Source organism: Microcebus murinus, chromosome 15 (genome assembly GCF_040939455.1).
Source record: "Microcebus murinus isolate Inina chromosome 15, M.murinus_Inina_mat1.0, whole genome shotgun sequence".
NCBI classification, from domain to species: Eukaryota; Metazoa; Chordata; class Mammalia; order Primates; family Cheirogaleidae; genus Microcebus; species Microcebus murinus.
This window is the reverse complement of record NC_134118.1, coordinates 11,990,128-12,062,216: the sequence shown is the minus strand read 5'-3', so window position 1 is coordinate 12,062,216 and position 72,089 is coordinate 11,990,128. Positions and strand designations below refer to the sequence as shown.

The window sequence follows — 72,089 nt, the reverse complement described above, 5'->3', positions numbered from 1 at the left end:
CCTTTGTGATGGCAATACCTAGCTGTGGCCCCATTTCCCAGGTCTGGTTCTTAGTTTCAGGTTCTAATTTTTTTACTTCCTAGTTATTTGAAATCTAAAGACCAGGCTTTGGGAAATGTCCATGCCTGGATATTACCATCTCTTAGGATTTTTTCTGGATGATCATTCAGCTTCTCTGAGATTGACTTATGTTAATTAAATTTATAAAAGACTTATAATTTAACATTATAAGTCTTTACATTAGACTTATAATTTAACAATTTGTCTAGAATCTAGAACTCAATTTCTGATACCAAAGTAAAAATATTAATTGGAAGACTACTTATGTATTATGAAATTAGAAGTAAAGAGAACAGGATTATCTTAAGAGAGGCAGATATGTACCAGGAATTTTTTTTTTTTTTTTGAAACAGAGTTTCACTCTGTTGCCCAGGCTAGAGTGCCGTGGCATCAGCCTAGCTCACAGCAACCTCAAACACCTGGGCTCAAGTGATCCTCCTGTCTCAGCCTCCCAAGTAGCTGCAACTACAGGTGCACACCACCATGCCGGGCTAATTTTTCTATTTTTAGTAGAGATAGGGTCTTGCTTTTGGTCAGGCTGGTCTTGAACTCCTGACCTCAAGCAATCCTCCTGCCTCAGCTTCCCAGAGTGCTAGGATTGTAGGCAAGAGCCACCGCACCCAACCTGAACCAGGAAAAATATTATCATCATCTTTTAGCATCTGATACCTTTCTAGTGACTTCAGTATCTGGCTTAAATTGGCAGTATTAGGTTAATACTAGTAAATTCTTGATCTCTACTATAATATCCACTTTTCAAAGCTCTACTGAGACCATTTTCTCTTTTAACACATTTGCCCAGACAGGGCATACTCATTAGGCCCCAGCTTTCTTAGCTACAATTGTATTCATTCTCTACTTTCTATAGATGACATGGGGAGAGGCTTTTGGGATTGGAACTGGCCCAAACTCTTCAGCCCTGTATTTACTGAAAATCTCTTGGCTTCTTTCTGCTGACCCTTTTGGGCCAACTGGTCTACTTTCACTTTTAGATAAAAACAAGTCCTTAGGATACCTCACTTTAAGATAGTGACACCATTCATGACCATCCTTGATGTTTACAAAAGCTTTCCCAGAGAATTAGCATAGGCATAAAATAAGAGTACTGTTTCACTGCCTGTGGCATTTCTGACATTTAGCACAGTGCCTGGAGCACAGTAGGCATTCAGTATGCCTGATATGTCTTGATTGCTGCTGCCTTATTCACAGAGCTCACACAGATCTCTGCTGGCCATTACTGCTACTGTATAATGAGCTCCCACTGGAACATGAACTACAGAGTGAAGAGAGGCAGATAGCTGTGAATACTGTCTTGTATGCAGTAGGTACTCAAGATGTTTTCACTCAATAGAATTGGTATACTTGTTACGGAGGCAGCCATGTCTGTGTTAAATAAGAGGAGGAAACAGCACGGCAGGTGATGTCAATTGAAATCACTTGCGTTCTAATCCCAACTCTGGCACTTTAGTAGATATGCACAGTAAATCATTTATCCATTCTGATAAGTGGATATCAGATTCTGACTCCTCTCAATCTGCATTTGAAAAATGGAGATGATAGTACCTGTGGTAGTCTGTGTTGCCATAGAGGAAAACCTGAGACTAGATATTTTTAAAGAACAAAGGCTTTTTTGGCTCACAGTTCTGCTGGCTGGAAGATTGGGCATCTGGTGAAAGCCTCCGGCTGCTTCCACTCGTAGCAGAAGGTGCAGGGGAGCTGGCGTGTGCGGAGATCACATGTAGAGAGAGGAAGCAAGGCGAGGGGGAGGTGCCAGGCTCTTTTTAACAACCAGCTCCTGTGGGAACTACTAGAGCGAGAACTCCCTCATCACCGCCTCCAGCAAGACACACACCATTCATGAGGAATACGACCTATTACACAAACACCTCCCGTTAGGTCCTACCTCTAACATTAGGGATCCAATTTCAACATGAGATTTGAGGGGACAAACATCCAAACTATAGCAGTGTCTATAGTGTGTGTGACCCCCTGCCCCCCAGCTAACAGTCAGCAGTGTCTAATTTCATAAGGTAGTTGAGAAGAAAATGCATGTGTGAAGAGCCTATGATGATACGTGCTAGGATGTTGAAAATCAATAAATATGCTTCCACTCATAATTTCCTGTGGTTGTCCTCAACTGTTCCATGGTCTCTAATCTTCCCAGCTCTAGTATTCACTTGTTATGGGACCCTGATAAGTCAACTCAGTAGCTTGTAGCGTTGCATTCCAATTCAGCACGCCACTTGTAGTCCTCCTACCTGCCCCCATCCAGCCCTGGCCTCTCTTACTCATAGAATGTCAGATTTAGAAGAGATTTTGAAGGCATAGAGCCCTTCCTCCTTGGGAACTTGGGGTGTTTCCTCTCCACACTCTGCCTGCTCCTTCTCAGTAGCTTGCTGAGTCTGGCAGTAGCAAGGACCTTGCTGTGCCCCAGCCCCAGCTTGGCACTATCAACGCTGAACTTATAGCCTGTACATGCAATTTTTCTCCACTACCCAGTTCTAGCCCAGCCCAAGGGATAGAAAAAGACCCTATAGTTTCAGAGTTTTATAAATATCTAAGGATCTATTTCTAGATCTGGAACTCCAAGAATTTCTATGTGATTTTAAAGATACCCAAGTTAAAGAGAAGAAATATGAAGTTGGAACCTCCAATGTCCTCATTTTAGGCTATCACATCAATGTTATTGGTATTAATTTCTCTAACATAAGGAAGAGGTGAGGCTACTTCAAAAATCAAAGCATGAATGCTTTCCTTTCATAAAAGTAAGCCTTGACCAGTCTCAACCTTTTCCCCCCTTCTATAGGCTACCTACCTTACCTGGAAGGGAATTCTAGGGCCCAATTGCCGAGCACCATTGCTATCAGCCAAGGGCATCTGTGTTAGTTTTCTATTGTTGTGTAACAAATGAGCACAAACTCGGAGGCTTAAAGAAACACCCATTTATTAACTCACAGCTCTTTAGGTCAAAAGTATAGGAGGCTCAGGGGCTCACAAGGCTGAAATCAAGATGTTAACCAGATTGAGTTCTCATCTCAAGGTGCTGAGTAAAAATCTACTTCCAAGCTCATTCTCATTGTTGACAAAACTCAGTTTCTGGTAGTTATCGAACTGAGGTCTCCATTTCCTTGCTGGCTGTTAGCTGGGGGGCAGGGGGTCACACAACCCCTGACTGCCCCCACCCCAATTACTGAGATGTGGCCTCTCCATTCTTAAGCTACCAACTTGTCCGTGGTATCCTTCTTGTGTTTTCAATCTCTGGCTTCCTTTTCTGGGAGGAAACTAGAGAATACTCTGAGCTTTTAAAGGACTTGTGTGACTAGGTAAATGCCACCTGGGCAATCTTTTTTCTTAAAGTCAGTTGTGCCATATAACATACCCTAATCTCAGGAGTAAATTCTACCATGTTTGCAATCTCAAGGAACAAGCAGGAGGTGTACACGGGGATGAAGGTCAGGAAATTTGGGGACTATCCTGGCCTTCTGCCTATGGCAGCATCCCAAGCCATATGTTTCATCAATAGGCTGCTTCCATGAATGAACCTGGGCTACATTATGCAAAAACAAAAATGTATTTAATCAGTGGTAATTCACTTTGCTGTTTTTTTTTTTTTTTTTTTTTTTGAGACAGAGTCTCACTTTGTTGTCCAGGCTAGAGTGAGTGCCATGGCGTCAGCCTAGCTCACAGCAACCTCAAACTCCTGGGCTCAAGCGATCCTCCTGCCTCAGCCTCCCGAGTACCTGGGACTACAGGCATGCACCACCATGCCCGGCTAATTTTTTTTTATATATATATCAGTTGGCCAATTAATTTCTTTCTATTTATAGTAGAGACGGGGTCTCGCTCTTGCTCAGGCTGGTTTTGAACTCCTGACCTTGAGCAATCCGCCCGCCTCGGCCTCCCAAGAGCTAGGATTACAGGCGTGAGCCACAGCGCCCGGCCACTTTGCTGTTTTGAATTTGTGTTTCACCACAAAATCCAAGCTGTTACTGAATATATCAACTCCTTTTTGAGGGCTCATAGAGGATTCAGGCCAGGGCATTAGCCAGGCAAGCCAGAGTCAGAGACTGGCCCCCAAAGAGCTGCAAATAGAGCAGGTCGTGCAGCTCGAGGTGGCCAGCAGCTCAGGGAAGGAGTCCTCGCCAAGTTATCAGGGAGTGCTGAAATCCAACCAGAAAACCAGAATCCAAGTACCAATTCTAAGGGGCCAGAAAAGGACCAAAGTGTGAGATGGAAGTTAAGGGCAGGAGCTTAGCACTATGGAGATGGAATAGGGTATGTTAGTCGCCAAACACAGAGAGGGCTGAGGCGATTGCCTCAAATGCCACTGGGGTGTCTGTCTGTTTGAGGAGTCCGGAGAGAAACACACGTTCCCTATGCCCCCTCATAAAGGATAGGGCCACCTACAGGACGGGTCCCTGACCACATTAACAAAGAAACATTTAATGTTACTAAGGGACAAGTCCCACAGCAACATTTGCTTCTAGCTGTCCTGGCTCTGAGAAGGCCGCCAGCTCTTTTGCAGTCTGTCATGGTGAGCACATAAAGTGTTAAGGCAGCACATTTCTGCCTGCTGTGACTGCCCTTTGCCGCAGCTGAACTAACCAAGCTCCTGGGTAACAACGCCCCTTCCGCTCCTGTCCAGCAATTCTCCCTTCTCTCTCCCCTTCATCATGTCCCCCTTCTTCTGAGTTAACTTGCATTATTCCTCCTGCCTAACAAAAGCCTTCTCCTGGCCCCACTTCCCATCACTTGCTTCATTTGTATGCTGCCTTTGGCAGCAAAACTCTTTGGGAGAGTATTGTCACTCCCTGCCTTCCATGCCTCAACTCCAGTTCCTTCTTTAACCCATCTGTTATGGCTTGAATGTGTCCCCCAAATCCCCAATGCAATGTTGAGAGGTAGGGCCTAATGGGAGGTGTCTGGGTCACCAGGGCTCTGCCCTCATGACTAGACCAATGCCAATTATACAAGGGCTGGAGGTTGCAGGTTTACTTTCTCTCTCTCTGTCTCTCTCTTTCTCTTTCCCTCATGCCTTCCACCTTGGGGTGACCTAGCAAGAAGGCCCTTTCCAGCTGCCGACACCTTGATATTGAACTTCCCAGCTTCCAGAATTATGAGAAATAATTTTTTTGATAAATTACTGGTCTGTGGTATTCTATTATAGCCACACAAAATAGACTAAGATACCATCCAAACAGGCTTTTACCCCTAATCCTCTCTTGTTGAGGTCACCAGGGGTCTCCACCTTGTTAAATACAATGATCAGCTGTCAGGTCTCATTGTATTCTGCGGGTTACTCCATATGGAGCTGGTAAGGGCTCCCTACTCTCTTGTTTCTTCCTTTGCCCTCCTGATTGTTCCTTCGCCTTCTCCTTAGTTGGCTCCTGCTCTTTTCAGACCTCTTCCTGCTATGCCCCAGGGCTCAGTGCTGGCTCTCTCCTTTGTCCACACTTACTCCCTTGTTGATCCATCCAATCTCATGGCTTCCCTCTCTACATGCCCAGTCGCTCCCACCAGAGACTGTTTATAGCAAATATGCCCTTGACTTTACTACTTGGATGCCCAAATCAACATGCGCCTAACCAAATTCCTGATCTTCACCACATATCTGGCTCTCCCTCAGTCTTCCCCATCTTCATGGATAATAGATTTCTTCTTTCACTCCCCACATCTTATTGTTCAGAAGGTACTTTCAATTCTATCTTCAGATAAACATATTTAGATTCTGTGTCTCACTACCTGCATTGTTGCAACCAAAGTCAGCATACCGTTAATTCTTGCCCAAATTTCTCTAATATCCTCCAAACTGATCTCACTGCTTCTGATTTTGCCCCTCTGTGTCTTTTCTCAATCTAGCAGCTAGAGTGATCCTTTAAAATCTAGGCTGGCTCATATTTTTTCTCCACTGAAAATCCTGCAACTGCTTCATCAAATGCTATTAAGATGAATGCTAAGTTATAAAGATGAAAAACACAAAACTATGTGGAGTGCACCTATGGGTGGTGACTTCAACAGCTGTCATCCATCTCAACAAAGAAATTATCAAGTTTGGAGTTGCTCCACCTCAGCACTATTTATTCACATTTTTGGCTGGATAATTCTTTGTTGTAGAAGGCTGTCTTGTGCATCACAGGCTGTTTAGCAACATCCTAAACTCTACCCACAAGATGCTTGTGGTAGTCCCCCAGTTGTGACAATTAAAAATGTCTCCAGATCAAGAGAATACTAAGACAGGCCACAGATGGGAGAAAATGTCTGCAAAAGACATATTTGATAAAGGAATATTTTCTAAAATATACAAAGAACTCTTGAAACTCAACAATAAAAACACAACCCAATTAAAAGATGGGGCAAAAGACCCAAATGGACACCTTACCAAAGCAAACATATAGATGACAAATAAGCATATGAAAAGATGTTTAACACCATATATCATTAGGAAAATGCAAATTAAAACAACAATGAGATACTACTATGTATCTATTGGAATGGCCAAAATCCAGAACACTGAAAATACCAAACAACAGTGAGATTGTGGAGCAACAGAAACTCTAATTCCTTGCTTATGGGAATGCAAAATGGTACAGTGATTTTGTAGGACAATATGGCAGTTTTCTATAAAACTAAACATACACTTACTATATGATCCATCAATCACACTCCTTGATACTTATCCAAATGGGTTGAAAACTTACATCCACACAAAAACCTACACAGAACATAGATGTCAAAATCCTCAACAAAATACTAGCAAACTGAATTCAGTAGCACATCAAACAGATAATTCACTATGATCAAATAGATTTTATCAGGGATTCAAGGGTGTTTCAACATACACAAACCAATAAACATAATTTACCACATAAACAGAAGCAAAAGCAAAGACCATAAAAATCACCTTGATAGAAGCAGGAAAGACATTCAATAAAATCCAGCACCCTTTCATGATAAAAACCCTCAACGAACCAGGCATATAAGGAGCATACCTCAAAATTATAAAAGCCATATACGACAAACACATAGCTAACCTCATACTGAATGGGGAAAAGTTGAAACATTCTCCCTAAGAACTGGAACAAGACAAGGGTGCCCAGTGTCACTACTACTATTAAACATAGTACTAGCAGTACTAGCCAGAGCAATCAGGCAAGATAATGAAATAATTGATATCCATATCAGGAAAGAGGAGGTCAAATTATCCCTCTTTGCTTATATAATGATATAATCTTATATCTAGAAAACCCTAATAACTCTACCAAAAGACTCCTAGAATTGATAACTAAATTCAGCAAAGTCTCAGGTTATAAAATCAATGTACACAAATCAGTAGCATTTTTCTATACTAGTGACAGTCAAACTGAGAGTGAGATCAAGGACTCAGTACCATTTGCAATAGCTACATAGAAAATAAATACCTAGGAATATACTTAACCAAGAAATTAGAAGATCTCTATAAGGAGAACCACAAAACACTGATGAAAAAAATCATAGATGATATAAACAAATGGAAAAGCATCCCATGCTCATTGATTGGTAGAATCAACATCACTAAAATATCCATATTGCCCAAAGAGATTTAAAGATTCAATGTAATCCCCATCAAAATACCAATGTAATATTTTACAGATCTAGAGAAAATAATTCTAAGCTTCATTTAAAATCAGAAAAGAGCCTAAATAGCCAAAGCAATCTTAAGTAAAAAGAACAAATCTGGAGGCATCACATTACCTGACTTCAAATTATGCTACCAAGCTATAGTAACCAAAATGGCATGGTACCGGTATAAAGGTAGAGACATAGACCAATGGAACAGAATAGAGAACTCAGAAATAAAATGACCTACCTACAACCAACTGGTCTTTGATAAAGCAAACAACATACAATGGGGAAAAGAAGCCCTATTCAACAAATGGTGCTGGGAAAACTGGATAGCCACACACAGAAGAATGATACAAGACCTCTATCTCTAACCACATATTAAAATTAATTCAAAGGCCAGGCGTGGTGGCTCACGCCTGTAATCCTAGCACTCTGGGAGGCTGAGGCGGGTGGATTGCTCAAGGTCAGGAGTTCGAAACCAGCCTGAGCAAGAGCGAGACCCTGTCTCTACTATAAATAGAAAGAAATTAATTGGCCAACTAATATATAGAAAAAATTAGCCGGGCATGGTGGCACATGCCTGTAGTCCCAGCTACTCGGGAGGCTGAGGCAGAAGGATTGCTTGAGCCCAGGAGTTTGAGGTTGCTGTGAGCTAGGCTGACGCCACGGCACTCACTCTAGCCTGGGTGACAAAGCGAGACTCTGTCTCAAAAAAAAAAAAAAAAAATTAATTCAAGATAAAAGATTTAAATGTAAGGCATAAAACCATAAAAATTCCAGAAGAAAGTGTAGGAAAAACTTTCCTAGACATCAGCCTAGGCAAAAAATTTATGACTGAGACCCCAAAAGCAAATACAGCAACAACAAAAATGAATAAATGGTATTTAATTAAATTAAAAAGCTTCTGAACAGCAAAGGAAATAATCAACAGAGTAAATAGACAACCTACAAATTGGGATAAAATATTTGCATTTACTAAAGCATTAATATCCAGAATACACAAAGAATTTAAACAAATCAGCAAGAAAAACCCAAACAACCCCATTAAAATTGAGTAAATGACATGAACAGAAATTTTACAAAAGAAAATAGTCAAATGGCCACCAAACATGAAAAAATGCTCAGCATCACTAATCATCAGGGAAATACAAATTAAAACCACAATGAGATGCCTTACCCCTGTCAGAATGGCCATTATTTAAAAGTCAAAACACAACAGATGCTGGTGTGGATGCAGAGAGAAAGGAACATTTATACACTGTTGGTTGTACAACCTCTATGGAAAGCAGTATGGAGATTCCTCAAAGAAATAAGTGTGTTTTCACTATTCAATCCAGCACTCCCATTGCTAGATATCTACCCAAAGGAAAATAAATCATTTCATCAAAAATCCACCTGCACTCAATTGTTTTGCACAGTGAAATTAACAATTGCAAAGATGTGGAATCTACCCAAGTACCCATCAATTCATGAGTAGAAGTAGAAATATGGTATATAAATAAGATATGTGCACCATGGAGTACTACTCAGCCACAAAAAGGAAGGAAATAATGTCTTTTGCAGCAACTTGGATGGAACTGGAGACCATTATCCTAAGTGAAGTATCTCAGGAATAGAAAAACAAACACCGCATATACTCACTAATAATTGAGAGCTAAGAAAAAGGGCACACACAGGCACAAAGAGACATAAAGGACATTGGAAACCAAGAAAGGGGGTGGGGAGGAAAGTGAAGGGTAAAAACTTACCTATCAGGTACAATGAACACTATTATGGTGATGAGCACACCAAAAGCCCAGACTTAAGCATTATAAAAAGTATTCATGTAACAAAAACATTTCTACTCATTTAATATTTTGAAATAAAAATTTTAAAAACCTACACAGGATGTTTATAGCAGCTTTATTCATAACTGCCAAAGCTTGGAAACAAATAAGATATCCTTTGGTAGATAAATAGATAAAGAAACTGTGGTATATCCAGACAATGGAATACAGTTCAGAGCTAAAAAGAAATGAGCCATCAAGCCACTAAGGGACATGGAAGAACCTTAAGTGCATATTACTAAGTGACTGAATCTGTATTAGTCAGGGCTCTACAGAGAGAGAGAACCAACAGGATATAGGTAGACAGCGAGATAGGGTAGATAAGAGGAGTTGGTTCCTCTGGGTTGGTTTCTTGGGCTGGTTGGTCAGAGTTTGTTGTTGTTGTTGTTGCTTTTTTTTGTAAACTCAGTCTCTCAATCTGAAAGCACACTGCTGTGTTGGGGAATCTGGAGTGTTGGGAGAGGGGGCACCCCGTGGGGTGGAGAGGTCAGGGCCCAGATCACACAGAACCTTGTAAACCACTAGTAGGGGGCTGCATCTCCTTTTAATGTAATGGGGAACCACTGGAGGCTTTGAATAGAGGGGAGGTGGGAATGGATATATGTTTTCAAAGGAACAGTTCTGCTGTTGTGTGCTTTATGGATCTGAGAGGGAGAAGTGCAGAGAAAAATTAGGAGGCCGTTGCAAGAATCCAGACATGAGACAATGGTGGCTTAGTCTCAGGTGATGGCACCTAAATGGCACAGGAATCTTTTCTGAGCTGCAGTTAACCATTTGGATATAATTTAGCTATCTGTCTGTCTCCTATAGGGAATGATTGAGCTGAAGGATTGAGGATCAGGTTGACTTGATAGTTATATTTTTCATTATAAATTAATAAGTTGACATTGTAATGTATGCATGAATCTGCCATGAGTTTATTCAGTATGAGTCAGTTGCTAATCAGCATGGATGTATTTATAAAATTATTGCTAGACCCACTAAGTGAGGTGCAGACATGGTGGCCACATTGTGCTCCTGCCACGTTGTTTATCTGGACAGCCCTACACAGCCTCTGGGCCTTCCCTTAGAGGGCCCTGTATCTATCCCTGTATCATCAGTTCTGCCTTTCAATCACACAAATAATAGTTATTCCTATTAATCTTCTCCCTGCTAGGCATTGCCACCCTTTCAAAATATTTCTGGACCCAATTACGCTGGCTTGTTTACCTATTCATTCCTTCACTGAACACCTGTTGCAAGCCAGGTAGAAGACTTGGCACAGGAAACATAGCAGAAAACAAGACAAATGTGGCTCCTGCCTTCTTTAAACCTATATAGTGAGGGGGGATCTACGTTAAACAAGCATACACTCAAGTGAGTATGTAATTACACATGTCCGAAAGCTCAAAATGGTGGAGGTGGGGGCTATTTTAGGTGGTGTGGTTGAGGAAGCATGTATTGGTAAATGTCATTTAATTAAATTGAGGCCTGAATGATGAGAAGGAATCAATGCTGCCTTGAAGGTCAGGGCAGTGCAGTTCCCTTGAACAGGAAGGGGCAGGACTGTTTAAATTTTTCAAAGATCACCCCAGTTGCTATGTGGGTGGGCTGGGGAGGCAGGATTGAAAGCTGGGAGAAGGGTTAGGAGGTTGTCGTGGTTGTCCTGGTGAGGCATGTTGGTGGCGGGGCCACACATTGAAGGTAGAATTCAGTGGAAAGATTTGAGAGATATTTTGGAAGTTAAATGGGTGGAATCGTTTTTCTTATAGTGATGGGCTGGCTATGGAGAGAGAAGGGAAGACAAAAAATGACTCCCCAGGTTTTGGTTTGAGTAATGGGTGGATGGCTGGAAAAGTATGTTTCTAGATTTCCCCCATACGCTTTCTTACAGAATTCCAATGCTTGCTTTAAATGAATGGTGGGACCCAAAGCTTCATGATTCATTCACTGCTTCTCAAACATGTCCTCGAGCTTTGTGTTGGTTCTGTGGTCTCGCTTGCTACTTTTCATGTTATCCGATAGTTTCCTTACACACGGCTTTGTAGAACCTGTAGCTTTCGCTTCTTAATTTAGCCTATAACATTTATTTCCATTATGTACAAGAATGTATTCAGCCGGATAGTTCATTTTTCTGTTACCATTCTAATTTATTGAACTCTGGGAGTCAGGTTGTGTGACTCCTCAGAACACACTGTATCAACGACTAGGTTATTAACAGGAGCTGGGTGAATCCTTGGTCCCTCCCTCCCTCCAAAAATAGAGTAAAGTTGCATAGATATTCCTTCCAACAATTTACCTGACATATAGCTCAATAAGTCATGTTAAATAGGAAATCATTCACATTTTCAAGTTTTACTAATAGAACCTATTGCTTAGTTTAAGGAATACATATTTTTGGTTGTGTATTCTATTTTTAGCACATGTTTTTCCCTTTTAAATTTGACCTTAAAAGTTGGACAGAATAGCTATATTTACATAGTGTTGTTCTAAATCGTATGGAAGTTTTTTTCCCCCACTTTATATTTTTAGTTACATGTATCATAAATGAATATATTCTCAATGTAAAAATTCAAACCAAGAATTATTTGAAACAAATATAGACTAAAATATGTAAGTTCTCCTTTGTCTATACATATGTATGCATGCAAATATAGGTATGTAATTATACTCTATCCATTGACATGCAACTTGTTACAAACATAACAAAATATCATGAAGATGTTTCCATATTTATACATGTAACACTATCTCAATCTTTTTTAATAATTGGAAATCATTTCATTGGATGTTCTATAATTTTTTTTAACATTCCCTTTTAAGGGATATTGAGGTTGTTTCCAATATTTTACTGTTAAAGACAATTCAAATGATCTTTCCTATATATGCTTCTTGTGTACACAGTTGAATATTTTTGATAGATTCATAGAAATTAAATTGTTTGGCTGAAAGTTATGTGTATCTCATGACACCAAAAATCTCTGTAAGTTCTTCACTTCACATCCATACAACAATCAACACTGGATATTAATAACCTTGAAACATTTTTGCCACTTTGGTGAAAGTATCCAGTATTGTTTTAATTTGTATTTATTTCTTTATTAGGGGTTGAGCATATATATTTGCCATTGGCCTTTTTTGTAAATTGCCAACTTAATGTTATTTTCCCATGTTTCTGTTGTCTTTTTATTTATAGGAATTATTTGTTTATTTTATATTTTAATTAATCTTTTATACACACCTAAAATGTTTTTCAGCCTGGCATACATCTTTTAGTTTGTCTATGGTATATTTCATCATGTAAACATTTAAAATTTTATGAAATTAAATCTTGTTATTTTTTCCCTTAGAATTTATAGATTTTCTATGCTAGTAAGAAGATCTTTTCCAGCCACATATTATAAAGACTATTCTCCTGTGTTTTTATCCTAATACTTCCTGTAGATTAAAAAACTACTTAGCTCTTTATTACATTGAAGATCTGTTTTTGTACATGGAGTTGGTTAGAGATCTAATCCCTATTTCTAAAACATGTGACCATTTAAATGTTTGTTGAATAAATAAATGAACTTAATTTTTTCCCTTCTCAGTGCACAGTATCAAGGAATACATGCTGTCAATATGTCTTATTACTGTTGATGTGAACTTTCATTACTTGATTAAGACACTGTTTTCTGGGTTTCCCCACTATAAAATTAGGATTTTCCCTTTTTAATTAATAAGTACCTTGTAGGGTGATATTTTAAGGTTTTGAAAATATTCATCTCAGTTTCTATTCATGGTTTTGCCCACTAATTTTCACATTATTGGGGGTTGTTCTTGTGTTTACCTAATGATCATTTTCAATCTCCTTCATTTCTTTCATATTTATGAGTTGAAATTCTATTGCAAGGAATAGTATATTTTTCTTCCCTAGTGATTGATAGATTGATATAAGTATGGACTCATAGATATTTATTTTATTCGATGGGTTGTAATCTGATACTATCATTATTTATTTTATCACTCAGAGTGTTCTAGCTTTGCCCATTGGGAACTCCTCTGAACTGGCTCCTCTGTTCCTTTGACAGAGCTCCATCATTTGTCAAATGCACCTTTACTTTTCGGCACCACCAGACATTCTAGGCTCATCTTATATGTTCACTGCCACAGCTTTGAAATCAACACTTTCTCCTAGGAACCTTGGTTCCTTTTATCAGAGAATGGCATTTAGAACCAGATATGCTAACTAGATATGCTAATTGCTACTGGTTTGTCATTGTTTTATAGGTCTTCTCAGCAGACAGAACTAAGAAATAATATGTATATTAATCTATGCAAATGCACATGTCTATATGTCTTTGTCTATGTATCTGTATATATATATATTAAAAACCACGAGTTCATACTAATACCTTTAGTTTCAATCCAACACCACAGACTTCAATTCTTTTCTCCCTCCTTCCCTTATTTGTAACTTTTTTTCTCCAAAAGTAAAAAACCTGACTCTTGTTATCCACAATATATTTACAAAGATGTCAACTCTAGTATAAACATAAGTAGTACTATGGACATCTTCAGTTAGAAAAACCCTGGGATATTATTAGGTGTAATTCCTTTATTTTTCAAATGAGAAAATCCAGGCCCACAGTGATTAAGTTGCCAAAGGGAAGAAGCAAATTACTAAAAGAAAAGAATTACAAATGTCAGGATTTTAAATTTTAATATTGTGTATATTTCACAGGAGAGTTTAGAAAGGACAGGAAATGTAATGTCAAGTCACTGCTGAGAAGAGGCATTAATTCATTTTTTTTCTTCACTATTGCTATCCAAGGGAGGCCATTCTGGTTAAAAAAGCAAAGCATTTGGTCAGCGTGGCTTGTGTATATAATATGGCCAAAGGCCTGAAAAACTAGACATACTACTCATGTGGCGTTAAGACAGCCTCCGGAAAATGGAGGAACCAAGTGTTCCATTACCGTGTCTAATTTCCACAACTACGGACACAGTCAAATCCTCAGAGGTCATTAAAGTTTATAGATCTCGTTACATGAAATGGACGTAAAAGAGCATTTTATTTCTTCTCTCTCTCATAACTATCATCGACATCTTGTCGTTCATGACTAAATGTCAGTCACAGTGACTGAAATTTCTAAAGTGGAGGTGAACAGAATAGTAAGCCTCCCAGAAAGGCATCTATTTTTCCAGCTTGCAAATTGACGATCATATGTCACATGTTGAAACCACAATTTTTAAACCCCTTCAGTGTTCCATCTCCCCTCTGCTATGGAGATTTGGGATCCTGTATTAACGATGCCGTCAGCTCCGGATTTTCTTTGAGTGGCCCAGGGCTAGACTGGAGAAGAGAAGGGGTTTGCCCTCATAGACAAGGTGGCTATGGAAAGAGGTGCCCCTCGGCATCTGGGAATCGAAACATGAAGGGTGTTTTTCTGTAAAACTAGGTCACATGTGACGGTCAGGCTCTCCTATCTGCTAACAACACAATGTATGTTGTGAGTTGCTAATAACACAATGTATATTGTGAGTTGAAACCTAAATTCCACATAACCTATTTCTGTGGGAAAATATTTCCAAGAAATCAAGTTAAAACTCAACTCATAAATTGATGACACCCCACTGAATTCATGTGCCTATTACATTTCAGCAATTTTATCCTACTATATTTATAATTTGTTAGTGCCTAAATCTTAAATTGTACTCTGGGCAGATTTCATCCTTGGCTTGGTTAGAACGATGGAAATGGTAATTGGATCACTGCCTTGGATTTTAGAAGTTCTGCAAAGCTGGTAAGTAGTGCCTGATTCTCCCGTGGGGCAAAGAGCCTAAGTATTCCCAAGAAAAAAGACTTCATACATCTACAGTAATCTCACAGAACATCCTCAAAGCAACTACTTTATCTTCAAAGCAACTACTTTTCCCCAGTTTCGCACTTGCATAGTCACCCTTCTGAATTGTCTCCCCTTCTATTTGCATTTGATATATATTTTAACTTCACGTCATCTATAATCAAATATTCAAGTAGCGACGAGTGTATAGAATGATTGCAACCAAGACCACAGTCTGGGGATATGAGTTAGTCATGAATCTTTATCCTGATTCAAGATATTTATGGACATTAACACTAGAGATGTGGAAAAATGCTCTTGCTTTGTGTGATTTAAGGATTTAAGGAAATTATTTCTGAGTTGTTTGATTGAAAGGAGATCTATAAAATTGCCACCTCACAAAACATTGAAGGTTTATTGCTTAAATAATCATAAAACAAAAATTCTTACCACTCAATAAGCAGTAGTCTCTTTAAAAAGGGTCTTTTTATTGCAGGAGACATTACAATAAATCTTTTTCAGAAAATATACTACTTTTTTATGGTTGGTATTTTACTGAACACTTTTTCTTACTTATCAAGGGCAAAAAATATTTCTCGGAGGACCTTTTTTTCTTCCAGTCCAACAAAGTAAAAACATTTATAACAAAAGAAATCAGCTTGAGACGAAAAACAGTTATTTTGAGGAATCCACCAAGAGGAATTGGGGGGGTGTGTGAAAAACTGACTTAAACATATACATTTGTAGTGACATGACAATAGAATAAACAAAAAATTATTCTCCAAATAGGTTATATTTTGTGTGTTTTTCTCTTTGCACATCTGTTAAGACAAAAGTTTCTCTTTAAATTTTACAAGGATTCAGAACCCTTAAATTGATCCCATTACTCATATTCACATCAATGGGCCTTCTGGTGAGAGAAGAATAATCCCCAGAGTGTATCTAAATGATGCTCTGAAATGGGTCTTATAAATTTTACTACATTACTAATCTCATTTTTGAACCACTTCACATCTGAAATGATAAATTAAGTTAGGGCAACAAAAAAATTTGTAAAATCAGTCTACCTGTTGATGGGGAACATAGACACTTCAAAAAGCTAGAGCTGGTAGGATACAATTAGTTGAAAATATTCAGGAAAAGAATGTGGATAATATTTCAAGTTCTAAAAGGCAAAAGATTTTGCCTTGGCATTGAGATCCTGGGGATGAGAAGTCAAGGGAACATTTTACCTTGTTATCATATGATCTTGTTTAGAACGTTTCTTAGAAAATTGTTCTCTGAAATATATCTAAGTGACTGAACCTTCTACAGGTTATATTAAGAAGGACTTGCTAAAAATCTAGCATATTGCAAGTAAAGTCTAACTCGCTATTATTATTTCTTCTGTATTTTAAAACAGTGCTCTCTATAAAGATGAATAAACATGCATGGCTAAAATAATCTATAAGAAGTCAATCTAGAATCTGTGGATATATTTTTGGGGGGTTGTAAGACTTTTTTAAATGAGCATTACATTTTCTGTATGTTTATTTTAATGATATTCTAAAAAGTGACTATTCAATACTATTTGGTTGACTTTTTTTATGATCAAATATTCCATGTGAAACCACTATTTTTGTTAGTTTGTATTTCAAAATATTAAGGGGGTACAGATGTTTTAGGTTCCATGGATCATTTTTGTAATGTTGGAGTCCTGGCTATAGGTGTGCCTGTCACCCAGATAGTGTTCATAATATCCATTAGTATACTAATCATCAAGGCAATGCAAATTAAAACCACAATGAGATATCATCTTATCTCAGTGAGAGTGGCTTTCATTAAAAAGTGCAAAAACAATAGATGCTGGCATGCATGCAGAGAGAAAGGAATGCGTATACGCTGTTGGTGGGACTATAAATTAGTACAACCTCTGTGGAAAACAATATGGAAATTCCTCAAAGAACTAAAAGTAGATCTACCATTTGATCTGGCAATTCTACTGCTGGGTATTTACCCAGAGGAAAAGAAGTCATTTTATCAAGTAGTCACTTGGACTTGAAGGTTTATAGCAGCACAATTCACAATTGCGAAGATGTGGAAACAACCCAAGTGCCCATCAATTCATGAGTGGATTAATAAAATGTGGTATATGCACACCACGGAGTACTACTCAGGCATAAAAAAGATGAATTAATAACTTTTGCAACAGTCTGAATGGAACTGGAGACCATTCTCCTAAGTGAAGTGTCGTATCAGAAGAATGGAAAAACAAACACCACATGTACTCACTATTAAAGGGCTTTTGTTTGATTTAGAATTGTGTTGGAGCCAAGGAGTTCTACGTTAATTGTTAAAAAACTAATAAAAACTGAAAGAGGCGTGGATGATGCATTCAGGGCAAGTGAAGTCCAGGCTGTGTGTAGGAAGTTTTCTTGAGAAGTGAGGCTAGGACTGAATCATCTCTGACCCCAGGAGTACAGGCATGAGAAACTTAAAACAATCTTGCAGCTTCTGGTTCAGGGAGGGTAGAAACACCACACCTGTTTGTCAGCTCTCTCTCCTGAGCTCATTAAAACATCAGTAATGGATTTAGATAAAACATAATTCTCAACCTTGAACATTAAAGAGAACAAGAGGGGCAATATTGAAGTTAACATATTTCAACAAATTTTGGAAAATTGGCTGGAGAATGTCGACTGATGAAGCAAAGCAGAAGAAGCTACAGCTTAAAACACATGCAGATTTAGGTATGACGAAGGCCGAGAATAAGACACAAGGCTGAAGGTACGGTGATCAGCCATCTTGGTTTGTGTGGGACTGTCCTGATTTTACTGCTGAAAGTTCCTTGTCCTACTGAGTCCCACAGTTGCAAGCAAACTGAGGCAGGTGGTCACTCAAGCTAAAAGCATTGAGCATTGTGCATAAGTTCATGCATACATTGACCTGCTCCTTCTATTTCTACCTTCCACAGCCATGCATTTAAAAAGAGAGAAAAGAAATACACTGCACTGGGCTGCTCTCTGAGTATTAGATGTTTGGAAAATTGTAATTGGTTTTATGCCCTTCACAATTTATATTTTAAAAACATTAATTATAAAATATAAATGTTATGATAATTTAGTTTATATAATAAAATATAAATATTTTAATTATATATAATCTTATCTAAAATATAAGTTATATAATGCATACTTTTATTATATCAAATATAATAAAATGATTTATTACTATTTAATTATGAAATATAAAACCCTCAAAATCTTTGTAATTGAGGAATAAAGCAATCCTGTGCTGTCTCGATTAGTCATATAATTGTGTTACCTACCAGTAATGATTTAACAGAACAGCATGCAGTCTGGCAAAAATACTTTAATTTTCATTGTATTGATATTGTATTTTTGTTTTCATTTAATTATTACCTTTTATGGTTTTATAGATAGATTCAAGATATAAACATTAGGGGTTTATGCCTACTTTTATATCTGCAAGTATTTAGATAACACTATGAAAATAAGTTTATATTGAAATGTATGAGTTTTTGTTTTTAAAGGCACATATATTAATATCTTACTTAAGTTTGATATAACTTCCCCTCTCCTCCATTATTTAGGTAGCCTGACAACTTGGCTCTACTAGATTTTATTTCATTTGGTTTCCCAGCCTTTTGGGCCCCTGTTAAGCTGAACTTCACATCTGCACATTCAACAGAACAGCACGGTTGCTACTCCCAACTAGATTGAAGCACAGGTCACGGCACAATTCATTATGAAATGAGTTACCTTTGGAGGTTCTTCGTCTCTATTATGGGATCTCAGGCCATTAATCACAAATTTTACGCAAGAGATAACACAAAAGTGAGACTATCAGAGTCTTCTTAATACCTAAGGAGAATTGACATCCCATCAGATATGTTGGTTCAAGAAACTATTCAACCCTGGAGGGGTCTGTAGTGTGCACAGTCTTAATAATGAGCTTTCCTACAGACTCTCCACAGGCGTTCCAGTCTAGAAGAACAAGCAGTTTCCAGTGGGCTACATTTTATCCTAAGAATTTAAACAGGGTCGGGCCGGGCCTGGTGGCTCATGCCTGTAATCCTAGCACTCTGGGAGGCCGAGGCAGGAGGATCGCTCAAGGTCAGGAGTTTGAAACCAACCTGAGCAAGAGCGAGACCCCATTTCTACTAAAAATAGAAAGAAATTAATTGGCCAACTAAAAATATATAGAAAAAATTAGCTGGGCATGGTGGTGCATGCCTGTAGTCCCAGCTACTCGGGAGGCTGAGGCAGAAGGATCACTTGAGCCCAGGAGTTGGAGGTTGCTGTGAGCTAGGCTGATGTCATGGCACTCTAGCCCAGGCAGCAGAGTGAGACTCTGTCTTAAAATAAATAAAAAAGCTTAAAAAAAAAAAAAAGGAATTTAGGCAGGGTTGGTGGGAGGGGTGTAGGAAAACAGTTATCTGGCATCCCAGGGCTTTCTTGTGCCATGTGTATACCAGGGGATACGCAAGAACACAGCCATAGTGTTAAGTTTTCAAATCCATCAATCATGGCAATGGAAACTTCCCAGAAGATCATTTTTGAAGTAAAAAGAGCTATAAAGTTTTGTCAAGACACCATATATTAGCTTCAGAAAATGAGACATATTCTTAGACCGGGGATTTCAGTGGATTAGGGTAAGTGGATGCTGTTGAGCAAATTGATCCATGAGGTTGGGCAGCTAAGGTACTTCGTGTTCTTTTGACTGCTCAGTACTATTGGAATAGCCATGCATTGATTTTCTTGCAAACTTGAAACCATTTTAAGAAAACTATGAGTACTCTCATTATAGAAACAAAATTTTGGTAAGGAATTATATAACCTAAATTGTGCCCCTTTCTAAATTCGTATGTCGAAGCCCTAGCCCCCAGTGTGACTGAATTTGGAGATGGGGCTTTTAGGAGATAGTTAAGGTTAGATGAGTTTGTAAGGGTGAGGCCCTAATCCGATAGGATTGGTGGCCTTGCGAGAAATGGAAAAGAAAGAGGTTTCTCTCTCTCTCTGCCATGTGAGAACTCAGCAAGAAGGTGGCCACTTGCAAGCCAGGAAGAGAGCCCACACCAGAAATTGAATCAGCCAGAACCTTCCTCTTAAATACTCCTGGCTTCCAGAATGATAAGAAATACATTTCTGCTAAGCCACCCAGTCTATGGTAGGTGCTTTGTTATGGCAGTCTGAGCAGACTAATATAAATTCTTTAGCAATATTTTCTTTTTTACAATATTTTTTTCTTCATTTTAGCAGTTTTTAATAAAAGTTATAGATAAGATTACCTTACTCCTGCATCTTCTCAATTGTTTACTCCTTATGTTTGCCCTTTTCTCTTCCTACTTGGCTTTCAGTCCAAGGATCTTTTTGCAGTCTTTGTTCAGTGTTAGCCGAGTGGTGCCCACAGGGACAGTTGTGTCATTACCCTTTTCCCGCTGCACCTGTTCAATGTAGATGACACGCTTCTTCCTGTAAACCTGGGCACCTTTGTCAATTTGCTGACCTTTACAGTGTCCACACACAACCTGAACTTCATCATCCTTTAGAAATGGGCATAGATGGAGCGTCATACTTCTGTCTCAGCTTTTTGGAAAGAGGGGAAGACTTGATCTTTCTATGAATGTGGGGAGGTGCGTGGGAATCCCTTTTGTGTGTCTCGGTTCAGTCAGAAGCCACAACGGGATTAAACTTCATTTTGGCCACTGCCTCTTTGGTGATCCAACAATATTTTCAATGAGCATCCCGAATTCAATGATTTATTTTTATTTATTTATTTATTTATTTTTTGTCCCAGTACCAGTCAGTATCAATGTGATTTAAAATATTTCCGAAGCAGCTTCTACATGCCCATATGCAATTTACAGTCCACAGGGTGGGGTTCAAACTGTGATGCAGGTGGGGTTGGATTTTGGAACCATGAAGCTCCAAGATCTGCAACCTTTTGCTCTCCTTGTGTCTCACCTCCAAGCCCGGTGCAAACCCAGGTCTGCTGCAGACACTTCCGCCTAAGCGCAGGCGGCCTCCCAACACTGTTCTTGCTTTAAGTCTCTGAACTCTTAATTTGTAATGAAAGACTAACAATAGAGTGGATGTATTTTTTTTTTATATTAAAAAATATTTTTAAATAGCTGTGTTGTTCTACCTTCTGTTGTCCTGGAAATCATACCACTCTTACTTAGAGGGAGGACTTACAGGCTGATGGATGAGTCACTCTTGAGTGACGTGGAGACTGCAGAGTCAGAAGAAATGGTGCCTGTCTCCATGTGCAGCTCTGTCCTTGCGCTTTCTGGAAGAAGAATCTATGGGCTGGTCCAGCCGGATTTACTGTAAGCCTATTAACAGGAATGACCAGAGTGCTGAGGTGTTGCTCAATGTTTAGTCTGTTTGTTTATTTTGTAGTTCCGGCCTCAGGACAGAGAGACTGCCTTACCTTGTATAAATCTTCCTGCACTACCAATATTATTTTCTCTTTTTCTTTCCCTCAAGCACAGAACCAGCCACCTCCTTTTATGCTCTTTTCTCCCTTCGTCTCCTAAGGCTCAGATTCCAGCAATTAAAATCCATTATTCACTGTCCCCTCTCTCTCTTTACAGCATGAAGTTATTGCTATAGATGCCAGAGGCAGTTTTTCAGTGATTGGATCATCTAGTGCCTCAAATCCATTGATACCCAATGTCTTAGCCTGTTTGGGCTGCTATGGCAAAATACCTTTGACTGGGCAATTTAGAAACAGTAGAAATGAATTCCTCAGAGTTCTGGAAGCTACGAAGTCCAAGATGAAGGTGCCAGCAGATTTATTGTCTGGTGAGGGCCTGTTGCTCATAGACAACTGTGTCTTCACGTGGTGGAAGTAGAGAACAGGGTCCCTCAGGCCTCTTTTATAAGGACATTAATTCCATACATGAAGGGGGAGCCCCACCTCTCAAAGGCCTCACCTCTTAATACCATAACTGTGGGAATTGGGTTTCAGCCTGTAAATTTTGGGGGGACACAAACATTCAGACCCTAGCATGCAGGAAACTGGAGAACAACCCTCCCGGATGGTACTGAAACATGATGTTTTAGAGAGAGAGAGCCAGTGAGCGAGGATTAAGCCTTATTCATCTCTGTAGATTTAGTTTTGTGGTTCATGGCTTCTGGGAAATATTTGTTAACTGGTTGAGTAACTGATGAATCAATAAAAGTCCATGGGTGGGGATAGCTAGATGCTGCTTAAAGGGTCCCAGGAGTGAGGTAGAAACTGGATAGATGAAAATAAGGTGAGCACATATGACCACCCTAAGAATTGACATTTCTGGAATATGGGGCATTGTGTTCTGGGAGCAAGAGCTCCCCAAATTCTCTATTGAACTATGTAGGACTTCAGGTTATTTGTCAGGAAGTGTGGTTATGAATGGGTGTGTGCACATACCATATACCTACCTGTGGATTATACTGTACATAAGAAATGAGTGTATGGAAACAACCTTAATAAAATGGGAAAAGATGAGCTATAAAATATGGTTTGGATGAGTAAGAGTTATATTGATTGTAGCTGTTTAAGTATCTACTAATCATGAAGCACAATATCATTTACATAAAGCAATAATTTTATTGTGACTGCTAGAATACTAAATTAAATTCAGGGAGATGTGGTTTTTATTGTGTACTGTGCAGGTAGCATGGTTTGGTACCATAAATTCAAAACTTTATATGACTATGACTACTAATAAATTGCATAGACTACAGTGCCTGACACATAGTAGGTCTTATTAAATATTCATGGCTGAATATTATGCAGAAATATTCAACTGTGGAATTTTAGTAGCAATGAACCAATTGTATGCTGCCTATACCTCTAACAAAATCACTTGGAACACATTTGCATTAGAAGAGGTGCATTTTTAAGTAAAATTTTAATTTTTGTGGTCTCCTTGTCTATGACAAATCCATATGCAGATTTGCATATATAAACGTTATTGTAAAGAACAAAGCCTAATGGTCAGCCTAAAACAGGAATTTGATTATTGTCAACAGTAATCCAAAGAGGGTAGTAGTTTTAAAATATGCAGCTATGTATTTTTGCAGTTCAATAATGTTTGTGGATCTTTTCAGTTTATTTTTTTCCATCTTGATTAAGGCATACTTGACAAGTAAAAATTGCATATATTTAAAGTGTACAACGTGATGTTTTGATATAGATATACATTGTGAAATGATTACCAAATCAGGATAATTAACATATTCATCATCCCAGATAGTTATGATTTTCTTTTCTTTTTTTTTTTTTTTGGTGGTGAGAACACTTGAGATGAACTCTCAGCAAATTTCAAGTATAAAATACATTATTATTAACTATAGTCATCATGCTATACATTATTAGAACTGCAAAACTTATTTATGTTGCATAACTAAACCCTTATACGTTTTGGCTATCTCCCCATTTCTCCAACGCCCTACCCCTGGCAACCACCATTCTATTCTACTTTTATGAATTTGACATTTCAGATTCCGCGCATAAGTTGGATTGTGAAAGTATTTATCTTTCTGTGTCCGGCTTATTTCACTCAGCATAATGTCCTTCACGTTTATTGATGTTGTCCCAACTGGTAGGATTTCCTTCTTTTTAAGGCTGAATAATATTCTATTGTATACATCACATTTTATTTTCAATTTAACTCAGAGAACAAACGTTACCAAAAGCCTACTAAGTGTGAGGTAAAATAAGATAATTCCTGTGCTCGAGTCTGGGTAAAGAGGACTTAAATGCAGTCATGCATAGCTTAACGGATGGGGATGTGTTCTGAGAAATGTGTCATGAGGTGATTTCATGCTTGTGCAAACACAGAGTGCACTAACACAAACCTAGATGGTGTAGCCTACTACACACCTGGGCTATATGGTATAACCCTGTGGTCCCCAACCCTCGGGCTGCAGACTGGTACCAGTTTGTGGCCTGTTATGAACCAAGGGGCCACACAGCAGGAGATGAGCAGCGGGAGAGCCGGGGAAGCTTCATCTGTGTTTACAGCTGCTCCCCATCACTTGCCATTCCCCTAATCCCAGTCCATGGAAAACTTGTCTTCCATGAAACCAGTCCCTGGTGCCAAAAAAATTGGGGACCACTAGAACCTATTGCTCTTAGGCTACAAACCTGTATAGCATGTTACTGTACTGAATACCACAGGCAATTGTAATGCAGTGGTATTTGTGTATCTAAACATGTCTAAACATAGAAAAGGTACAGTAAACATACAGTATAAAAGATAAAAATGGCACACCTGTATAGGGAACATACCATAAATGGAACTTGCAGGACTGGAAGTTGCTCTGGGTGAGTCAGTGAGTGAGAGGTGAGTGAATGTGAAGGCCTAGGCCATACTGTGCTGTGCTGTAGACTTCATAAACACTGTGCACTTAGGCTACCTACAATTTATAAAATCATATTTTTCTTTTTTCAATAATAAATTAACCTTAGCTTACTGTAACGTTTTTACCTTATAAACTTTTAAAAGAGCAAAGACCAGCCTCAGACTTTTTCTTCATTCCACTGTATATCTGAACACAATAGCTATGGATTATGAGGAAAAAGATTGTGGCCCAAGAATTCTGTATCTTGAAGGATGGATGTCACTCACATACGATGGCAACAGGAAGGACCCCTGTATGCTTTATGAAAAATTTACTCAGAGATAGATGATAACCACCTGTGACACAAGTAAAATTCAATAACTCAGCAATATGAAACACAGTAGAAAACCACAGTGTGAATAAATATTACAGGTAGACGTCTAATAATGTTAGTGGTCTTCAAAAAGACTTTGAACAGCAACAAAAATGGCATGGAATCCTCAAAAGATGACAAAATAAACATTGCTTATAAAGACATAAAATGATATTTATATTATAAATAATAAAAGAAAATTAGAAAAAATCATTGCTGTCAAATACGAACATTTAAAATATTAACAATCTCTCAGTGTTGTGAAGCAATAATTCTCATTCTACTCACAGACTCTTTTTTTTTATTTTAGAAAGCTATTTTGCAAAATGAATTGAAAGTCATAAAAATATTCAAATCTTTTTACTCAACATTTTCATTTTTAACAATTTATCTCAAGAAATTAATTAGAGGTATGCATAAGGATGTCAAAGCAAAGATGAAAAATTTGAACCAAACTAACTAGCCAATAATATGGGAATGGTTAATTACAATGGGCCATTCATATAAGGAAATGTTCGGCTCTTACAAACCATGGTTTGAAGACTAATTAATGATTTCATACATCACTTGCTCTACAGTATTATATGAGAAATATATACTTACAAATACAGTAAGGTCGCAATTTTGTTAAATGTATTTAAACAGAGAATTTAAAGATTAGAATGCTAAATACCAAGCTATTACCAGTCCTTAGTTATAGGATATAGGATTAAAATTATTTAACTTTCCTCTTTGTATTTTTCTATATTCCCCAGTATTTCTTCAGTGGATTTTTTTTTTTAAAAAATACTTTTAGTTTAAAAACTTAAATAAAGTTTATTTAACAAAGATTATTTATAAAAGTGTCTGTTAAAAACTTACTTTATTAAAAAAGCCAGCAAAGATTATTTGTAAAAGCAAATGATTTCTCTTGCTGACAAACTTATAAAGAAACACAACATTTTACACTGCTACTGAGGCAAGGGAGAAGGATGTAAATCAGCACAATTTTTGTGGAAATAAATTTAGAAATGTGTAAATAATAGCTTCAAAATAATTTATTCTTTTTGACCAATTTACTGCACTATATCTTAAAGCCATAAAAATTTACTTTTGTTTATGAAATATTTATGTGTATGGATGTTTGTTGCAAAGAATTGGGAATGATTCAATTGTTAATAGTAAAAGAATGGGTTAAATAAAAAATAGTAGAACCAGTTGTTATAATATTGGTCACTCATTAGAAATCATGTTGACAAAATTATTCAATGACATTGGAAGATACAATATAATTACTAGTAAAAAATACAGGATACAAAATTGAAGTAAGATTTAAAGAATTGATAAATATGTAAATGATGGAAGAAAATACTCCAGAATATATTTGGTAATCCTCTTGGGGTAGTAAAATTATAGAATATTTTCAAAAAATCTTATATAATTTTTAAAGCATACATATAAACATAGAGCAATAAAATCTTTTAGCTACTCTCAGTGGCTTAAACAGTACCTCCAAATTCCTTAACATGTCATATGGACCTGTTTCCAATCCATGCTCTGAATGTCTCCAGGCTCTTTCCCCACCACTGTCGGTAGGACTTGGTGCTATGACCAACCTGGACTTCCTGGGACTTCCACAGCTCTCTGAGCAAACTGGATCCTTCTCTTGTGTACCTTGGGTTAAGCTGATTTGCTTCCAAGAATAACCACCACTCTTTTTCAACCCATTCTGGTTAATGGTTAAATAAGAAGATTGAATGTCAGATTAAGTATCACCTTGTAGGGAAGCTTTCTAGATCCTTCCAGAGAGGTAAAACATCCTTACTCTCTGAGCTCATATTACTATCTACGTTCTTGTCTTATGGCATTTGTCTCATGGCATTTGGTCTTATGTCATAAGGTCTGAAGATAATTTGTCTATGTCTTTCACTAATATGTAAAAGGCTTGAAAAAGTAGTAGAGTGTCTATTGTATATCCTACAGTATCTTGGAGGTACTATGGGTACTCAATTACAGGCATTCGATTAAATAGTTTTCAATTAATGGGTTATTGATTACACATACTTTAAATTCCTAAAACTATAATCACCTATCAAACCAATCACCCTTGAAAACAATTCACAAGGATTTATTATTCTAATTTTTAATTTATAATATTAATTATAATATTTAATTTATAATATATTCATTTATAATATAAACTATTAAATATATTTAGCAATTCATGACACTTTTATTAGTGTCACAGAAATATTTATATGTATAGGTTTATTGAACAAGATAGACTTAATAGAGTACAAAAAAAGAATTATTTTTCTTAATACTGCTTCTGTAAACCTAGGTCTGTAGATTCATGTCTTTGTGCTCCCGAGTAAAGTATTGGCACATACTGAAACTAAAACCTTATTATTGAGATAATAGCAAGTTCTCTGTTTCTTTCAGATGGAAGAAAATCCAGGCCAGTGTGATGTCAAAATGCCAAGTTCTCAACCAATTTGAAACTTTTCATCCTTCTGTAGTTCAAATCTAATTACTCAACCAATCTGGAATTTCTCTTCCTCCCCAGATCTAATTGACTGTATATTCCAGGGGTAGGGAAACTTTTCATATTGGAAGGCCACATTAATTTAGCTATAATCAAAAAAGGCCACATTCAAGAAACTTCAATTAGATATACTTAAATATGTATGTTATTTTGTAAAAGTCTGACTACTGTGTACTTAATAATTTCAAAAAATGAAAACTGTTAATTTTCAAGTTTACTAACCTTTTAATGACTTTGTTGGTCTGATTTTTGTTGGAAAGCATTTTAATATTTGGTTGCAGCATGGAGATCCATGGTTTCAGTTGATGCTTTAGATGGGTATCAGTCATTTGTGACTTTAAGGAGGTTTTGATTTGAGTTAGGTAGGAGACATAGATTCACAGCAATAAGTGAATGAAAAGCAAGAAAGCATCTTCCAGGCATGTTTCTGAAGGCATGGGTATTCTACTGCATTTCTCCGTATTTCAATTGGATATTTCTTAGCATCAAACAATGACTTTAAAATGTCATCTACTGAGAACCCAATCATTCCATCTATAGTTCTTTAGGCACCTTGGTGATATCAACTATGTGAGACTGAAATGCTAATTTGAATGTGATGTCATGATTCTCAAAGTCAGTGAACCTTTCATTATATTCTCTAATTAGTAGGTCTATAACAGCTGTGTATTCTTCAAATGATTCTGCTCATCAGTGACCTTTGCTAACTGGGAAAAATTTTCATCCAGAATTTCCTTTTGAAGAAGACTATTTTGAAAAAAGTTAGCTTTTTTTTTTTTTTTAAATGCTTGGGTTCTTTTGCTACATATCATATATAGACTTAGTGTTACCTTGCAAAGAAATATTTGAGTCATTTTGATTTGACATGATATCACACAGAAATGCTATATTTCTATAGAGGTCTTCTTTCAATAATTCACATTGCTGATTCTGTTCTTCATAAAATGTAACTATCTGTTTTCAGAGATAAAATTTTGGCTAACACTTGTCCCTGAGATGCAGAAGGATATGGCAAATTCACACTGAATACCTCATTGTTCAACTTTAGCATGTTACAAAACTGATGATGCTATGTTGCACATACAGGAATATAGTTAGCAATACTTACAACTAGTCGCAAAGTGTCACTTAAAATAGTAGCTATAGCACAGAGATTTTGCTGATGCAAGATACAATGAAAAGAAATGACAGCATCTGAATGTGTTAATATTTTTTTTTATCTGTGCAATAAGCCCTTCATGTTTTCCTGTCATGGAAGGTGCACCATCTGTACATACACTCACTAAATTTACCAAATTCAGTCCAACTTCAAGACATTTATCTTGAAATATGTTGAAGTTTCCCATGTTCTGTTTGCAAGAGTGCCCAAAGTGAGTAACTCTTTGTAGCAAGAAAAAATCTGTTATGACGCAAATGAAGTATAAAAACTGAGCTTAGTCAGTACTATCAGTTGATTCATCCAAAGTGATTGAATAATATATATTTTCCTTTTGAAGTATTGCATGAAGTTGTTCTGTTAAGGCTAATCATGCTGCCAATCAGTTACGGTTCTTCTTGAAAGAGGCAGTTGTTTGTACTTTGAAACATTATTGGAATCCAAGCATCCTACAACTTCAACAATGCATTCTTTCACAATTTCTGCATCACCAAATGGCTTTTCTTTTTTCCTGAGTATATAAGTTACTCTATAAGTTGCTTCAGTGGCATTATTTCTAGGTCTTATTGCTGCTTGAAAGAATTGTCTTTGCTTTTGCTTTTCATCTTTTAATTTCTACAATACAACCTTTTGTGCCTCTCCCTCTAATTTAAAATACTGTGGTCCTTATGAGTGTGATAATGCTGATGAGCACTGAATTTCTTTAATGTTGATATTGAAGTATCACAAAGCAAGAAAATCATCTTATCTTTAGCAGAAACAAGATAATATTGCAATTCTCAGTTCTCATTAGAAAATCTGTTTTCTTCCTTCAGCGTTTTCTTGGTCTTTTTTGACATGATGGCTGTTAAGCAGACAGAATTTAAAAATACTGTCCAGCTGTGCAACTGTTCAAAAATTGCACTTCAAACAGAAATATGGTGCACGGTTGTCAAAAGTTAATAACAGACTGGCATACCTGACCTCCATAAGCTCTCACCAGCTAGCCTAGTGTGGTGGTGGCACCAGTCTGAAAGGGGAAGTTAGAACTAAATCATGAGCATAGCAGCCGTCAATTTGGCCCTTATGGTTTACTAATGTTCTAATTATGCTGGTCAATCTGGGGGGATTATTTTGTTGAAATTTATTTTATTCTTTGGTATTTTAAATACGTTCATTTTAAAAATAAAATAAAAATATAAAAGACAAACAAAAATCTATTAATAAAAGTAAAAGGATTTGTTCTGTAAAATTTGGATTCAGTCAAAAGGTTGCATTTAAGGACCTAGAAAGCCATATGTGGCCTTAAGGCTGCAGGTTCCCTGCCCTTGATATATCCATGAGCTTCCCTACCTTTTCCATTGACCAATTTTCCAATTATCTCTCTTGCCATCGGTTTTGGGCTAGGTAACTAGTTCTGGCAAATGGGCTGGAAGCAGGTAAGAGTGAAGCAAGTTGTTCATTCTCTTCTTCCCCTCATGCAGCTGTAGGCTGAGATAGCAGCATCACAAGACAGTGGATGCTCATCATCCTGGATACCTGATGAATCAGGGGAAGGAAGTCCCCTTCCAGTAAGCATGAACATGAAATAAATCTTTGTCAGGTTAAGCTATTGAAATATGGGTGTTTATTTGTAACTGTGGTTATCTTATTCTGTCTGACTAATTCAAGTAGAATTGATGAATTAGTCTTTTTTACTCTAATTGCAATTAGCTGGAATTTGATGTGCAATCCTTCCTTGTGTTTTTTGCCTGCCTCCTCCCTTTTTTCCCTCACTCTTGAGATTGCATTGGCTTATCTATTTCTCCTTCATGATTTTCTCCATCCATAACTCTAACCATCAAGATCCATCAAAATTCATTGATCCATTCCTGATCATCTCACTCTACCCCACCCTCTCTCACACTGTCCACCACCTCTTTTGGATAATGTCTAGATGACTCTGATAACTCCTCATCCACCCATTGCCTTATTTATCCTGTATACTGTGCCACACAGCTTTGATTATGCTATTTGCTCAGTCACCTCTTGTTCACGAATGTCATCTGAACTCTACTTAGGCTGACATTCAAGTCTTTCATGTCAGTTTCACCCACTCTGCCATTATAACACCTGTTTTTCCCCTACATGTCCCTGCTGTCTTAAATCGGGCTGATTCTGTCTATAAACACACATCATTTCCTGCCTTTGCTTGTATAAGACGCTCTCTGGCCAGACTGTTCAAGCCATGGCCACCTTTTGAGCCCAGCTGTGGTACCTATTCCTCCACGACGGAGCCCTCACTAGGCCAAGGTGCTCTCTCCTTCCTCTGAACTCCTGGTATGTACTCTCTAAAGCTCATCTGTGTGCTGCTTTTTCACATTTTAGGGTTCCAAAACCTGTCAAGGAAACAGTGGTTTCTTTCTTCAATAAATTCTTAGAGATGTCTACATTCAGACTCTAAGGAATAATCATTTCATCAATCCTATGCTTTAATAACAGTCTTAAGAAATAACTTAAATTATGTAAATCAAATCTAATTTTCTCATCTAAAGCATCAATCAAAGATTTGGAAAAGGTAGAAGCCTGAACAATAATACTAATTGTAAATGTTCATTACAAAGTTCTATTTATTATTTTAATTATGAGTATGGTTTTTCTTTTAACTGCTCTGTAAGATATATAAATTTTCAATTCTGTCAAGAAAATTGATGAATTGACATCTCTGAGTAAAGCCAAAGCCTATGAGCTTATTTGAAATTTACTGGTGTTGTCAATTTACCAAGTGAAATGTGTTCCTCAAGAGACTAAGTGTTATGGTTTGAATTGTGTATCACAATATGAGTTGTTGAAATCCTAACCCCCAATACTGCAGAATGTGACCTCATTTGGAAATAGGGTTGTTGCAGAAATAATTAAGATAAGCTCATACTGGAGTAAGGTGGGGCCTTAATGCAACATCACTGGTCTCAGTATAAGAAGAATAGAGAGACACAGGGAGAACCTGGCAATGGGAAGGCAGGCCTAGATCAGAGTGATGCTCCCGCAAGCCAAGGATTGCTGGCAACACGCAGAAGCTGGGCTAGAGGCATGGAACAGATTGTCTCTCAAAACCTTCAAAGGAATCAACCCCGCCACACCTTGATTTTGGACTTCCAGCCTCCAGAACTGTGAGAGAATTTTTTTTTTTACAAAAAAATGTCATTTTAAGCTATCCAATGTTACTTTGTTACAACAGCCCTGGGAAACTAGTACACCAAGCATTCAACATTACTTCATTTAACAGCAGATACTACGTCACAGGGGTCTGTGAACTATGACTGGTGAAGCAAATCCTGCTCATCACTTGGTTTCATAAATATGAAATGATTGAAAGATAGCTATGCTCCTTACTTTAGGAATTATCATGGCTTCTTGCATGCTCTAATGGAAGAGTTGAGTAGTATTACAGAGACTATCTGGCCCACAAAAACCTAAAATATTTACTGTCTGGTCTTCTACAGAAAGAGTTTGCCAATCCTTAAATGAGAAGGTTGACAATGTGTCAGAGTCTAATTGTAGATTTTTTTGTCTGGCTCTCAAGACCGAGATTCATTCTTGCATCTATGTTAGTTGGGATAGGCTAAGCTATGCTGCAGTAACAAACATCTCTCAAGCACAGTAAGAGCCTATTTCTCACTCATGTGATAGCCACTGGGGGTCTGGGAGACTGCTCACTGCAGCGGTTTGTGATGGAGTCTGCCTTAATCTAAAGTGTCTATCATCTCATAGGCTTCTGTCAAACTTGCAGATTTAGAGACTAGAGAATTGCTAAAGGTTTTTTCCTGCCCCTGGCTGGAAGTGACATACTTCATTTCCTCTTACATCCGTGGGGCAGTCGTGTGACTCTGACTAACTACAAGGAGGCTGGAAAAAGTAGGTGAACAAATAGAATATTTATGAGTACTGTTAGATCCAACATACTTCTATGTTGTTGGAGTATGAGTCCTAATAAGACGAGCACTTTAATGACCTCTGGAATCAAAAATATATTCTCTAGTAATATTGTTGAAGAGTCATAGGTGAATACTACTTATAATAAGGTAATTTCTTAAGAATCTTTTAGTCATTCATAAACATGTGACCTTTATAAATGGTAAAATTTAGTTTTTGTGTGTGGACGTTTTTTTTTTTTTGAGACAGAGAGTCTTGCTCTGTTGCCCAGGCTAGAGTATCCTGGAGTGATGATAGCTCACAGTAACCTCAAACTCCTGGGCTCAAGTAATCTGCCTTCCTCAGCCTCCCTAGTAGCTGGGACTATAAGCATGTGCCACCATGCCCAGGTAATTTTTTCTATTTTTAGTAGCCCAGCTAATTTTTTCTATTTTTAGTAGAGACGGGGTCTTGCTCTTGCTCAGGCTGGGAAATTTTGGAATCATCATAAATGATGGTTTAAGAAATACCTTTTGTGACTTATAGTACCTTAAGATTAATAGCTTCAAATAAGAAACATAAAAATCTGAATATGTACACACTGGCACTGGGCTATAAGCATGTTTAAGCATTATGATTAATCTCTGCCTTCTTCATACATGTGAAGGGAACTGACCCCAGAAGTCACATACTTTAGTTGTATATGCAAAAAGAGACATTATACATGTAAGTTTTTTTCATATAGGTGTGTAGGGATTTTTTTTTTTTTTTTGCTGGACACAAGCAAGTAGATAAAAGAAAATGAAATACCAAAAGTAAAAAAAAAAAAAGTAAAAAATAAACCTTTGCAATTGCAGCTGTTACTCCCTGGCTGAATGAGAATCAAGGAATGAAATGAGAGCTCAGGGGAGGTTGTTCCAGCTACCCCCTGCCTAGTGGAGGAAGTTGTCAAGAAAAGAGGTCAGTGGGTGCTTGGGAGGAAAAGCCCCTGGGGCAGGGGTTTCCAGCCCATGGTGCCCAAGATACCACGACTGCTGTGCTTGTTTTTCCTGTGACGGTGGAGCCTGTTCAGAAGCTGTCAGGATGAGGTAATTCCTCATTTCCCTGCCTTCCTGCCATTGGACACTCTCGAGCCCTTCGTGCTCTGCCTATACCATGTTGGCAGCTGCTTCCTTGCTCTCTGTGGGTGCCAGCCTGGCAGACTGGAAGGGAAGGAAAGTTTGGTTCCTCTTACAGAATTTCTCCGAATCTGTAAGTATCCCCACTTCCCCTCCTCCCCCCTCCCACCTGCCCCCCACGCAATAAAAGGTTTGTTGGTTTTTTTTTGACATAATGGGTGTGGCGTGCACCAACTTGGGGTTGGACACGCTTGAAGCGCTGGCACAGAGGGGAGGAGGGGTGGCAGGGGCAATATATGTAACCCCAACAATATTCGTACCCCCATAATATTATGAAATAAAAGGAGAGAGAAAAAAAAAGAATTTCTCCGAATCTCACCGTTTCCTTTCACTGTGTAGTCCAAGGGGCTGGGTGGGTGGCCCTGTGATCTTTGTCTTCATTTAAGAGGTTTGTTTTTGCACGTCCACTGAAGCTGATCTTTGTCTTCCAGTCACCTTGGTGCCATCTCAGCCTTGAGGTTTATCTGAAATGTGATTGTTGCTGACTGATTGCTGCTAAGCATGCTGGTGTAGCCATTTCGAATTGGTGAGAGTCAGGGTTTTTCTTTCGTTTTCTGTTGAGAATGGTCAAACCAGTTCTCTTGAAAGTATAATTATGTACTCCAATTTTCCTCATAAAACCTCAAAACCGTGGTGTAACCACTTGAACCATCCAGGGGTGGGGAACCTGAGGCCTTGGGCCACATGCGGCCTTCTAGATCCTTGAGTGTGGCCTTTTGACTGAATCCAAATTTTACAGAAAAAAATCCTTTTAGTAACAAAGGGATTTGCTACATGAAGGTGGGATTTGGTAGAGGGGTCATACTTGGGGATCTGGAGGGCCACGTGTGGCCTTGAAGCCACAGGTCTGTATACAGGCCAAGGGTCAATAACACCAAGAAAAGAATATTCCACAGAAAGAAGTAGAATTTTATCACACATAGAACTGTCCTGCATGACAGCACATAAATAGGTATTAAAACTACAGACACTGTGAATTCATGCTTCTTACTAGGAGAAAAGCTTTTAAAATATAAAATCAAGTTGTGTCATAAGGTTGGCAATACAGATTTATTTGATCTACTGGACTCAATAGATTTTTAAGTTGTATACATTTATGGAGCATAAAAAATATTAAGTGGATCTCAGTAGCAGATGGAAATCAGTTACACTGACATGAATTTGACTAATCACATATGCATGGTTGTAAGAAATCAACTACTTGCCAACTCAAACTTAACTGCCATCAATGTGAGAATCCATAGAACCAAAATTATGCCTTTATAAAGTTTGTCCATATACGTAATCTCATTTATTTGCATTTATTTCTTATGAGGTAGGTCTTACGATTCTCATTTTGCTGGTTAAGAAACTGAGGCTTCATAGGATTAGTGACCTCCCTAGGGTCACCTGGACATTACACGATCTTGAGGGCCAAGTTTCTGATGCCAAATATCTGTTCAAGAGGTTCAAAAAACAGGAAAAACTATTGTCAGTTCTTAATTAGCCATCAGAGCTATTTGTTCATTAAAATGTTTAGATATTTTTCTCACTTGAGTGTTCATAAATGGTTCTACATGACTTAGGAATTGCTTTACATCACTGCATGTGGAAAATTTCTCATATATAATGCCCATGTTTATTCTAGGGATCAGTCTACCTGACCATTCCAGGTATTTTGATTTTGTTCTTGGTGATGTTTCATTGATAGAGGTTTAGGGTAGGCTTTTGGTTTACTTTAGGCACATTCTGTATGTAAAGTTTATAATCTCAAACAGTGAAGTAATCTGATCATTTCTAAATGGAAAAAGCTAAGGAAGTTTTATTTTGAAAATGATTAAAACTTTTAATTTTGCATAAGATCATTTGATATGCTTCTCATTTTACTATAAGTAAGTATCTTATATATGTAAAAACAAAAAGTAATTTGTCTGTGAAACCAATATTAACTATCCCAAGAAAATGTGTAATAAATTATAGTAGGAAAAGGCCTGTAATAATAATAAACACAAAATAAAAATAATAAAATATTTATTAGTAACTGAAATGTACTAAAATCTAGGACCCAACATCTCTGGATAAGGAATCCCTATTTCCAATGTACCTTGGCAAATTTTCCTTTTTCTCCTGGCTATCAGGAAGCTCAGAGTCTAATTTAAAGCCATTCCCCATTTCTTCTGCAAGATTTTTCTTGATACTTTGAATTTTAAAATCAGTGGGATATACATTTTAATTGTAATTTGTAATTGTAATTCCATTGTGCAAGTTGATGTGATTTGTTTAACATCATTTCAACATTTATTAGACACCTGCTGTCTAGGAGATCTGGGAATACAAAGGTAGGTAAAACAACAGCCTCTCCCCTCAAGCTAATTATGAATTCACAAAGAGAGAACTAAGTAACTAACTAAATATGCAAACAAACAAATGACACACACATAGATACGAACATGAGTCTAGAATGCCACATGAATCAAATCTATTCTTTAGTTGTTAAGAAATTAACAGATCTCCCATCCCATCGCAGGGTAGGTGCAAAATAGATATTTGTTGAGTGGATGAATAAATTCATGCCTGGCTAAAACATCGTAAAATATAAATATATAACAAAAGAAATAAAATTTCATGGAAAACAATGTTACATGTTAAAAATCTGAGGAATGATATAGCTACTTCTAGAGTGATCTCAAAAGAGACAGAACAGGACATTCAAATCCTCCCCATCCCACCATTTCAAGGGGCAGAGCAGCGGGGAAGCCCCGTCTACTTCTTGGTGCTCCAGGGTTCCATGTTGTTCAGTAAATGCCTACTTTCCAAAAGATCTTTTGAGGTAGGAGATAAAAAGGAAGAAAAGGGATCAAAAAAAAAAATTCATCCTAAAGTGAGATATGATGGCTCTAACCAACTGGATTACTGATGTTGTCTAATTTTATGGAGCTACCATGTTTCCCAGACAATAAGACCTACCCATAAAATAAGCCCTAGCAGGATTTCTAAGCATTTGCGCAATACAAGCCCTACCCCGAAAACAAGACCTAGTGATGGGCGTGGCTACGCAGCAGCGCATCTGCACAACCCATGCATTTTGTCGCAGAGCAGTAAAGAAGATGAGCAGCCCTTCTCATCTCTGCCCCATCGTGACAGCTACTATCCCAGAGGTGACCGGCTCCCCCTGTCAGGTCCCGGCCATCCTGTGTGTGCTGCAAGCTGAGGCTTTGAGGGGAAAAGAACACATCCACTGAAAATAAGCCCTAGGGTGTCATCTTGAGGAAAAATACATATAAGACCCTGTCTTATTTTCAGGGAAACATGGTAGTGATGTCTTACCAATATGTAAAGTACACTAAGAACTGATTTGGAGAAGAAAAAAAAGGGTTTATTGAATCTGTCTTATAATGCTTTCAAAGAATCTACTGCTGAAAGCCCTGAAAAGGTCATTTATTAAATAGATTTGACATAGTCAAAAGCATCGTACATCTTTCAAAGATGAGCAGCAAGCCAGTGAGAAAGGAATTGTACATCTCATTAGGCATCCTGTAATCCTGCAGTCTGTCTTTGGAAAGGCCTGTGTAAGGTAACTATTGCTTCCTTTTCCTATCTTATCTTTGAGAAGGGGGAAGGTTAAGGCAAAGAGAGCAAAGAGCTTTGTACAGGCACTATAGATTGGGCTAAATTGAGTTCCTCTTACCTCTGCTTGTTATCACAGCTGCCCATGGTACAAAAAGTACTCTTTGTCACACAGATTTGTACTTGCAAATGTGTTGCAAAACCTGAGTAAGACTTGCTAAAGCAGTCCAATCTTGTTTGTGCAATAAAAATAAGTGAAGGTTGAAAGCATTCTGGCAACCAAAAATCATGCCAATACATTTTACCCCATTTGCCATCTATTCCAAATCCATTAGGTCGTTGCTGAAATGCAATAGTTTTGGCTTAAAGACCATCAGTATGTGAATGGCCTAAATGTTTACATTCTGCGGAGAAACAGAAGGAACCAAGGAAAGAGCTTCCATGTCAAAGCCTTCTTGGAAAGAAACTTGCAATTGAGGACAATTAAAAAGATTGGGAGAAGGCTTGGATTTAGACCCTGCTGGGGGCCTGAAACTATTTTGCATTAACGTGTCATTGACTAATCCATGGCACCAAACACACTTCCTCCAAACACACTGTGTTAGGTGGAAATGTCATTGACTTTAGATCTTCTATCTGATTTTCTCCATGCCCACTTTCATGTTTATTTAAGTAATCATTCTAGGCCATTTATGTGATCACTCTGGCTTTTAAAAAGTTCTCTTTTTATGTTTCCTGAGAATCTTCATCAGAGCTGGGCTTTTGGGTACTTATCAAGTCTGTACTGAGTCTTCACTACATCAAGGCTTAGGGCTGGCGCTAAGCAAAACCGGAGTTGGGAAAGGTTGAGAGTTTAGTATTCTTGAGCTCTCACTTCTCATATTTCTCCCATCTTATTCCCCTTTTCCTTCTCTTCCCTTCCATCAATCACTATTCCTCATCGAAGACTCTTCTCCGAGGCACTGCAGCACCTGGCCCACCTCTCCTTGCATGGGTTCCTATGTGCTTGGCTCCCTCCCAGGCCTGACTTCGCTGGTAGGTGCTGGGCGCTGCCCCAGCACGGGCCTCCCTCCATCCTCAGGCAGAGTGTGGCCTCCCAGAGACAGTGTGCATGTAGGGGCTTGAGGGGGCTCATGATGGACAGCAAACATGCTGCTTTCAGCCTTGCGCTATTGTGTCCTTAGGTCTGGGGTGGGTCCTGGGAACCTTTATATTTAAAAAGTGTCCCAGGTAATTCTTATGCAATCAGAAATCAGATATATATTTTTCGTTAGCTGCTGTTACTCCAAGGAGAGCTCAAAAAGGATGAATTTTAGATAGGCAGATGGAGAAAGTGGGACCTTTTTGGAAGCGTTTGCTTAAACTGATTATGCTCTGTGGAGGCCCAGAACCCAGGGCAAGTCTTATCCAAGAATAATATGTTGTTGGCTCAGCCCCCCTCCCCAGTGCCCTTCTGCTTTGTTTGCCTGCAGGGAGCCACAGAGGATGTTGAAGATAAGGCTGAGTGGAAACTCACCCAGGTGCAGCTACCTGATAGCCAATCGAGAGGCTTCTATATAGAAAACTCCCCTCTGAGTCATAGAACACGGCTTTTTGAAATACTGTTGTGAAAAAAATTATTTTTTAGGGGACAATTTGTTTCCAAATTGACAGTAATGTACCCAGCCATTTGTGTAGTTCAGCCACCTTCAGGCTTTTTGGTCTCAGGAAACCTATGCTCTTAAAAATGATTGACAGCCCCAGAGAGCTTTTTAAAAGGCAGATTGTGTATATCAATATTTACTGTATTAGAAATTAAAACTGAGAAATATTTTCAATAGTTATTTATTAATCCATTTAAATAACAATAATAAACCATTACATTAACATCCGTAACACATTTTTATGAAAAACATGTATATTCTAAGACAAAAATGATGAAGGAGAAGAATGGCATTGTTTTACATTTCTACATATCTCTTTAATGTCTCAAGAGAAGAAACCTTGATTCTTACATCTGCTTCTGTATTCGGTCAGTTGACTGGTTATGATATTGCACTTCATGTAGGCTTCAGGAAATATCATTACAAACTTGTGGGATAATGACATTTACACAGGTGAATAACATCTTGGCATTATTATCAAACAGTTTTGACCTTGTGGACCCTCCCCAAGGTCATGGGGATCCTTGTCACATCCACTTTGAGAACTACTGGATAGCTCCTCCTTACCTTCCTGTCTTGTTTTTTGGTTCTCATATGGACAGGATTTTAAGTACAGATAGAATGGCATATTTTTCTTTGTGAACACAACATTCCAATAGTAGTTCTTAATAATACTTTTAAGAATGTTCTAAAAGAGATACATCATTGAAGCAGCATGAGAACAGTGTTCTTTTGTCAATGTTTATGTGTCGAATAATCTTCATGAGTCGAATTTAATCTCACGTTGATTCTTTCAAGAACAACACTCTACTCCAACAAGCCTGCACCTTCTGGAAATATAAGGAATCTAGAAATTGGTACAAGTGACGGTGGAATGTGACGGTGGAATGTGACTTCCTGGAGACACAGTTCACTTTGGAAATGAGCAGTTTGATGAATTGCTGAAATGGTGTGTTGTGGAACAGCAGCTGCATTTTGCTTATCAAATAAATGCCAGATGTGGATGGACATACCTTACATAGTTATCCACTGAAGATAAGATTAAAGTGGTAATAGAATTCTGTCATGGACCTTGTGGCTAATACAATGACTATGTGAGAATAGATGGTGTGTGCAGGGAGTGTGTGTGTGTGAGTGTGTGTGTGTGAGTATGTGTGTATGTGCGTGTGTGTGTGTGTGTGTGTGTTGGGGGGTGTGATGCAGTGGTTCCCAGATTGTAATGCATATATACAGTTTTATGATATAAGCACAATGGTTATAGGGAAAATATAGTTTATTCTATAGTGGCGAGGATATAAGAAAAGGGAACACTTACACATTGTTTATGGGAATGTAAATCGGTACATCCTCTATGGAAAACAGTGTGGAGATTTCTCAAAGAACTAAAAGTAGATCTACCATTTATTTGGTCCTGCAATCTCACTATTGGGTATCTTCCCAGAGGAAAAGAAATCAGTATGTAAAAAAGATACCTGCACTCTGTGTTTATCACAGCACTATTCACAATTGCGTAGATATGGAGTCAATCTAAGTGCCCATCAATGGATAATTGAATAAAGAAAATGTGGTATATGTACACAATGGAATGCTACCCAGCCATAAAAAGGAATGAAACCGTGTCTTCTACAGCAACATGCATGGAACTGGAGGCCATTATCTTAAGTGAAACAAGGGCAGACATAAAAGAGTATCACATGTTCTCACTCATAAGTGGGTGCTAAAATATGTGTACACATGGGCATAGAGAGGGGAATGACAGACAATGGAGATTTGGAAAGGTAAGGAGTTGGGAGTGGCGTGGAGGGTGAGAAATTACTCAATAGGTATAATATTTGTTATTTGGGTGGATACCCGAAAAGCCCTGGTTTCACCATTACATAATCTATGCCTGTGATAAAATTGCACATGTACTCTATAAATTTATAAAAATAAAATAAAATAAAAGGCAAAAAAACCCCCCCAAAAACAACAACCCTTCGGTCTTAGAAACATGCCAATGGCAAACCTAGTTATTCTGCTTTGCTTAGGGATAACTGATCTCCTCTCTCTATACTCGTGCATAGAGTTCTTGGTTGTAGTTACCTTTCCAATTAACAAAAAGTGTCTCTGTGTCGGGCTGTCTTATGTTGAGTGCTCTGGTTTCGTGGGAACTGCGATATTCAGTGCATGTTAGAACTGGGGCTCGGCACTGCGCTCAGCCGTCCCTCAATTGATAACGATGGCAAACACCTCCCGACTGTGGATGTGTACAAATACCCAGATGTTTAGACTCAGTCAACCGTTCTCTAGTTACACAACTGTAATGAAAAGCTGACCTTTTTATTTTACCTGTGTCGATATTTAAAAACACTTACTCGTAGGCAGAAACTAATCAGAATGTGAATATTCTAACACATCAAGTGAAATTAAGATTTTTCTTCTTTTTAGATTTTGAAATGTCGGTCCTTCTTCATGTCTTTATTGTTTTTGTTTTATTTTGTTTTTGTTTTTATTTATTTTTTTTTTTTTTGAGACAGAGTCTCACTTTGTTGCCCAGGCTAGAGTGAGTGCTGTGGCGTCAGCCTAGCTCACAGCAACCTCAAACTCCTGGGCTCAAGCAATCCTGCTGCCTCAGCCTCCCGAGTAGCTGGGACTACAGGCATGTGCCACCATGCCCGGCTAATTTTTTCTGTATATATTAGTTGGCCAATTAATTTCTTTCTATTTATAGTAGAGATGGGGTCTCGCTGTTGCTCAGGCTGGTTTCGAACTCCTGACCTTGAGCAATCCGCCCGCCTCGGCCTCCCAGAGTGCTAGGATTACAGGCGTGAGCCAACACGCCCGGCCTATTTTGTTTTGTTTTTTAGAGACAGGGTCTCACTTGCTGTGATGTAATCATAGCTCACTGTAACCTTGAACTCCTGGGCTCAAGCAATCTTCCCACCTCAGTCTCCCAAGTAGCTGAGACTACGGGCGTGAGCCATTGTGCCTGGCCCATGTCTTTATAGTTAATGACTACATTTCTCCATTTTGATTTTAAAGGCTAACTGAAAATAATTGATTTTTTAAAAAATTTACTCTATGTATTATTATACAGAGACTTTATTATTTTAGCAGAAGTACTAAATGTCACAACTATTATTTCCATAATAATATATTATCTCAATAACCTCATACATTCTTAAATAAGAATATTGACCTTGGAACTCTGGCCATGGAAGCTCCGGGCATCTCCTTGCTGTGGCTCTGTTAGGACCCCTGGGATGCCTATGCACCCCTTCATTTTACACTTCCTGGTGCTTCTGCTCGCATACACAACAGATTCCTTCTATGCCACTGTTCTATTTCATCACTAGTCTCTGTTCATCTTTTTTCATCCATTGTCAGAGCCTGATACTAGTTTTTAATCCCCAGCCCCTTACCCCTTTCAAAAAATCTCCTCCTGGACTTAGGATGGGCTCACTTCCAAGAGCTATGTACAAGCATGGGAGGTATGGATGGAGGGTTGGCGTGCTGTAGAACGTGTGTGTGCTTGTGTGTGTGTGTATGGCCTTGGGTTAGGATGTGTCATTTTGGAGGTGCTAATGCAATCTCCTTTCCTGGTAGCCTACTCCATCCCTGATTTGCAATCAATAAGTGCCACCAGGTACACCGGTGGCATTCTGCCATTTCACTTCCATATATGTCTTTCCACTTCCAAAGAGATTTCTTGGGAATAGACAAAGCAATGGGGCAGGAACCAAAATAAATCTTGCCGGGTAGTAAGACCTTCCAACGTGACACATACAGGTTACATCTTTGTGTGATTTACCATCTGCAACTAAGTCTGCCCCACTGTAGCCCACTCACAAATGTGTGGAAAGGGTTAAACAACTGAAATTTCAGGTTCCTACACTGAAAGTAGGGGAATATATATGAGCATTTAGCCCTAAAGCAACATAAAGGGAATCAATAATTTTTGTGACGCAGGGAAGGTTATTTTTTCAGTTCCAGCAAACATTTTGCAGAGTAAACATTGTAGGCTAATGAACCTCCTTAAATTCCAACATGTCATGGATTTGTATAGTTGCAAATTAGACTTAGCAGTATGTGGTGCCATGGAAAATCCAGCACAATATTTAGAGTTAACTCTACTCCTTGAGTTAATTGTGTGAAAAATATTTGCAATTATTTTATCAGCCCAGATACAAGGAAATGATGGTTTCAGTCCAGATGAGTATAGAAGGTGGACCAGAGAAAGAAAACAGAGGGAATCCCAGATGACAGGGAGCCAAAATGATGATGGAAAAGGAGGATGCAGTTAGGACCCAGCTGGAGGCTTAATCACTTAAGGATTTTTGCCAAGAGCACAACACAACAGTTTGAAAAATTTAACAATTTGTACCAAATCTTGGTGATGGATTATTCTTCAGTTCAGCTTATGGAGCACCCACTATGTGTTCCCTGCAAGGCATTAGACATGGGGACAAAGGTGTCTCAGATAGAATTCCTGCCCTCATGGAGCACAGGCCCAGTGGAGAGGACACAGAGCAGTGTGATAGAGCAGAGAACAAGACGGTCAGCTCTTCAGGGAGCCAATGGGCTCAGCATGGAAGCCAAGCGCAGACCATAGGAAGGAGGGGCTGCCAGATGGAGGGGCAGCCCCAAGCTGTGGCCGGCCTCCTGGGGCTTCTGCTGCAAGTGATAAAGCACTGCTGGTGCCCTGAGGGAGAGAGCGATGGTGAAAGGAGTGGCAGATCCAGGGGCAAAATCTTCAGGATGGCCGAGGTATGCCACCCAGGGGGACGGGAAAGTGGTGAGGGGGTGGCCTGGGGCCTGGGCAAATACCAAGGATGAAACAAGTTGAGGCAGGAAAAAAGGAGGAGAAATAGTGCTGAGGGTTGGGGAGGGGAGGACGATCATTATTTTGTTGTATTTATTAAGATTCCTGATAAAATAATGTTTTTTGGGAGCAAGCAACCTTTCCTGACATAAAGGTTATCTGAAAACAGGTATGAAAAATCGAACATGATAAAGTCAAACCACAGACTTACGTGTTAATAGGAAGGTGTTATGCAAAGAAAATTAAATTTTAAAAAATCCTTAATACTACTTACCTTTTAGATACAACGCTTGATAATATATTTCCAGCATGTCATTCTTTTATTTTTTTGTCTCCTTCACAACTGAATGCATGCTAAACCAAGTGAATAAAGAATCCTCATTTTTGGCAGGCTTAGCAATATTCATCTCTATCTCTGTTGTGTTAAGTGTATGAGAATTGTTATACATCTCTATCAATGATGTCTGCTTTCATCTGTATTTATTTATTTTTTGAGACAGAGTCTCGCTTTGTTGCCCAGGCTAGAGTGAGTGCCGTGGCATCAGCCTCGCTCACAGCAACCTCAATCTCCTGGGCTCAAGTGATCCTACTGCCTCAGCCTCCCTAGTAGCTGGGACTACAGGCATGTGCCACCATGACTGGCTAATTTTTTGTATATATATTTTTAGTTGGTCAATTAATTTCTTTCTATTTTTAGTAGAGATGGGGTCAGGCTAGTTTTTAACTAGTTTTGCTCAGGCTGGTTTTGAACTCCTGACCTTGAGCAGTCTGCCCACCTGGGCCTCCCAGAGTGCTAGGATTACAGGTGTGAGCCACCACTCCTGGCCTATCATCTGTATTTATTTTTTAATTTATTTATTATTCATTCATTCATTTGCAATAAGGAGACCTTTCAAGTTTTTCACCTCTGATCAATGGTCAGATATTCTTTATCTAAAAAACAAATTATATGTTACAGATCAGGTAACACACCCTATGTACTTGATCCCATGTCCTTTCTTCTCCAGGAATAACTATTATCCTTCAATTTCATGTTTTTATTTCCCTTGCACATGCTTACACTTTAACAGGTGCTTGTATGTATGTACACCCAATATTGGTTTTGCTGATTTAAACTTTATATAACTGCTATCACATTGAGCTGAGCCTTCTGTAACTTACTTTTCTTCCTCAATATTACATTTCCAATATTGACTGTAGTAATCCATAGTTTATTCATATGAACTGTTGTATACTATTCCATTATATGAATATACTAAATGTCCTTGTACATCTAATTTCAGTATCCATTTCAATTTTTACTATTTAAAAATAGTAAAAGTAGATATTTGAACATTACAAAAATAGCTGCAATGAATATTTTATGTCCCTGAGCACACAGTTTCCCTAAGGATGTGGTCCCCAACCCCCAGGCTGCAGACCTGTACCAGTCCATAGCCTGTTAGGAACCAGGCCACACAGCAGGAGGTGAGCAGCAGTTGAGCCAGCGAAGCTTCATCTGTATTTACAGCCGCTCCTCATTGTCGACATCAACGCATAAGCTCTGCCTCCTGTCAGATCAGTGGTGAAATCAGATTTTCGTAGGAGCAGGAGCCCTGTTGTGAACTGCTAGAGATCTAGGTTGTGTGCTCCTTATGAGAATCTAGTGCCCATGATCTCAGGTGGAACTGAGATGTTGATGCTGGCGCTAAGTAGTGGCTGCAAATACAGACTATCATCAGCAGAGAGGGTTGACTGCAATAACTGTAATGTGCTTGAATCATCCCCAACCATCCTGCCCTGCCCAACCAGTCCATGGAAAAATTGTCTTGCGTGAAACTGGTCCTTGGTGCCAAAAAGTTTGGGTATGGCTGCTCTAGGGCATACTTAGCAGTATTATGGCTGGGCCCTAGGATATGTACATCTTCAACTTGACTTGGAAATTATTGGTCAAATAATTGTCAAATTACCCCTGAAGTAATTGTTCTAGTTACATTCCCACCAGCAATGGATGAGAGTCCTCTTGAGCTTAGAATGGTTACCTGTTAACATTGCGCCAATCTGATGGGCATAAAAAACCGTCAGTTTCTTTAACTATTCTTCCCTGCACCTTCAGGTAGCTTTCATCCATTCAAAAAGGTTTTCTTGCACCTGAAAAAGAAATCAACGACAAATAAAAAACATGGTGTGTTTTCAAGATTGATACATACTTTCTCTTACTGCTAAATGTAATGTTCATTTTAGTTTTCAAATGCTGCATAATGCTTTCTTTTTTGACCAATTATTGAAACAACATATCTTTGTGGGTGTAAATAGTTACCTTCCAATTAGACTTTTGCATGTTTCCAAAAGATAGAAAATGTATTTTGCAATTACTACTTTCAGTTAAATATATGTATGAGCCTTTCTGTGAAGCATAATTTACTGTAGCCAATTTATTCCAGGATTTATTGTGCAAAAGTTGGAGAATAGGATATCTAGAAGCCAGTTCTCCGGAAAGTTGAATAACTGTAATTAAGATGAGTTTGAAAATACAGTGCCCTCAAACTATAAGGGGCTATTAAATAATAACCAAGTGAATTTGGCATAGATACACTCAGAAAAAGAACAAATATATTAGCAGCATAGCAATCAAAGAGATACTATTCCTAAAAGAAGATGGGGCTATTTCCAATAACTTTTAAGCTGTAGAATAATCTTTGTGTCAGACAACAAGGAAAAGGACTCTGGAGAGGCAGTATGTATTATTTACTTTCCCCCTAGCTAAAGCTGTATACATGGATAAAAGTGTCATCAGCAGTTGCATATTTAATTTCAAGAAAAAAATTCCCAAGCATTACATATGCAAGCATAGAAGATATCCAAATGATTGCTTCCCCAAGAAATAAGCACATTTAAAGCAGGAAGAAAAAGTGGAAATCTTAAAACAGTATAAATAACTATTGGGCATTTCATTAACTCTTTTCAAAAAGAAAGGCAGATTTAAAGATTAAACTGCAATGTTATCCCAGTCCTTGTTACATATTTCAGGAAAAGAAAGCTTTAGCAATTCTTACCTGTAATTATTAATTTATGCAATAAAAGGCAAGATGCATATCATGAAGTAGTTATGGAAGTTGTATGTTATTCACGACCAACCTTGCCACCCTAGCACGATCAATAGGCACACACAGAGACACACACGCTGTCACTACCTTCACTGCCACCACATGCTTGCATGCACACATGCCAGGCACACGCTGCAGCACTGCGACCACCATCATCACATGCTTCTGTCCACATACACTCATACTCCAGTGTGATGCCTCAAATATTTCAGAGGGGAAAAGAAAGAAAAAAGTGGCACAAATTATCACACCGTGAGACAGGTACATCCAGAATAGTGAACTAGTTTATTCAGTCACCATTGCGAATCCATCAGTACATTATACAACTTATTTCAAACCATTTTTTAAATTGCAAAATAGATTTCATTTCTTGATATTTCATCTAATTTCTTTCCGCTTATCTTGTTCTGCTTTCTTCTTCCCCCCTTATGGCTTGTATTATCCATCTTAAATTACTTTTATTTTCTTTTATAATCATCTTAATTTTCTATCATATTACATTTGAAGTCAATTTCTAGAACTATTAGGAAGCGATTAAGAATTTTCAAGGTCAAAAATATTATCTGCTATAATAATGTGAAATCTGTGTAATAACGCTCAAAATATCTTCTTTCAGTAAGAGAAAAATTGAACCTGCTAGTTTAAATTTAACACGAAAAACAACAAGATGTATTCCTTTGGTGCTTCCTATATGATATTTAAAATATACATACATTTTATTCACAAAAAATGTATATATGGTTATGACAGAACAATTTTATCTAAATTGACTGATTTTTCTACTGGTCGATCATTTTAGTGGACTTAGTTATCCTTTTAGGATAATTCTGTGTAGCATTCAGAAACATATACATATGCATAAGTATTTATATACACACAAGTGTCTTTATATAGCTGCAAGCTACAGTCAAAATTAAATGTTTCTATAAAAGAGTTTTTATGTGAAAGAAAAATTTATCATTCCTTCTCTTTTCAGACTTCCTAAAATGTAGAAAATAAAAGTTACTAAAGTCACCCATATAATTAATATAATAATATGATGTTTCCAAAATTGTCTAAACTAAAAAGCTTATACTGTTTTATAAACAGTATTTAAGATTTGCTTTGCTATGAAATGGAAGAGGTAAAAATCCAGTCACCAGAAGAGAGAAAAGAGAAAAAAATGAAAGATAAAGAAACGGGAGTTACAAAAATACCCAATTGTATAATTTGAGAGACTGCCACGAAAACCAAGTGGAACCAGGGAAATAAATAGAGAAGGTTTTAGAAAAGATGCAAACATGTCAGCAGATGGAATTGGCTGTGATGCATATAAACTCTAGGCTTGAGGGCCCCTCACTTGGGGATCCTTCAGTTCTAGGAGTCGTAGGACCTTCACATTGCCCAAATAGGTCTAAATCTTTTCATTTGTACTTAATTCTGTAATCCTAATTTGTTTTTGTTTTGTTTTTTTTTTTTTTACTTAGAGTGCTTTCCAAATAAAGTTGCCAGAATTAGCAAATAAAAATACAAGACTCCCAGGGAAATGTGAATTTCAGATAAACAGCAAATAATCTTTCAATAAAAGTATGTCCCCTGCAATATTTGGGACTTGTGTATAATAAAAATTTATGCATTGTTTGGCTGAAATTCAAATTTAACTGGGCATCAGGAATTTCTTCGGTAACCCTATCCCCAAATTATATATGCTTTAGGCTCCACGAAAACCAAATCTACCAGGTTTTCCTCTTGTGCAAGGAGAAGTATCCAATGAGGAAACTTAAAGAATCATTAGAATAATTCTTTCAGAATTGGAAGAAACTTTGAGGAACCTGTAGTATAACCCCTCCCCCAACCCCCTCATTTGTAGACGGAGGAACTGGCATGAGATCAGAGACAGCTGGGCCTGGAACTCTGTGTTCCTGAGGCCTGAGATTGCAGAGCCCTGGAGGCCCAGGGCTCTGCTCTCCGCCCAGGCCAGCCCTTGCCTGGCTTGTTCCCCCTCTGGCTGTTGGGAGCCTCTGTCTATGCTCGCTCCAGGGCAGCTTCCAGAGGAAAGCTGTGAGTCAGCAGGGTTTGGTCTGGCTCTGCACATATCTCCGCTCTCTCCCAATGACACCCCAGGGCACCCAGGGCCACTGGGCTTATCTGCCTGTCACTGATCTCGTCATTTTGCCTCTCCACCCTTCCCTCCCTCCTCCCACGCTGGAATATACCCTGAGATCTCTCCAGACCCCACACAAACCCACTATATCTGAAAGAGGCTGGGGGGGGGGGGGCTGGTTCCAGGTAGCTGTCCCATTATAGTGGCTCTTTAACCATGGAGCCCTTTGAGAATCCAATAAAAGCCATGATCTTTTGGCCTCCAAAGGGTACAGATGCACCAAGGCAATTTTGCATTTAATCTCAGGGACTCATAGAGTTCCTGGCGCCCCACTTTTGGAATCACAGGTTAAGCACCTCTGTGTCACAATGCGCTTACGCACTGATCTCTACGTGCAAGTCGGGGCCTTGCCAAAACCGCATGTGCACACATGTCCTAACAAGGAAGCGTGTATCCTGAAGAGCAGGGGACACTCACCCAGAGTGGGCCACAGCACACTCGTTCATGGGGAGGGGGGCGCTACAGGGCACTTCTGCAGGGGCTAAGTTGCATTTTAAGTAAGGAACAATGTTCAGGAAGCCAGGGACGTTCTCTAATAAGGGACTTCAGGCATTGAGAACAGGCTGACCGAGAGATTTCCCCGCACCTCTCAGAGCTCACGATGACATGAACCCCCACATGGCCTGTGCAGACTGTGACAGTTGTGACAACAGCAGCCAGCACTCAGCAAGTGCTCACCGTGTGGCAGGCACGGTGCAAGGAACTTTGACAACACCTCTGTGAGGCAGTATTATTACCGACCCCGTTTTTCAGGGGAGACCATGGAAGCTGAGGCAGCATAAATGACAGGCTCAAAGCCAAGCAGGTTCAAACCCAGGAGGGTACAAAGCTGCCTTACGCCGACTTCCATGAGGAGGCCACCACTGTCCCTGTGAAGGCTCGGTCACAGAGCTGGGTTTAGTGACAGCAGGCTGCGACATCTGCTCAGCCCACTCACTGTCCTACTCTTCTGCCCTCTGGGCAAACATCTGGGGAGGAGGAAATGCAGGGGCTGCTTGAGGGTGTTAGTTTTGGGAGCCTTTAGGAAAATGATCAGAGAGATCTCCCAAACCTTGTTCAAACAGAAGAGTTTGGATCCACTTAAAAAGCGTGTGGAATTTACACAGCCTCTTTCTCCTCAAAATTTTCCTTAAAAACAACTTCAGGTGAACTATCCCTTATTTGAAATGCTTGAGACTGGAAGTGTTCAGATTCAGATTTGGTGTTTTGGGGGGATTTTGGAATGTTTGCATACACACATATATATAATAAGATAACTTGGGGATGGGACCCATGTCTAAACAGGAAATGCATTTATGTTTCATATCAGCTCATGTACACAAAGCCTGCAGGTATTAATAATTTTATTTTTCCCTTGGGGATGCTGGGTAAACCATGTGTCATGCGCCTGCATGTTGACCTCGACCCATCATGTGAGTCCAGTGTGGAATTTTCCATTTGTGGTGCCATACTGGTGCTCAAACACTTTTGGATTTTGAAGCATTCAGGATTTTGAAGCTTTGGATTAGAGATGCTCAACCTGTACTACAATGAAAGATGGGGGGGGGTCCTACTGTCTCAGTGACAGAAGTGGATGAACTAGCCCTGGCATTTCAGAGCCATTTTTAAAATAATCACATATATCCTATCCTTTGGCCCAGTGGCCTGACCCAGCTGTTTAAGTGATAGAAAAATACTAAATTAACTGTGATTGGCCAGGTCATCTAGACACAAAGGTGTCATAAGAGTAAGTCATTTCCAGTCCAGAATCATTGTGTCACCTGCCAGATGTCCCCTCACTGTGGATCGTCTCGGCAAGGACAGCTAACAGTCCCTTGTCCCCTCTCTCTCCCCCTCCCCCTCGTCTCCAGCCTCAGATAGTGGGCATCCCTGCAAGGGTCCCTGTCCCCCCTGCCCCCCGTAAGTCCTAGAGCAGGACCAACCTCTACTCGGGTTCCTCACATTTTTGAAAAACAGCCTCCTCTGTGTTTAGGGAACTCTCTGGTTAAAAAGCCCTGCTTACGATCATTCTAGCGTACACTTTGTGAATTTAAACCTATTGTGAGTTTAATGTGGTCTAATGAGCTTTGCTTAGGAAAAAACTGTTCTTGGGTCACAGAATCACATTCGTTGCTCTCACCAGCCAGCTTTTAATTACATGCTTTTGATTACCAGGGCAACCAGGGGAGAGACCGGGTCCTCTGGATGACCTCATCTCCACCAACAGAAAAACAAGGAAAACAGCAGGCGTTCTGTCTTAGATGGAGCATTGCTTTTTATCTGTGAAGACAGCACATGTATGGAGCGACTTTATCTTGATAACGTGGCTGGATGGTAACTGCCTCTGGGTTGGCTTCTGTCTCTTTGTAGAATTTGAACTGCTTAAGAAAAGAGATGGTAGTTTTTTCCTTTGGAATTCTCTGCTCTTCCAACACACACACACACATTCCACATTACCTAATACACTTCTTTATACTGAATTAAGGTTTGTTTTTCCTTAAACCGATTGGCATAGAAATGTTTCAGGGGGAAAATGCACAGCGTGGAAGCTTCGAGTGATCAGGTATAGGGAGAAGCCACATTTTTGTCTCTAGGGAAGCAGAAATTTGCTTTGGAACACTGACAGTGCAGTTGGCCAATTGGAAAAAATAAGTTTTGACAACAGAAGCCGTAGAGATCTCTGGCTCGCCAGATCCCAACTGCATCCCTGCGTCTTTTCCGCCGTAGCGCACACCAGCCCTCCCTCTGAGGGCCAGAGCACCTTCCTTGCTTTGCCTAAACCTTTCTCCGAGCAGCGACGGCTGCTTTGCCCACCTGTGCATCAGGCCGGAAGTTCCAGGAAATTAACACTCCTGGGATCCACTCTCAACCGATGTCTGACCGTTGGTGTATGTATCAGATATCTATGCTTCCTAAACAAATTGCACAGTGACTTCGTGAAACAGCAACAACAGTTTATTATTTCTCATGATTCTCTAGGCCAGAAATTTGGGCAGGGCTCACCTGGGTTGGCTTCGGTTTTATGTGACCTTTGGGCACTTTGCATTCGCTTGGCACCTGGGGGACTGGAGGGCTTTGCGCCCATGTTCAGCACTTGGGTGCCTCTCTAAGTGGCCTCTTTTGGTTTTTTTCTACTTGATGTCTTGTTTTTTAGTAGATGACTCTACATTCTTAACAAGATGACAGCTGGCCTCTCCACGGAGCGTGAAAGTGGAAGCTTCTAGGTGTCTTCCTGACTCAGAATGGGCCCAGAACTTCTGCCACCTTCTATGGATAAAAGCACGTCACAGACTCCATTTACTGCGGTGAGGAATGGCGGGCCTGTGCATCCAGGCTGGGAGGAATCGTGGCTGTCACATGTGGAGACCACCTTCCATTGGGTATCAACGTCCCTTGACCATGAGGCCGGACTTGTTTCAGGGGCCTGCTGTGTGCCCTGACGCCACAGCAGAAGCAAGAGTGGGAACCCACCGACTTTTGCCATTCCCATCTCACTTCCTCCCTCCCTTAGCCACATTCCTTGAGATCCCCTCCCAAATAAACCTCTTGGATTCAACACTTTTTCTCAGGGTCCGCTTCTAGGGAAACTCAAACGTAGACACTTGGGATTGAGGATATTTAAGGCATGAATGGTGAAGCACTCATATTTCTGGCCCGTCGAAAGCCGTGTGTGGGAACTGAGGGCAGATGAGAGAAACAGAACAACTTGCTCTTTCCCCCCAACTCCACAGCCCTCAGGATAAACTCAGCGGCTTGGGGTGAGGAATGTAAAGGAAGGAATGCTGCTCCTGTCTCCTTTCCTCCCCTGCAAGGCATGCTGGGAGCTGGAATGTTGGGGGCATCCTCTGTAACACCCCACCTTGGAAACAGCGCTATGAGCTGCTGTCCACTGAGAGGCCGGGGAGGTTCACTGCGGATACTGCTGTTATCTGTCTCTTGGATAAAAAAAACGTGTCTCCCATCCAGAAGTTGGTGACTAATAACTTAGGCGTATGATGCTGATGACAGGGTTTTGTTGTATTGTTTTAATCTCTGCATTAGGAAATCTACATGAAACCCAACTGTACTATGCATAAGTGAATGTCCAATTGTTCATATTTTAGCAAACTTTTATATAAGAAATAAATCTCAACTCTGAGAAAACTAGCTCCAAGTGGATTGGGATGTTAGCTCTCAGGGACTTTGTTCCCAGCTATGTCCAAGAGCCAGGACCCAGCACATAGTGTGCACTTAATAGATACTTGTTAAAGAATGAATCTTGGTATTTTAGGGAGGGGTGACTAATGATAAGGATAGCACTGCCATAGCTCCCTTCCCATACCCCCTATCCCCACCCCACGCACACCATTTTACAGGTAATAGAGCAGGGAATAAAGATGTACTACAGGAAAATAGGAATAATTATTTTCTGGTACTAATGGAGTGCTTAAAGTATAGAAAAAGCTGATATCTATATTACTGACACACAGGAAATAAAGTGTTAAATATTTACCATAACACAATTTTGAGCTAAAAAATAAGAAAGGAGAAGAACATTTTCAAAACTTATATGCAGCTATTACAAATCTGAAAGGGAAGTTAAAGCCAGGCATGGAGGCTCATGTCTATAATCCTAGCATTTTGAAAGGCCAAGGCAGGAGGATTGCTTGAGGCCAGGAGTTTGAGACTAGCCTGAGCATCACAGTGAGACCCTGTCTCTATGAAAAATTAGCAGGGCTTGATGGCATATGCCTGCAGTTCCAGCTACGTGGGAGGCTGAGGCAGGAGGTCTCCTTGAGCCTAGGAGTTTGAGTTTATAGCAAGTTATGATGACACCACTGTACTCTAGCCCAGGCACCAGAGTGAGACCCTGTCTCAAAATGAATAAGTAAATAAATTAAATTAAAAAGTAAATAAATAAAAGGGAAGTTAAGAACTACTGTTATTGATTAGCCTCATATTTTCTTTGACTTTGACCTGTTAGAATTCTACTCTGTAAATTTAATTCACCGGGCTTTTTGTAGGGGAAGTACAATTGTCACCTCAAAGCTGCGTAGTAGAAAAAGTAGGAGTAATACAAGAAGAGAAAGAAACTTTAAAAGATCAGGATGGGCGGGGCGCAGTGGCTCACGCCTGTAATCCTAGCACTCTGGGAGGTCAAGGCGGGTGGATTGCTTGAGGTCAGGAGTGCGAAACCAGCCTGAGCAAGAGCGAGACCCTGTCTCTACTATAAATAGAAACAAATTAATTGGCCAACTAATATATATATAGAAGAAATTAGCCGGGCATGGTGGCGCATGCCTGTAGTCCCAGCTACTTGGGAGGCTGAGGCAGGAGGATTACTTAAGCCCAGGAGTTTGAGGTTGTTGTGAGCTACGCTGACACCACAGCACTCACTCTAGCTTGGGCAACAAAGTGAGACTCTGTCTCAAAAAAAAAAAAAAAGATCAGGATGGAGGCCTGGCACAGTGGCTCATGCCTGTAATTCTAGCACTCTGGGAGGCTGAGACAGGAGGATTGCTTGAACTCAGAAGCTTGAGGTTGCTGTGAGCTAGGCTGACGCCATGGCACTCTAGCCAGGGTGACAGAGTGAGATTCTGTCTCAAAAAAAAAAAAACAAAAAAAACCAGGATTGTATATATATATATATATTATACACACACACACACACACACACACACACACACGCATATGTAATATCAGGTAAGTTAAACCCAAAAGTAGGTTATTTTACTTTGGGGCTCCTCTTTCCACCCTTTGTTTTTCTCTCACTTCCTGAATATTTGTTCTCTTCTTTGCCCAACGTCCCGTTGGTTCTACTATCCCTCACCGAATGTTACTGAGCACCTACCGTGTGCCATGTGCTCTCTGCTGGGGCTGTGGAGGCCAGCGAAGTGGGTGGGGTGCAGCCTGTGGGGAGCTTATTGACCGCAGGGGAAGGCGGAGGACAAATAATCACAGCTATCATCATATGAAAAATACATAGCTACAAACTATGGTGAGTGTTGTGCTTGGATGTGAGATGCTAATTTGTCTATTTTTGATGTTTGAAAAAATTACATTATATACATATAACATTTTAAAATATATTTTATATATTTAAACATTATACATTAAGAAAAAAGAAACTACACTTACCTCCCACTATAGTTCCCTGTACAGACCTAGCCAGGCAGCACTCAAAGGACTGGCTATTTTCCTCCATCTCCGCCAAAATATCTTTCTTGTTTCCCAATTCCTCTGATTCAGTAGTCCCCCCTTACCTGTGGGGATATGTTCCAAGACCCCAGTGGATGCCTAAAACTGTGGATCGTACCGAACCCTAAATCCACTCTGTGTTTTCAATCTGATCACCTACACGGCTGCTAAGGGACTCATAGGCAGGTGGCACGCACGGCGTGGACTCACTGTTGACTCATGTCCCGAGCAGTCCTGAGCAAGACTTCATCATGCCACTCAGAACAACGTGAAACTTAAGACTAATGAATTGTTTATTTCTGGAATTTTCCGTTTAATATTTTCTGACCATGGTTGACCCCAGGTACCCGACACCACAGAAAGCGAAACCGTGGATAAGGGAGTACTGCTGATTTTCTGGTAAAGGAAATTGTGTTGAGTCATTATCGGCTGATAAAGAGCTGTTTTGTTGACCCTTGTCAAGAGAAGCAATAATGTCACACACACAGAAAGAGGGATATTTAAAGGAATTTCAGGTTCTAGCGGATGGCAGGTGGGGAAGGGAAGAACTGGTTGACATGTCAAAATAACATCACGTAAGCAGACGGGGTGGAGCCCGCTTGTGAGACTGCTGTATGATCACGCAGAACATTCCTCTAGTGCTTCAGCCATGCATTCGGTAACATCTCTGTGGGCTGAAAGCAATAACATGGGCTTCCCGAAGGATTTGCTTGTGTGATTTTTCCGGGGCGGGGGGTGGGGTGGTTCTCTCCATTGTAGTTTCTACACAATATACCTGCCAAAGCGTTTTAAGGGAAGTCTGACTACCCGACAGAGCTAGGCTGCAGGGACTTTGGCAGTGACCACAGAATGGGGACACATTTCACATTTATTCTTTGGAAATCCCTAGGCAACATCATTCTTCTTCCTTACTTTGGGCTCTATGAAATATTCTATTTGACTTCCTCTCCAAAAGCTATCTACCTCACATTTTTATATTCACCTCTCACATTCATTTCCTCCCAAAAGCTCTTCCTAAGCCAAGATAAACTCTCCTGAATTGGGTTAAACCCTGCTTGCTACTCCAATACTGCAGTTCTCAGATGTTTTATACTATTTTCCCCACAAAATGGCCTCAGTCTCCCCTGTAATCTGCTTGCAAATGCTTCTGTGCTTGTTTATTTAGTTTCAAGGCCATTTATCACTATTGTTTCTACAGTGCTAAGTGCATATTGCTACCCCCAATAAACTGTAAATTAATGTTTTTGCTGTCATACACGATTATTATGCAATTCACCCATCATAATCATTATCATCATCTCTGAATGGAGGTGTGATCTTAAGAGCTTTTTCAGATTCCTCAGCCTCATTTGTACTCACATAAAGTTTCTTATCATATTCATTTCTTTTTAAATAGCTGTATTGTTTTATAAAATTGCTGAATGTTCATTGTAAAAATTCAAGCAACCTAGAAAAGTACAATGAAGGAAGTAAAAAATCGCCCTAGACTCTGTCATTAACACGTCAATGAACACTCTTCTAGACCTTTCTCTACTTTATATACACATGTAGATAGAGGCATGTAATTTTACATAAATGTAGCATAACTACATATACTGTTCCATAAACAGTATTTGTAGTCAATTAAATGCATTGCACATCTTTTTATGTCAATACAATTACCACAGATATTCATCATTTGTAATGTTTTCATATCATGATACACATATTCTATATACAACACTTTGTTGTAAACATTTATGTTTTTTCTCAATTTTTACTAATCAAACAGTGCTATAATAAAGACTATTATGCATATAATTTTTTGCAGTTGTGGTATTATCTCCTTGGAATAAATTCCTAGAAGTGGAAATTACTGGCTCAAAGGGCATACACAATAGTACACCTTGATACATATCTTGTTACATATTGACATGGGTTGTAACCAACTCACACAAATAGTGCATGAGAGTTTTCTATCTTGTTTGTTCTCACAACATTACCGTGTCCAGTATTATTTGGCGGGTAGGGGTTGCTAATTGCTGAGCTGAGTGAACAATAAATCAGTAGCAGTTTTTAGATATTGTTTTTTTCATCAACAGTTGGGTGGTTAACACATTTATACTCATGCCACTATTCTGTTCCTTTTGATTTCATCATCTGAATGAGACAATTTCACTGAAACATCACACAAAAAGATTTTATGACAGTCAATCTATATGAGCACCTGAACCCATTATACGGCATAATTCACACTTGATATAAACTGACAATTATTAGTAGATTGCATTGGCACTCCCTTAGAGAAGACAATTGTTCACCAGGTATCATTCTGAATTGATTAATCGAGCCACAGCTCAGCTATAACGCTGCAATATTCTGTTACAAGGAAAAAGGAGCTACTTGTTCATTCTGTGCGATTTTTGCCCACATAGTTTCACACTGCTGAACTCATTAAGGTCATTAGGTCCTTGACAGGAATCTCATCTATCTAACAACCTCAGCCTCCCAAAACGGATGTGGGAAAGGCTGGCTCCTTTCCTCTGGTTTTGGTTTGCAATGGTGGGTATAGTGAATTAAAAAATACAGATGCTCCTTGACTTATGATGGGATTATGTACCAATATACCCATTATGAATTGAAAATATCTTAAGTTGAAAATGCATTTTATATACCTAACCTATTGAATATCATAGCTTAGTCTAGCCCACCTTAAACATGCTCAGATGCTAATATTAGTGTACAGTTTGGCAAGATCATCTAAAGCCTATTTTATAATAAAATGTTGAATATTTCATGAAATTTATGAAAAACTATACATAAAAGTAAAAACCAGAATGTTTGTATGGGTACTTGACGTACAGTTTCTACTGAACGTGTATTGCTTCCACACCACTATAAAAGTTGAAAAATCGTAAGTCAAAGCATTGTAAGCTGGGGACTGTCTAGATATGCAGTTGACCCTTGAACAACACAGGTATGAACTGTGCAGGTCCACTCATGCACAGACGTTTTTCTGCCTCTGCCACCCCCTGAGACAGCAAGACCAACCCCTCCTCTTCCTCTTCCTCCTCAGCCTACTCAATGTGAGGATGACAAGGATGAAGACCTTTATGATGATCCACGTCCACTTAATGAATAGTAAATATATTTTCTTTTCTTTATGATTTTCTTAACATTTTCTTATCTCTACAGTACTGTAAGAATGCAGTATACAATACATATACAAAATATATGTCAATCGACAGTTTATGTTATCAGTAAGGCTTCCGGTCCACAGTAGGCCATTAGTAGTTAAGTTTTTTGGGAGTCCAAAGCTATAGGTAGACTTTCAGCTGCAGGGGTCAGCGCTCTTAAGCCCTGTGTTGTTCAAAGTTCAAATGTATATTTCTGCAATATGAATGTAATTGGATAAGGGAAAAGTAAGTCACAAAAAACCCAAACTTGTTCCGATTTGATATGGCCTTGGGAAATTGGTGTGCTAACTAGCAATGAAATCTACTTTAAGAGTCTTAGAAAAGTGGGGTTTGAAAAGTTACATAGAAGCAAAGAGATATTTTGGAGATGATGGAAGGGATTACAGTAAAGGATCAAAGGACAAACCAGGATCTCCAGTTCAATGGATTTTTGTCTTCTTCTGGGCTATTTTCAGGTCTGGCATCTTCTTAATAATTAGCTTTGCCTCTACAGTCTTGAGAATAATTTTCTCTATGGCCTTTGTCTAGCCAGTTCATACCCATGGGCTAGCCATAGTTCCAGTACTAATGTCTAAGTCCCATCCTTGGAGATTCTGAATTCATCTGTCTGGAGTGTGGCCTAACAGCAGTGTTTTAAAATGCTGACATGAAGCCTAGGTTAAGAACAACTGATTTAGATAAAGAAAGGCATTCAAAATGAATGATTAGGTACAAAGTATTCTTGAAATTTCTTCAATTTTCCCTATATCTCATTCAACTCCAACTAGTTAAAATTCTTCCATTGCTGTAATTACTTACATAACTTTTACACTTAAAAGCAGCTACATTACCCATAAATTATGGGAATGGATTTTTCACAGTGATAGAAAACTATTGCAGAGGCAATTTTCATGTTGCCACAGATGACAGGCTAAAACTAGGGTAGGAGTTTTCAGACTTTACTGTGCACACGAGTCACTTGGGAGTTTATGAAAACTGAGTTTACCAGGTCATTCTCCTAGAGATTAGGGTCTCCAGCCTGGCAGGCAGCCACTAATTTGCTTTTGTGACATGCACCCAGTGATGCTGATACGAAGGGACCTTGGGCCACACTTCGCCAACACCGACAACACTAAAGGTCTAGACCTGCTGCAAAATGGACCATGGTCTCCCGTATGGCAGACTTTCTGAAGACTTGGTAAAAGCAATTTAAGAAATGTGAAAAGGACTCCAGAATGCTTCCTTTTATTTTCAGCCAACTGGCTCGTAATTAAGTCCTCACCTGTTCCTAGCAGGCTTCAGATAACTGCCCGAAGCTCACTGTCAAGAAAGGATTACATAGAAGGGGGGGGGGAAATCACATACTTACAACTCAAATACTTGAAAGGGTAGGAGATATAAAGAATGAGGGAAATAATGCAAATAAATATGGTACATGTAAATTGACAGAAGAAATATACGAAACAGAAAACAAACGTTTTTTCCTATTTGCCAGTGGCAGGCAGGAAGGGAAAATTAAATATAACTCTGGGTATTTTTAGGTAGTACACAATTGACAGAAAAATCCATTCAAAATTGATTTAAGCAGAAATAAATGTAGGGACTCAATTACCTGGAAGGTGTACGGGCAAGGGCAGCTTCAGGCACTGTCTGCTTCAAGCTATAAGTAAGTATGTCACTTTGCTCCCTTCCAAGGCCCTCTCTCTCTTGGGTTAGCCTGAAGCCCGGCTCTGTGTGGTGCTTCCAGTAGATCCAGGCCTTCTCCGCGTGGTTAAGGCAGCTACAAGTGTTAAATCCTCACCCCATTAAATCTAGCAGAAGAGACAGAATGTGTGGCTTTCTGTCTCTCCGAGTGGGCTTGTCAACGTGTTTGGCTGTGTACTGTGCACCAATCACTATATCCAGGGACGTCACCACGTTTGCTAATTGGCTCAAAGGCCAATGAGATCCCATTGCTGGAGCTGGGATGGGACTCATCTCCATCTGGAAGAAGAACCTGGCCAGGGGTCCTCAAACTTTATAAACAGGGGGCCAGTTCACTGTCCCTCAGACTGTTGGAGAGTGTGGCGCACTTTCCACACATGCGCACTGTGGGCCTGGGACAAGTCAGCTGCTAAGCAGGACAGGCAGCGGTGGCAAAAACACCCAGCAGGCTGGACAAATGTCCTCGGCAGGCCACATGTGGCCCACGGGCTGTAGTTTGAGGACCCCTGACCTGGACTGATTGATGGGGGAGGAAAGTCTGTTTAGCAAATAGTGTGCAATGTATGTGGTCTACTCAGGACCCAAAACCTTGACTGTCCTTTAGAAATACTGTTCACTGAAAATGGTTTTTCCTGCAGCAGAAAGTATGCTGTAGAACATACTGAAACACCTCTGAGATTTTAAAGAGCAAGAACTACCACAGGGCTTTTCCTGCACAAAACGGCGAGGACCGATGGAAAGATGATGGGCTGACTCTTCACTGAAACTTGCTTTTGACCTCCCTGAGCCGATGTGGGATTAATCCAGATTTAACAAGAGATAGGAGCTAACAACCCCCAGAAAATATATACTGGGATTTCTATAGAAATTTTGTAACATGAAATATGCACAGAATAATGAGAAGTGGTTATTGTGTGAAAGATGAGAGGTTTATAAAATCCTTACATATTCTCTGCTCCTTTGCAATAGGTGACTTCTCTTGTGGGGGCATTCATTCTTCCGGGACCAGACTGCTCAGAGGGAGAAAGATCAGAGGATGAAGAAAAAGGCCGCCCTCCTGTCTGCTGCCCTCGGTAGACCTGACTTATCCAAGCATCCCAGACCCCCACAAAATCGGGGAACCAGAGGACGGGCACCCCTGGCAGGAGACCAGTGCGCCAATTGCAAGGGGTTCGGCCACTGGAAGAATGAATGCCCTTACAAGAGAAGTCACCTGTCGCAAGGGAGGGCCCCGTTAGGGACTATCCAACAGAAACCGGAAGCCCAAGAGCTAGTGGGGCTCACTGGCATTGACTCCGAATTGGGCCAACCGGGTTCCTTCACTCTTGGCCCTCGGGAACCTATGGTCAAGAGGAAAGTAGGGGGCCAACTAATGACATTCATGGTGGACTCTGGAGCAGAACACTCAGTTGTGGCGCCATTTACAAAACGGGAAACAACTATAGTCGGAGCTACTGGGACTCAGGTAGCCAGACCCTTCTGCTGGGTATGCAGAATGGGGGGGCGTCAGATAAGGTCCTCTACATGCCAGACTGTCCAGTGCCTCTCTTGGGACGGGACTTGCTGAGCAAGTACGAGGCAGACGCCGTCCAGAGGACCGAGGAGCTGGAAGAGGCCAAAAAGAAGCTGGTGGAGAAAAATAAGGAGTGCGCTGACCTGAGGCGCAACCACCAGCGGGCAGTGGGGGCCCTGCAGGCCTCCCTGGATGCTGAGACCCAGGCCCACAATGAAGCACTGAGGCTCAAGAAGAAGATAGAGGGTGACCTCAATGACCCGGAGCTGCAGCTGGGCCATGCTACCCAGCAGGCCACGGAGGGCCAGGCGGCCACACGGCTGCTGCCCAGCTGAAGGGGAGCAGGCAGGGCGGGAGGAGGAGCAGTGGCTGGCAGCTGAGCTCCGCGAGCAGGCGCAGGCCCTTGATCGCCCGGCTGCGCTGCTGGCTTCTGAGCTGGAGGAGCTGTGGGCTGCGCTGGAGCAGGGCGAGCGCACCTGGTGGCTGGTGGAGCAGAAGCTGTTGGAGGCCACCAAGTGCCTCAACCTCCTGCATTCTCAGAACACAGGCCTCCTGAACCAGAAGAAGAAGCTCGAGGTGGATTTGGCCCAGCTGAGTGGGGAGGTGGAGGAGGCTGCCCAGGAGAGGCGGGAGGCAGAGGAGAAGGCCACAAAGGCCATCACCGATGCCGCCATGATGGCTGAGGAGCTGAAGAAGGAGCAGGACACAAGTGCACATCTGGAAGGGATGAAGAAGACACTGGAACAGACGGTGCTGGAGCTCCAGGCCTGGCTTGAGGAGGCTGAACAGGCTGCCCTCAGCGGTGGGAAGAAGCAGGTAGCTATGGGGGTACTGACGCAGACTGTGGGCCCCTGGCAGAGGCCAGTAGCCTATCTGTCAAAACGGCTGGACTTGGTAGCGTCGGGATGGCCGCCTTGCCTGTGAGCTCTGGCAGCAACCGTCTTGCTAATCAAGGAGGCGGACAAGGTTACGCTTGGGCAAAATATCCGTGTGCAGGTCCCGCATGCAGTAGTGTCTTTGATGCACACATCGGGGCACCGATGGCTTTCTAGCAGTCGGCTGGCGCAGTACCAGGGACTGCTGTGTGAAAACCCACGAGTCACCATCGAGACTGTGTGGACCTTAATCCCTGCCACCTTCCTTCCTACTGGTCCAGGGCCCTGGACCATGACTGTGCCAAGGCCGTGGCGGAGGTCTATGCAAGCCAGCCAGACTTGGAAGATAGTCCGTTGCTGGTGCCCGACCTGGAGCTCTACACGACGGCAGCTATCTTCTCCAAGGCATTAGGTATTCAGTGGAGAGGCCACAGAGCTCAGGGAGAGTGGAGCGCATGAACCAAACTCTTAAGGTTACGTTGGCCAAACTCCGTCAAGAGACACAACTATCCTGGGTAGATACCGCCTTACTGCAGGTAAGATGCACCCCTGGTGTGAAACGAGCTGAGACAGATGATGCTACCAGCCGTTGGATGGTGCAACAAAGTCAACAGGATGGATTGTCCCCGAATCTGGCTGGAAGCCTAGGACTGAATAGGACCACTGGCTTGGACTCTTACAGGAATACTGATAGTCTTCTTGGGAATTGGACTCAGGGCCTCCGCCCCAGGAGACTGGACTAACTGGCTTCTTGGTAATGCTTTTCCGGGTCTGCAGGGGTGCCTCTGTGTTGTTCTTGGTTGGGGCTCTCTGGGCCCCTGATCCAATAGACACAACCAATAGACACAACCCCTCAAGTATAGGGGGAGGGGTAGCAGCTGGGATAGGACTTCTGCTATCTCTCCAGAGTCAGAAGCTCACTGGCAAACCCTGCAGGATAGACGGACACTTGAAAAGGGGGGACTTGTGTGTTCCCGGGGGAAGAATGCTGTTACTATGTAAACCAATCAGGAATTGTAACTACCAAAGTTAGAGGGCTAAAAGAAAGAATCCACAAGAGAAAACCGGAGCTAGAACAGGCTTGGGGCTTTAATTTAGCCATTGCCCCTAGCTGAACCTCTATCCTTCTGATGGTAACCATGGGACCCTGCTTACTCAATGTAGTTATTAGATTCATAGAGAGGTTGATGCCGCTGTGTAAACTGATAAGGGCATCAAAAGGGGGCAATGATAGGGAAAAGCCCCCTCCCGGGGGCCCTCAGACAAAGTCCACTGCTGATTCAATACATGTGAAGCTTACAGCTGATTCTACTAATCCCACCGTTAATTGGATATTGGTTGTGTATAACCCCAAGAAGTGTGTAAAACTGGAGGGAAATAAGGAAGTGGTGCTCAGAATCTGGTGGTATGCCCCTCTGAGCCCAACGGCGAACCCCTCTGAGCCCTGCGGCGAAATAAAAGCTGATTCTCCGACCCCCTGTGTGTCGCTTGGTCCTTTCCCTGGTCAATCGCTGGTCACTTGCTGCAACAATATGATTATGCATTTTCCTTATTCCTCTAAGGACTTTTGATGATAGAATACTATACAGCTAAAATATAACTTGTGCTTGACTTAATGGAATCTTGAATTATTTCATAGTCTTAGGACAAAACAACTCAAGGGGATGTTAAAAATGGAATCCAATGGCTTTATCATATCCAATAATCTATTAATGAAAATAAACTTCTGGGAAAAAATATTCTAAAGACTTCAAAAAAGCTAAAATGCTACTTATTTTCATTTGAGGGTAGAAGATTTTTATGTAAAAGTTGCCATGAATCTTTAAGTATCTGTTTTTCTCTTGTTTCTCACTAATAGAACTCCCGAGTTTTAGTGAAGCCAGGGCCACCCAGAATAAAAACTACATTTCCTAGTGTTTTATATATCTAGGTGCTTTCACATGACTAAAGCTGGCCAACAGGATGCCATCTAAAGTGTTGTGAGTAGGTGTGTGCAACCTCACTGCACAGAGAGGAGACCCAAACAGGGACAGCCAGTCACACTGAGTGGAGGAGGCAGAGATCAGTGTTCCAGTAGGCGGAGGTGACTAGAATTTATGAATCAGAATACCAAGGAAAAAGGAACTGCACACGTAAAGAACTCCAGAGATCTGCAGAACATTGTCCTTGAGATTTTCATTGAGTTCTGACCTACACATGGTGGTCAAACTCCATGAGGCCAAAGAAAGAACCACTAGAAAACAGTAAGCCAAATGCTTTCTGGAGTTCACATAAGAATGGAAATAATTTGTATTCTCATCAGTCAGAAAGTAGAGATCTCATAATGCAAGGGATATTTGCTAGAGTCCTCAGAGGATTCATGCTTTAGTACAATGGCTTAATTAGCCCTAATGTAAAACCTGCTCTAGACCTGATCCAAAATTTGCTTAACAGGAGATAAAACAATGTGTAAAATGTGTAAAAATGCTTAAAACAGATAAAACAATGTGTAAAAAATTTAACAGCATGCCAGAATAAAGTCCAGTACTCTTTAAAGAAATAAGAAAAAAATTTAGGGCTCAAGACTATAAAAATCTGAAATATCTAACATCCAACCAAAATTTAAGAGGTGTTTGATGAAACAAGAAAATACGACCCTTAACCAAAAAACAATACCCAAAACAACAACTAAAAAAACACAATAAAAGCAGACCAAGAAATGACAGATGATTTAATTGATGAATCAGAACTTTAAAACAGCTATTATAAATGTTTACATATCATGAATTTTTCCAAGGATGTAAATAAAAATATGAAAATAATGAAAATAAAGATGGAAGAACGGAAGTTCCAAGTGGAACGTCTAGATATAAAAAAACAATGTATCTTAAAAAATTCACTGGATGGGATTAATTAAATCCTGTCCTCCCCTAAAAAAGATTAGTGAACTTGAAAACATAGGAATAGAAACCGTATAAACTGAATCACAGAAAGAAAAAAGATTTCACAAAATTGAATTCTATCAAATATTTAAAGAAGAGATTATACCAATTTTCTATGATCTCTTTTAGAATACAAATGCAAAGGGAACACTTCCTAACTTATTTTATGAGGCCAGCATTATCCTAATATAAAAACCGAAGACATTACGAGAAAGGAAAACTACAGACTAATATTTCTAATGAACATAGATGGAAAAATCCTGAAAAAAAAGTTAGAAAATCAAATCTACAATGTATTAAAAGAACTATACACCATGATCAAGTGAGATTTATCCTGGATATGCAAGGCTGGTGAAACATTTAAAAATTGTAATTAATAACATCAATAAGCTAAAGCAGAAAATAAAATCACATGATTATATCAATGGAGACAGAAAAAAAATTTGACAAAATGTTTAACACTCATCCATAATAAAAACTTTCAGCAAACTAGGAATGGGAGGGAACTTCCTCAACGTCATATAAAACAATCTACAAAAACTCCCACATATCATGTTATTCTTAATGGTGAGAAACTAGAGACTTGCCCGCTAAGATTAGAAACATGACAAGGATGTTCTCTTTTATCACTGTTTTTCAACATTATACTGAAAGTCCTAGGTAATGCAATAAGACAAGAAAAGAAAAATGTATACAGATTGAGAAAGAAGAAATAAAACTATGTTTGTAGATGGCAAGATGGTCTATATAGAAAATCCAAAAGAATTAATAAGAACAACCACAAAACCCTTAAGGAACTAAGAAGCTATTATATTTAATAGCAAGGTTGCAGGATACAAGATTAATATACAAAAGTCAATCACATTCTTATATACCAGAAATGAACAGTGGAGCTTGATATTAAAAACACAAAACCATTTACATTAGCACTCCCTAAAATAAAATGTTAGGTATAAATCTTACAAAATATGTATAAGATCTTTATCAGAAAAAGTATAAAACTCTGATGTATGAAATCAAAGAAGAACTAAGTAAATGAAGAGATATTCTATATTCATAGAAAAGAAGACTCAATAACCTCAAGATGCCAGTTCTTCCCAACTTGATCTATAGAGTCAGTGCAATTTCAATCAAAATCCCAGCAAGTTATTTTGTGTATATCAACAAAATGATTCTAAAGTTTATATGGAGAGGCAAAAGACCCAGAATAGTCTACACAATAAGATAGTGTGGTATTGGTAAAAAATTGACAAATAGATCAATGGGACAGAATGTACTAGAAATAGATCCACATAAATATAGTCATCTGATCTTTGACAAATGAGCAAAGGCAATGTAATGTAGTAAAGATATTCTTTTCAACAAATGGTGCCAAAACAACTGAAAGTCCACATGTAATACAAACAAAAAACAAAAGGAATCTGGATGCAGATTTTATACCTTTCACAAAAATCAAATCAAAATGAATATATGAGAAGAAAAGATAAAATGTTAATATAAGAAAATGGGCAAGGACAAAACTTCTAAAATACTTACCATTGATTATTTAAGCAGGAAACTATTTCCTCATATCTACCTTACACCAGCCATATATGCATGTGTATTTTGCTATATTTAATCTTCACAACAATATCATGAAGCAGTTATGATTATCATAGACAAGGAAGCTAAGGCTAAACAGGAATAAATACCTTGTAGAAGATCAGACCAAGGAGCAGAGAGAGATTTGAACATTGGCTTCTCTGATCCTAATGTTTAGGCTATTTACATTGTCTCATGTTATTCCCTTGTGTCATTGCCATGGCTTTGCTTCATATATACAAAAATGTGTCATCATTGCTATGTTCACCTCTCAATATTTATGAGTCTTTTCTATCAGAGTTTTTCTTTTCTATGCTTTTTTGAAAACACTCTCCAAATTTTACCTCATTTCTAATCAATGCCTTAGCTGAGTATTATATAAACTGGTAATTTAGTACCTTAGCAACCAGTTCTACCACAGGATTAAATATAAAATTGCTTTAGTTACAGAACTTAGAGTACAAAAATATTGGCTTACACCAGAAATTGTTTTCTTGAAGGTTCAACATCTCTTCTAGAAGAAACTATCTCCAATTAAAATTTAAACAGAAAATGTGACTATTTTTAATTTTAAAATTTTAACTCTTGAGGCCAATTTTATTTTACTTTATACAAAGATGATCCTTTTTTATTAGACAGAAGGAAGATAATCTCAGAAAACTTTGAAACTACAAAAGGAGAGATTAAAGAAAAATATTCACTCATTTCCACTTCTAACAAATAATATTTTAATGTATTTTCTGCTAGTCTTTTTGCCATTATATGCTTAGATTTTTGTAACTTTGTTTAATTATAATCTCACAACTTTTTATATTTGTATACATTTTGTAGTCCACTTTTAAATTAATTATTGTATCATCAGCATTTTTATATGACATGTTTTTATAAACTATGCATTCCTTCACTCTCTTTTACTTCCTTCTTTTAAGCTACCAATTATTTGAGAAATAATTGGTAGTCTTCAATATGCTTATTAAATAGGAAAAATGTTGTGATGGATAGAGATTGTGCACATGCATATTAATAAATACAGAATTTACTTGTTGACTACACCTGACATGCCCTCCTTTTTGCAGCATAGATATCTTAAGTTGTGTTTTTGTTTTAAATTACTTTGCATATGTTAAAAGAGGAAGTATAACATTAAAAAAGAAAATGAAAATGGAGAGTTAGTGGAAAGTGATTTTTTTTCCTGCAATAATTTTTGATGCTCTTTAGCACAATTAGACATCAGAAAAATTATAGGAAAGTGGATGAAACTATTTTCTTTATTCCTAGAGTAGTGTAGGAAGAACAACAGAAAGGTTAGACATACAATCCTTGAAAATGTGAATTTTTCTCCATTACCCCAAAGCACTTAGATCATAGTTCAGTCATAATGCATGATGTTATGAAGAAGGAACATTATGATTTCCTAACTGGTATGTCATAACTTTGTGGACATTTTTAGAATTTCTTGCAGATGAAGATGTTTATAAGAAAACTAGAAAGAGAATTGAAAATGGATTGTGTGTGCTTGTATATGTGTGTGCATACATGCCCATGGCTATTTCTGGACTAATTGATTTGGATGTTATGTGTATAAGTAATTGGTAACTGAACTCTTTCTTCCCTTTAGTACTAGCATGTAGGTCATAACCCAGAGATGAATATTAACAGCATTCTATAATTATCCTTTCAGTTATAAACATATAAATGTTATAAACATAAACCTGCATGCATATATAGATACACATGTTTATGCATATTTAAATATAATTATACATATAATTATATTTATAGCATATAGTAGTGTTACATATAATAAATGCTATTTAAACTACACTACACTGGCTTTTAAAAGTTAGTCATTACTACTCTGTCAGAGAATAAAACTAATTGACTTTCAGAAATTTGGGAATAGAAATGAGCTTGGCTTACTTGTGGGCAGGGAAACGTTTGGGCTGGCTTGAGCAGAGAGTACTTCATGGACGTATAGAAAGTCAGGTGGAATAGACTTAATGAAGTAACAAATTATAAAATAATAAAAAGTTTTAATTAAGCTATCTAGGTTTTTTTAATTTGTCTCATCTCATGTCTTTGTAATTACAATTGCAAAATAAAATCTCCCACCTATCTGCAAGTTCTGCACAGGTAAAAGGACCTGGTGCTCCCACGAAGGTAAAGATAAGATGAAAAGAATAACTTGTGTTTGCCCAGAGTGAACAATTTTGCCCGGAACTTCCATCATATTACTAAACTTTAAGTGTGCATGTTCCTTGCCAGGGTTCTCACTAAAAAGCGCTGACCAGTGGGGACCTGGGTATTTGTGAGAAGGAAGGAATTCCTTAGTGTCACCCAGCAACCTAAGCTCTTGCCACTTTCCCCCATGATGTTATTGCTTTACCCCATGAGAGCGAATCACTTGGGTCTGTTTCCGGTCAGCACTCCAACAATTTTACTTAAGTTTTCTCTTTCCATCTTCCTCCTATCAAGCTTCTCTTTCATAGCTCTGTACCTGCTTTTACTCTCCAAGGTGGCTAACAAGTTAATGGAGTTCACTAATCTGCACTGATTTCTCAGGGTATCCTATGTTGGCTGGCTTGTCTCCTGCCACTCATCATCCAAACTGCAAATCATCCTCAACTCCTTCCTCCCTCTCACCAATGTTTATCTTTGGTCACCCATCAAGTCTTTTTTATTTCCCTTGAGAGTTTCACTTCTACCCACAGACTGTTTAGAGGTGTGTTGTTTAATTTCTGGGTGTTAGGAGATTTTTCTGTTGTCTTTTCTGTTACTGACTTTTGGTTGGTTTCATTGTGGTTGGAGACCACAGCTCTGTATCATTTCATGTTTTAATTGTCTCCTATTTACTTGATGGGGGAGGAAGGAATTTCTACCCTAGGGTTATGGAGATGGCCACATTTACAACACTCGCTGCTGTACAGATGAGACCGGCAGCAGTTATTAGTCACATATACTCATAACCTGGAGGGGGAAGCCCCTGCACACCACAGAGGGCCACACAGGGGTTGGTTACCCTTGGGAACAGAGTGAGCACCTAGAGGTTATGTGAGGCAGGCTTTGTAGCATAAGGAAGATGAGGTATCCCCTGATTCCTACAGGAGTATGTGATTTGCTTGTTTGAATAAGTCCATGGCTGGCAGAGAAAGTTGCTACTCAGGGATATGCAGGAACTGCAGCTGTTCCTCTTTCTAAGGAAGGTTGTTTGGCTAGAGGACCTTATCCACAACAGCAGAGGAAGAAGGGAAATCGTGGCTGGGACAGATGAAGCATGCTCAGTTTCACCAGATGTCAAGGTAACACATAATATTAGGCCTTCATTTCCAGTTTTGTACCATATCTCAATTATTTTAAATTGAGAGGGTTTGTTTCATGGCTCAGGATGTGGTCTATCTTGGTCCATGTTCTATGGGCACTTAGAAAGTGTATTCTGCTGTTGTTAGGTGAAGTGTTCTACAAATGTCAATTAGATTCTGTTGGTTGATGGTGGTGTTGAGTTCTTCAATATCCATGCTGATTTCCTGTCTAGTCATTCCATTAATTGTTGAGATAAGGATGCTGAGGTCTCACCTATAATTGTAGATTTATCCCTTTCTCCATTCAATTCTATCAGTTTTGGCTTTACATATTTTGCGGCACTGTTGTTTGGTGCATACACATATAAGATTATTATATATGTCTTCTGGGTGGGTTGAAGCTTTTATAAATATCCCATTCTGTCTTTGGTAATTTTCTTTATAGTCTATCTGACGTTAATATAGTCACTCCTGCTTTATTTTAATTAATGTTTGCACGATGTATATATGTGTGTGTGTGTCCATACACACACTTTTTTTTCCATCCTTTTCCTTTCAAATGATTATATTATTACATTTAAAGCAAGATTCTTGTAAAAAGCATATAGTGAGATAAAATTTTAAAATCTACTCTGCCTGTCTCTGTTGTTTAGTTATTACATTTAGACCATTTACATTTAATGCAATTACTGCTATGTTAATCTGACATTTTAGTTTTTGTTTTCTATCTGTTCTTTCTGTTTTTCATTTGTTTACTTTTTTCTGTCTTCCTGTGGGTTACTTGAACATTTTTTAGAATTTATTTTGATTTATTTATAGTGTGCATGAGTATATCTCTTTGTAAAGAGATATACAAAGAGGTAGTGGTTGCCCAAGGTATAATATTATATACATGTAAGTTATAATAGTCTATTGGCATCACCATTTACCAATGGTGGTCAAGTGGAGTATAGAAAGCTTGCCTTCTTCTCCTTTTTTGTTTTAGCAACAAGGTCTCACTATGTTTTATGTTTCCTAGGCTGGAGTGCAGTGGCTATTCACAGGTGCAATCATAGCACATTGCAGTCTCAAACTCCTGAGCTCAAATGATCCTCCCAACTCAGCCTCCTGAGTAGGTGAGACTACACGTGTATGCCACTGTACCCAACTCCTTATCTTCTTTTATGTTCCTTTGCTCTCCCCCATTTGTAATATAATTATTATAAATATTTCCTTTATATACCATGTTTCCCCCCAAATAAGACCTACCCATAAAATAAGTCCTAGTAGGATTTCTAAGCATTTGCACAATATAAGCCATACCCCAAAAATATGACCTAGTGATGGGTGTGGCTACACAGTGCATCTGCACAACCCATGCATTTCGCTGCAGCAGGAAAGAAGATGAGCAGCCCTTCTCATCTGCCCTATCGTGACAGCTACTATCCCAGAGGTGACTGGGAAGGTGCGGGCAGCCCCACCAACAAGGTTGGCTCCCCCTGCAGGTCCCAGCCATCCTGTGTGTGCTGCAAGCTGAGGCTTTGAGGGGAAAATAACACATCCCCTGAAAATAAGCCCTAGGGTGTCTTCTTGAGGAAAAATAAATATAAGACCCTGTCTTATTTTGGGGGAAACATGGTATATATATAATCACATCAAACAGTGTCACAGTTTTTTTCAACACTAGAACATGACTTAGAGGATACAAAGGAGAAAAAAATCTATAGTATTTACTTATATTTTTTCTTATGTTCTTTTTTTTCCCTTCCTAACATTTCATGATTCTGGCTTATATTGTTCTCTCTGTTTAAAGACTTCTTTTAGACATTAAAAAGGTTTGCTGGCAACAATTTATCTTAGTTTTTCTTCAACTGAGAATGATTTTCTCTTCATTCCTTAAAGATATTTTTATTGGACATAGGATTCTAGGTTGACAGTTCTTTACTTTCACTGCTTGAA

At 39.3% G+C, this 72,089-nt stretch overlaps 1 long non-coding RNA gene and 1 pseudogene across 2 annotated transcripts; one reads left to right on the top strand and one right to left on the bottom strand.

The window, feature by feature from the left end:
• Window positions 1-20,583: 20,583 nt before the first annotated feature.
• LOC109729232 (large ribosomal subunit protein uL24 pseudogene) lies at window positions 20,584-20,991 on the bottom strand (annotated as a pseudogene).
• A 22,575-nt stretch (window positions 20,992-43,566) lies between these two features.
• LOC142876396 (uncharacterized) lies at window positions 43,567-52,482 on the top strand. 2 transcript variants are annotated; one of them, XR_012923296.1, is made up of 3 exons: window positions 43,567-43,663; window positions 51,102-51,223; window positions 52,081-52,482. It is a non-coding gene; the product is annotated as an uncharacterized LOC142876396 (long non-coding RNA). The 2 variants fall into 2 exon arrangements; XR_012923295.1 differs by having other exon boundaries at window positions 51,102-51,260.
• The last annotated feature ends 19,607 nt before the right edge of the window (window positions 52,483-72,089 follow it).